This window comes from Lepidochelys kempii, chromosome 14, assembly GCF_965140265.1.
Source record: "Lepidochelys kempii isolate rLepKem1 chromosome 14, rLepKem1.hap2, whole genome shotgun sequence".
In the NCBI taxonomy this organism is placed as follows: domain Eukaryota; kingdom Metazoa; phylum Chordata; order Testudines; family Cheloniidae; genus Lepidochelys; species Lepidochelys kempii.
The window spans coordinates 30,537,773-30,607,744 of NC_133269.1; the positions used below are offsets into that span (position 1 = coordinate 30,537,773).

Sequence of the window (69,972 nt, forward strand, 5' to 3'; positions counted from 1 at the left end):
CCAGACAAGCAGAGAACAGCTCTCTGCATGGGGTAGAGGTGGAGGGTGATCTGCTCCCATGCTCCTCATTCTGGTAGGGGGAAAATAAGTCAGAAAAAGTACAGCCAATTGTGACATTTGCAGTGGGAGAAATCATACTACTCAACCTTCTCCCCTTGAAGAATATTAAAAGCAGAAGAGGCCCCATATTGCATTACCCAAGCCCCTGAGCCCTCCTGTTGACATATCACTGCCTACACCTGGGATTAGGTTGATAACTATGTCACTCAAGGGTGTGGAAAATCCACGTGGACCTAACTCCCACTGCAGACAACACTATGTCTTTGGGAGACCTAGTATCTGCCTCTCAGGGAGGTGGAGTACCTACATTGATGGTAGAAGCTCTCTTCACTAAGCAGAACAGTGCTGCAACTGTGGCATTTTAAGTGTAAACACACCCTAGAATCATAGAATATCAGGGTTGGAAGGGACCCCAGAAGGTCAGGACCCCAGAAGGTCCTAACTCCTGCTCATTTCAGTTCTCAGAGGGGAACAGTCCCATGACCCTTAATTTCGCTCCCTCTCTGCATTATTGATTTCAGTCAGTGTTTGGGGCCAGCTCTCTAACTCTGAACTGTTATGGCATGCAGGTACAGCCTGGTATGTGGATCTGCCCTGCAGGAAGCACAGGAAGAAAAGGTACCTCAGGGGTTCCCTCTCTGAATTCTCATCACTGCCATTCTCTAGGCACATAGCTTGGTCTAGAATCCTCACTCAGCATAATCCACTGCTGCTTGCTTCCAGCAGGGAACTGATGCTGGAGTAAAAGATTCTAGTTCCCGACTAGACACAAGCAAATGAGCACTTTCCCGCACCTTTCTTCACCCCTCTAGTCAATGGCTCTCCTTTTCACAAGCCAATGCCTACCCTTAGCACCAGGCTTAGGAAAACATCAACCTTTCATCCCAGGAACAGAACCGTCTCCCCCGCCACCTCCAGAAGACAGGCTTTGACCTGCATCCCCCTTCTACAGCTGACTCCTGCTGTGGGGAGAAATGCCAACAGGGAGAAGGAGAGGGGTGGGGAAAATGACGTGTGTGTGTGCGCGCGTACACACACACACAGGGGAGACTAGTCATAAGGGGGCCACATAGAAGGGAACGTTAGAGCACAGAGAAAAAGAGGTTACCTAAATGACCTACCTACTGACTTTTTAAGTCCTGAAATGCAATACAGTATATCAGAGCAATGGTCCCTTGTGGTCTTGGAATTTATGAGTCTATTTAACTTTGTTAATTAGAGGCACATTCTGTACTCAGACAATACCGAAAGATGTTCTTGGCCAGTGAACTTTTCACTCCTGGCTCAGGGACTCTAAGGGCCAGATTTTCAAAAGTATTGAGCAGCTCCCATTGAGAGCAATGGAGAATCCTTCCCTCTCTGCTGGGAAAGACAGGAGCTCCTGAGTACAGAGCTCTTTTGAAAATCTGCTCCACATTTTGATTGGTGAGAACTCTTGCAAGTCTAGCGCAAATAGACAGAGCCCTGTATGGACACAAAATTTGTATCAGCAACAGATCCACACTCCACAAACATGGTCTGTGGATATCCCCAAATTTGCAGGGCTCTACAAGTAGAAATTGTAATTCAGCCATCTGCACAGAATGAGTCTGACACCCTTGAATTAATCATCAAGAAGTAGTAACATTAAGGCTTGATACTCAGCCACCATCCCAGTGCATCTGCATAGTCATCAGAGGTTACCTAATAGAACATCACCTAATACATCATGAAACACTTCACTAGAACTTAACTCCAAGGCAGAATAACTCTGGTATTTAAATAGTGACAACTGTTTAGGACAGAAAGGAAGGCTGAAGCACATGCCCAAATGAAATTCTAGTGGGAATTTTAGGGAGGCAGAAAGGGATGGGCCCCAAGTGGGGATTTGTGAGGGAAGAGACACACATCTGGGCTACGGGCGAGCTTAGAATGGGCCAGCAAAAAAAGGCACATAGGTTGTGTCTGGAGTGATCAACAAAGGGAATAATTTGAGCAAGGGGTTGTGCCAGCTCAGTCTCTTTTTAAGAGAGAATAGTAGATTAAGAATTAAAAAATAATTAAGGCGCTCAGGATTCCTCAACAGCTACAGACGGATTACACACACACACACACACACACACAAAGAGGGTAACTGACTGGGAAGTGTGAGGTAGGTTAAAATGTCTGAAGAAGTCCAATTCTACACCTCCTAGTAGGTAAGGATGACCCAGAGAGAGAAAGGAGCAATGCTTCAGCTGCTGCTGGGGAGGAGAAGACAGGCTGCTCCCCTCTGGAAGTGTCTGGCCTCCTGGGGTGAGGAGCCACATTAGTCCCAAGTGACCTCTTCAGCTCACAGGTCACCTGAATTCTGCTAACAGTGCCATGAATTCCCTGAACTGATTACATTTGGGGTGGGGAACAGAAGAAAGATTAAAGCCCAGAGACAGTAAGAACCACAAGAACAAAGAAATGGAAATGATTTTTGGTTTAAACATTTTGTTAATCGCTATTTGTTCTACGGTGCATACAGAGTCCCCATGTACGACAGCTGGTCTAGCACAGCCTTGTCTATTCCAGAAGAGAAAGGAAGGCAATGGTAGTAACTGAGTGGGCTGTTTAAAGTAGAAATGAGACTCTCATGTCCTAACACCAGAGTGGGAGCTGGCCTCATTTGCCTTTGACCTGAACTAGTTAAAAGAGATGTGAATGTGCTGCTGCTGGAGAGAGGCCCTTGATACACACAGCGTGAAAGCTGTGCTGCAGTCCTCTCCTGGAAGAGCCACGGCTAGCACCCCGCTCGGTCCCCATGGCGTCTCTGCTGAGACATTCCATAGTGAACCCCGTCTGGGTTAGTCCCGCTGGTGTTCCCGGGGTGTAGACACTCATCCTACCTGGAAATGGCAAGAAACCTACAACCCGTTCTACACAGGCCAATAGTAAAAATTTAACAAGACAAACATATCCCTTATCCTACCAGCTACTCGCCCTCCCAATACAAACCCCAGCCACTGGCCAGCTCTCCTTGCCCATCCCTAGTCCCAACCCACTAAAACAACCAATTCTCCCAAGAACCAACCCCTTCCCCTAATGATCCCTGCTAAAAAGCCATACCAGCTCCCTCCCACCCCACTAACCCCCAGAAAGCAGATCCCACAAGCACACAGCTCCAATCTCCTCTAGCTACTGCCTCCTGCTGCTCTGATGGACTCTCCTTCCCTCCCCCAACCCCTAACATGCTTGAGTGGGGTACGGCCATAAAGGCAGGAAGGACACAGGGTTCTCTCCTGTGTGGGTTCTCTGATGCCTCTTGTGGTGGGAACTGCGGCTGAAGCTTTTCCCACAGTAAATGCACTCATAAGGCTTCTCTCCTGTGTGGATCCGGTGATGCTGGGTCAGGGTAGATTTGTCAGTGAAGCTTTTCCCGCAGTCAGAGCATGTGTAGGGCTTCTCTCCTGTGTGGATCCTCTGGTGTCTGATCAGGTTTGAACTGACATTGAAGCATTTCCCACAGTGACTGCACTCATAGGGTTTCTCTCCTGTGTGGATCCTCATATGTTTGACCAGGTCCGAGTTCTGGCTGAAGCTTTGCCAGCACTCGGCACACGTGATGGGGATCTCGATAGTCGAGGTTTTCTTCTTTGATGTTTTAGTTTTTTTAACCTTCCCAATGGCAGCGCTGTCCCGCTGGATGCATTTGTCCTGCCTTTTCCCTGGAGGGCTCCTCAGGCGCCTCTTGTGGTGGGAGCTGCGGCTGAAGCTCTTCCCACAGTCGATACATTTATAGGGCTTCTCACCCATGTGGACGCACTGGTGCTGGGTCTGGGTCGACTTGTCTGTGAAGCTTTTCCCACAGTCAGAGCAGCTGTGGGGTCTGTCCCCTGTATGGGTTCTCTGGTGACGGATAAGGTTTGAATTGATGCTGAAGCTTTTCCCGCAGTCAATACATTTATAAGGTTTCTCCCCTGTGTGGATTCTCCGATGATTCATAAGGTCTGAGCTCTGGGTGAAGCTTTTCCCACATTCGATGCAGATGTTGGGCCTCTCCCCTGCATATGTTCTCTGGCGGACGATGGTGTCTTTGCGTTTCCTCACGCCTCTCCCACGGTGGGTGGACTTACCCTCTCTCTCCTCTGAAGGGTTTTGCTGCTGTGCTTCTGACCTGCCCTGACTCTTAAGGGATTTTCCCTGGTCCAAATTCTGAGACACGTTTCCTTTGGATCGTTTTGGAGACATCTCAGGCAGTTCCTCTCCAGCAAGGCTTTGAAGATTCGCCTATTTTGTTATCACTCACAGTCCTGACACCTGCTGGGATAAAGAGAGAATCCAGACACGAGTCATGCTCCAAGCATAGGCAGAAGGAAACAGGAATAATCAGTTGACAAATTATTTTAGAACTGAGAAGGCTCTTTAACCTCACAGGCAAAGGTGTAACAAATCCAATGGCTGAATGATGCAGGCAGCTGAGCTCAAAATGGAATTAAGGCATAATTTTTAATAACTTCCCAAGGGAGGTGGTAGACTTTCCATCATTTAAAAAGTTTTTAAAAAGATTGGATGCCTCTTTCTAAAAAAAGAAAATAAAAATGTGCTCTCTAGCTCAGCCACACGTTATTGGGCTCAATGCAGTAATCACTGGGTGATCTTCCCTGACCTGTGCTATACAGCAGAGGTTCTCACCCAGGGATACAGGGTGCCTTGGAAGGGCCGTGAGCAGGTTTCAGGGGGTCCTCTAAAATAAACCAGAGAGCAAGGCCTGCCTGAAATTCACTGGGTCCCAAGGCAGAAAGCTGAAGTCCGAGCCCTGCCATGCAGGACTAAAGCCAAAGTCCGAGTAACTTAGCTTGGCGGGATCCCCTGTGGTGTGGGGCCCTGGTTGCTACCCCCTAATGTCAGGTCTGGCTTTTAATTTACTGGATATGCAGTAAAACAGTTGCTGTGGCACAGGTGGGCCGTGGAGTTTTTAATAGCAATTTGGGGGGAAGAGGGGGCTCAGAATGAAAGATGCTGAGAACCCCTATTCTAAAGGAGGTCAGACTATGCCTTCCGGAGTAGCCACCTGAGCTCATAGTTGCCCTGGGTACCCCTTAATCCCTCAGATTTTCTGTTATGACTCTCACTGATGGCATGTATTAATTTAGGGACCAGTCCTACAACTATTCACTCATGTGAGTAACTATTCACAGAAGCACACCAAGGCCTCATTCCCCATAGCCTTATACTTGTTATTTACACCTGTGCAGATTAAGTGCAAAGTGGGGGAAAATACAACCATTTCAGCTTAGCAGAGCAGAGGGTGAATGACACAAAATGCAAGGCAAGAGCACCCAGCCCTTAACTGGCAGCTCCTTAGGGCAGGGGGACATTTTTATTTGTTTCTACAAAGAACCCAGCCCGCTCATCTGTGGGCAAGACTAATAACAATCAAAAGAGCCATTTTAGGGGTTTCCCCTGACATTATCCCCAAGTGCAGGGACTAAGCAGAGGCAACAACTGGCTTTTCCTCTCTGCTCTTCTAGTTAAAAAAAACAAGAAAGTCAATTCTTAGATGACTTTTGTCTAAGGTAACCTAGGCTATGAATAAGAGTTTTTAAAAGGCAGGTTTACTAGCTGATGTATCAGTGACCACAGCACTTGGAGCTGGGTTGGGCAGGTTCGGGATCCGGGAACTCCCCTCCCCAGTTCTCTCTCCTACTGCCCCTTTCTGGGCTTTCCTTCCCCCGCTGCCCTCCCCTCTGGCAGGGTCCAGCCCGGAGGCATTTCCTCCCCCATCGCTGGCCTGGCTCCTAATAGTGCGAACGGGAGCGAGCTGCCATGCGACGAGTGAGAAGCGCTGGGGGTGAGGAGGGGCCATCTGGGCAGAGCCAGCGCGGCTCGCTTTCTGCCGGGCCCTCGCACTTTCTCCAAGTTCCCTCTTGCAATTACCTGGAGTCTGCGGCTCAGAAGCTGATGTCGACAGAGCCCGAGGCTGCCCCAGGGGCTGGTTCCAGCCCCGGAGAAAGTCCCGCCAGCTGGGCACAGAAGGGCGGTAGGGAATGACTCTCCCTACACAGCAGCAGCGGCGGCTCAGTCCGGCTCACAATGGAGGCAACAGCCCCAGCTTCTGACCCAGGAAGTTCAATCCCTTATATCCTGGTCAGACGAAAGCCAGAGAGACTCGGAGAATCCCCCTCCCCCTTCCTTAGCAGTAACCAGAGGCCAAACTAGCCTTCTGATGACAACAGCTGCTGAGGGCGGCCCGCTTTGCTGCTGCTGAGCACCGTGTTAATGCACGTTTGAACTGCAAATGGCTTTTCAGGTTTAAGACCCATCTGAGAAGGGATGCATGGGGCAGGTCTTGTCTTGGCTGCCCGCATATACTGGGATGTAACTGGAAGCTGGGGCTGGAAGAGTTGTGATGGTCACATCGAGCAGGGGGGAAAACTCCCAGGATGGGTGTAAAATTGATGGTGATGTGAAAATGTCCCCCCGGCAGACAGACATGCACACTGTGTAGCCTGAGCTCACTGCAGTCACCAAGGGCTCCTTGCATCCCTCCATTTCCCCCACGAGCTCCCTGCAGGTCCCCCTTCCATCCCCCTCTATTGGCAGGGTGACCAGATAGCAAGTGTGAAATATTGGGGGTGGGGGTGGGGTTGTAATTGGTGCCTATATAAGAAAAAGCCCTGAATAACAGGACCGTCCCTATAAAACCAGGGCATCCAGTCACCCTATTGGTAAGCCAGAGGGCTCAGCAGTACCCCAGTTCCAGTTTGCACCCCAGGGATCATAGAATCATAGAATATCAGGGTTGTAAGGGACCCCAGAAGGTCATCTAGTCCAACCCCCTGCTCGAAGCAGGACCAATTCCCAGTTAAATCATCCCAGCCAGGGCTTTGTCAAGCCTGACCTTAAAAACCTCTAAGGAAGGAGATTCTACCACCTCCCTAGGTAACGCATTCCAGTGTTTCACCACCCTCTCAGTGAAAAAGTTTTTCCTAATATCCAATCTAAACCTCCCCCACTGCAACTTGAGACCATTACTCCTCGTTCTGTCATCTGCTACCATTGAGAACAGTCTAGAGCCATCCTCTTTGGAACCCCCTTTCAGGTGGTTGAAAGCAGCTATCAAATCCCCCCTCATTCTTCTCTTCTGCAGGCTAAACAATCCCAGCTCCCTCAGCCTCTCCTCATAAGTCATGTGTTCCAGACCCCTAATCATTTTTGTTGCCCTTCGCTGGACTCTCTCCAATTTATCCACATCCTTCTTGTAGTGTGGGGCCCAAAACTGGACACAGTACTCCAGATGAGGCCTCACCAATGTCGAATAGAGGGGAACGATCACGTCCCTCGATCTGCTCGCTATGCCCCTACTTATACATCCCAAAATGCCATTGGCCTTCTTGGCAACAAGGGCACACTGCTGACTCATATCCAGCTTCTCGTCCACTGTCACCCCTAGGTCCTTTTCCGCAGAACTGCTGCCTAGCCATTCGGTCCCTAGTCTGTAGCTGTGCATTGGGTTCTTCCATCCTAAGTGCAGGACCCTGCACTTATCCTTATTGAACCTCATCAGATTTCTTTTGGCCCAATCCTCCAATTTGTCTAGGTCCTTCTGTATCCTATCCCTGCCCTCCAGCGTATCTACCACTCCTCCCAGTTTAGTATTATCCGCAAATTTGCTGAGAGTGCAATCCACACCATCCTCCAGATCATTTATGAAGATATTGAACAAAACCGGCCCCAGGACCGACCCCTGGGGCACTCCACTTGACACCGGCTGCCAACTAGACATGGATCCCGCTGTTGTAGAGTTGCTGGCAGACCAGGTCAATCCAGGGCCACAGGCCAATTCACTTGTGTATTAGTACAGATTGGGATAGCTCAGTGGTTTGAGCATTAGCCTGCTAAACCCAGGGTTGGGAGTTCAATCGTTGAAGGGGCCATTTGGGATCTGGGGCAAAAATTGGGGATTGGCCCTGCTTTGAGCAGGGGGTTGGACTAGATGACCTCCTGAGATCCCTTCCAACCCTGGTATTCTATGAAAGTATGGTTGGTGTTTACAATTCACAAATAACATCCCAATAGTTTTCATATTATTTTCACCTCTTTGTTCCTGTTATAATGAAATAGCAAACATTTACATTGTGCATACCCCTGTAAGTAAACAACAAAGAAATCTTGTGGGATGCTAATAAAGGACTTCAACAGAAAAGCAAGTGGTCATTATGGTGATAATTGGTGGCCAATGACTCAAACTGCATTCCTCACTCACCATCATCAAAGGAAAACTCTGTGTGTGTAGAGACTCCATCAGCTTGTTTTCTGTGAGAAGAAGCTATATGTATGGATTCCAGGAATGATCCTGCATCTCTGGACTGTATGGACTCTTACAGGGAAGGGCACCAGATGCAAAGCCAAGATTCCCAGATATTATCTGGTTGTTCATTACATTACTGCTACCATTTGGACTTACAAACTGTGACTTTCCTGTACCTATATTTTACTACTTTAACCTCTCAATAATTCTCATTTCCTTTTCTTAGCTAATAAACCTACTACTAGGTTACTATAGAACTGGGTGCCAATGTTGTCTTTGGGGTGAGATCTGGAGGACCCATTGATCTGGGGTAAGTGGCTAGTCCCTTGGGACTGGAAGCAATCTGAGGTGGTGTAATTTTTGGTTTATGTGACTATTATCACTAAGTCCAGTCTGTCTAGGTGGCAAGATAGGCTGGAGAGTCTAAGGGGACTGTCTGTGACTCCATGGTAAGACTGGTACAATGATCCAGGAGTTCACATTTGTTACTGGCTTGGTGAAATCTAATTATAGAACACAGCTCCAGTTAGGGATGTCTGCCCGGTTTTCTAACAGTCTGCCCTGAGATTAGCACTCACAGTTGTGAGCCACTCCAGACAGTGTGACAATTGTTTTCTTGTGCTCCCTCATCTATCTGTTCCCCTCTGTTGTCTCTTGGCAAGAACTTTTTGTTCTATGTCTGTATAGTGCCTAGCACCATGGGGTGCTGGTCCATGACTAGGGCTCCTACTTGTTATGGCAATACAAATAATAAATAATAACTATAGATTATTACAGGGATGGTTGGAGCTGCTGGCTCTGTTCACTGGATGCCGGGGCTCCATGTGCTTCCCATTCCCCACTTTCAGTTTTCCTGATTGGGCACCAAAATCAACAGGGTTCTGCCCACTGCTGCCTAAAAAAACACCCTGAAATGTGGAACTGATTGGATGTGGTGCTGAGAAGTTAGGACCTTACATCCAAATGGAGAAATGACATCCAATTGAATGTAGGACCTGGCTTCACACAACCAATGAAGATCCCTCCCTAGCTCCCCACAGGAGGGATCAAGTATCCTTGTCTCTTTCCTGAAAAGTAGGAATGAACCAGAGACCTTGCAGGGCTCTGGGCAGCCCTTGGGGCCAGGTACCCATCATCTCTGGGGCTCTTTTATTAGGGGAACCCCTGGGACAATCTCAGATACCCACAGAATCTCCCGTTCCCCGGACTCATGGAATCTCCTCATCTCCATGCTCACCTGCTACCTTCAAGGAGTGGGGAGGGGCAGCCATACTGTGCAGACACCTCCTTAAAGAGCCTCCCCTAGGCAGGACATCTGAGCAGTAACATCTGCAGAGGACAGGTAACCTTCCTGTGCCACTCTAGGGTCTCCATCTGCTTTTATGGCTCCTAGCGCTGTCATATCTGAGCACTTCATGAACATTAATGGATTTATGCACACAACCCCCAGCCAGGCTTATTTCCCCCATTTGGGGAAACTGAGGCACAGAGGGGTTGGTTTTGGGTGGGGGAAGAGCTCCGTACCTTAGCAGCTCCCCTTGAGAGATGTGCAGAGTGCTTTAGGGACTCTGTCATCATTTGTCCAGCACCAGTGCAGTTCCCTGAAAATTAGGCCTAAGGCAGGTTGTCACACTCAGGACAAAGTCGCTTCATCCGGGGTGAAGTGTCTTGGGTGAGTTGCTGCTGATGCCCCCAATGACTTCCCCATGTGAGAGTCTGGCGATCACCCTGGTGATATGGGTACCATATTCAAGTCAAATAAATCTGTGCTAAGGACTCGCCTGTAAATGGAGAGACTCCCCACCACCTCTGCAAGCTGCAGGCTAGGAATAGAGAGCACAGGGAACGTCACCCGAACTTCACTGTCTGAGAGTCCTCAAACATTTATGAACACAAACCAAACCTTAATTTAATGACAGCTAATGACACATCCCACCACACAAAAAATGTAACCACATGGGAATGAGAAGGAAAGCCTCCTGCAGTGCTGTCAATAACTTACACCCCCGTGCAAAACCACTCTCACGTCAGCAGATCGGCGCACAGTCTTGGACTGGACTGAAAAAAGTGTGTGGTGGCGGGGCAGGTCTATCATAATGTGGAAGCAGCGGCTTTGGTAAGACAGTGCTGAAAGTGCACCCCTCAGCAATTCGTCTTGGTTTAACTTTCGTTGTGTTTTTGGGCCAGGTCTGACTCCTTGCAACTCCTCCATTTTAAGCCCTGTAGGCACATGTGACTGGCACATAGCCCACACACGTAACATTATTCTATTTTAACATCTTAGAGGCTACCATTAAGGTTTCACATGAGATCACAAGTTGGATGAAGCTGGGGTGCATATGGTTTCTCAGTATGTCTTGGAGACGGAAGTGAATGCCTTGTGGAGTGTCTCTTCGTGCCTAGCACCTGCACACAGGCCATCCCTACACCTAGGTGATTCTCTGAGTGCTGCCTCCCAGCCTCCCATTGCAGTGTCCCAGGCAAATCCAGCTGCAGTTTAGAGCTGGGGTACTTGTAGAATATGAGCTGTACAGTGCCCATATCTGGGGATTTCAACAACCCACTTAGTGCCCAAGGCAGAGAGCAAAGAGAAAGCAGCAAGCCTGGAGCATGCAGTATCAATAGGGAAGCATAAACTTCAGTCTCTTCTGAATAATGCCAATACTCAGCTCTTAAATACCTCTCTCAACATGCCTTAGAAAGGAGGTGAGCGTCCACTTTATAGATGGGGACATGACTTGCCATAAGTCACCCAGCAGCCCTATAGCAGAGCCAAGACTAGAACTCTTGCTTCCTGAGTCCTAGTCCAGCATACTACACAATAGGCCCCATTGTTCTGAGAAGATGACGGCAGTCAACTGGCGTTGCTTGTATACAGCAGCTGAGTAATAATAACCCCACTGAGAGCTATATAAACACTTTCCATCCACTGCTCTAACAGCTCTTTACACAGGTGGCTAGGGGGTCACAGATGGGGAAAATGAAGCCCAGGACTCATAAGCAAGTCAGTCAGTACCAAGCCAGGCCTTTCCTCAAGGCTTTTGACACTTCATTCAGGGACTTCATAACTACTGTAAAGTTCTCGGGCATGCTTTGCTCTCCATCTCTGACAAATTACATCACTGCAGAACAGAGACTTCATTATTATTATTATTATAAAGGTTTTTACAGCTGTTAAAGCCAGAAGGACCCTTGTTACCATCTAATCTGAACTTCTGCATAACACAAGCAATAGAACTTCACCCAGTGATTCCTGCATCCAGCACAGTTGCTTTTTGGTTGATTTGAGTCTTCCCCTGCATGAAAGCAAGAGTCCATTTAACAGAGAACCAACAACTTTAACAAAATTCAGGAAATTAAATAAACAACAACAAAGAACATTTTGAAACGCTCTACAGAAGATAAGAACCATGCCCTAAAAGACCTAACAAGCTGAAAAGATAATGGGCAGAGATAGGATGAAGCTTGAGATCTGCTGAAAAGCTAGTGTGATCTACCAATGGCATTTAGCACCTGTTGTATGAGTCCGACTATTTAAAACATCTTATTAGCCCTGATCCTTGGCTTCCATGTTCAGTGCAACTCAGGAGGGAGGTGAAAAGGTGTATTTAAGCAATCTTTTATTTTCCCCCCATCCTAGGAGCACTTGACCCCAGACACAGGTTAGATCAGCCTGACTTGTATGGGTTGCCAGTGCCCCCAAAGGGCCAGTACAGCAGCCAGAGGCTGGCAGGGTATTGTGTAGCCATGTCTCTGCACCACCCACAGAGAGGGTAGGTGGTATAGGAGCTGCTTCTCTGCCTCCGCACAAGCCAATGCTATGTTAAGCTGGCTTTAGGGCATCTTTGTGCTGGCAGAGTTGGCACCAATTTGCCCCAAACCAGGGGAAAACCCGCTCCAGTTGCGTGCTCTGGAGTTGATGGGCCCCTTGGGAAAAGTCTTTTAATGAGAGGCTCGAGGGATGACTCAGAGATAAATGGAAACTGTGAGCCTCAGGGTGTCAGGGTCTCCAGACCTCAAACACTGGGCAATGCGCCATGCACAACATGCACTGAGAGGCCAATGCTGTGGGCTCCTCAGTTACCTGGCTGCAGTCCCTCTGGGTTCCCAATAAACACACAGACACACACATACAGTAACCAAAGCTTCTTTACTAGGGCAGGCAGAAAATGGAAAGAGTGCAGACAGCCCCGATACAGAGCTCCTACAGAAATCACCTGGCCACATCCTCAGCTAGTGTAAATCGACATTGCTCTATTGGTGTCAGGGCTACACTGATTTACACCAGCTGAGTTTCTGGCCAGATTGTGTAATTACAGTGTTTCTTCTTGCCCAGGTGGACAGGCAAATAAACATGTTAGGGGCCCATACTCTAGCCTAGGCATGTTCCAGGCTTCAAGCTGGGCTCATTAACAGGGTTAGAACTTCAGTTTTGAGGCCTCCCACATGCAAGGAAAAACAGTTATAGACACTAGGCCCCATCTACACAACAGTTATCACTCAGGTCCTGGTTACAGCACAGATTCCGCTCACCTGACTTTAACATGGTCATAAGGTCTCTAGTTATGTCCTTGTACACAGCCTGAAGCCTGAGCTTTTAACCCATTTAGGGAAGACTGGATTAGGTTCCATCTTCATTACAACCTATGTCTGTATTGTCGCTGGGTCGCTTGAGTTAGGGATGTTACTGTGGGGCGAAGACCAAATGTGATTCCAAGCTGCGTTTAGACATGGGGCCCTGTGAGTTAGTTACAGACAGGAAACACAGAGGAATCCTTCACTGGGCCATCCAATCAGATCCTGAGCAATACTTGCCCCTTGGGTCTCCACTGATACATGAGAAGTGTCCCTCCAAATCCACCCCAGCACAGGAGATCAGCCTGATGTCTGGCTTTGCTTCTGTGCCAGCTGGGCACCTCTCCTCCTGTAGCTCTGCAGGCCCCCACCCAGCTGGTACCTCCTGGAGACCTGCTGGGACACAACACACCCATACCCAGATCTCCCTGGCTCTGGGGGTGTTTCATTGACTGGACAGCTCGGATTCACAGCTTTCTCTTTTACCTCTGTACATTCTCTCAGGGACTCTCCTGGGTCCTCTTCAATCCAGTGACTGGACAGAGGGAAAAGAGAGAGAAGAAGATGAGGAGACCACCACGGAAAGAGAAAATAAGGTCCAGTCTTTTCTAATCATTAATAATGTGCATTACCAAGACAGCCCATCTGAGATTGGAGCCCCATCACGCCCGATGCCATACTGACACCTGGTGAGATCCAGTCCCTGCCTGATTCAGCCCAAACAGCATAGTCTTTCTCCAGGCAGCTCTGTTCAGTGACAGACTGGGACAAGGTCACTGAATGAATAACAAGAGACCAAAGACGCAGGCTTTCTGAGGGCCCTTTCCAATACCTCAAAGGATCCACAGCCTCCTGTTCTGGTTCCCAGACCTATCTTCAGGCCTCACATAAGCCCCCAAAGGGAAACTGGCAGCTGGTGTTGATCACAGGTGGATCCTCTGATGTCTAATCAGAGCAGAACTCACAGTGAAGCTTTTCCCGCAGTCGGTGCATTTGTAGGGTTTCTCTCCGGTGTGGGTCCTCAGATGATTGATGAGGGATGAGCTCTGCTTGAAGCTCTTCCTGCAGTCAGGGCATTTGTAGGGCTTCTCTCCAGTGTGGATCCTCTGGTGCTTGATAAGGGATGAGCTCTCGAAGAAGCTTTTCCCACACTCGGTGCATTTGTAGGGCATCTCTCCAGTGTGGCTCCTCTGGTGCCTGATAAGGGCCGAGCTCTCAAAGAAGGTTTTCCCACACTCGGTGCATTTGTAGGGTTTCTCTCCTGTGTGGGTTCTCTGGTGTCTAATGAAGGAGGAACAGTAGCTGAAACTTTTCCCACACTCGGTGCAATTGTAGGGGCCCTCTCCCATGTGGGCCCTTTGATGAGTGTTAAGGTTCGAGCTCCGATTGAAGCTTTTCCCGCAGTCGAGGCATTTATAGGGTCTCTCTCCTGTGTGAATTCTCTGGTGAACAATAAGGTCTGAGCTCCAACTGAAGCTTTTTCCACATTTTGTACACTTGTAGGGCTTCTCTCCCACGTGCAGCCGCTGATGTTTCATCAGGTGTGAGCTTTGGCTGAAGCTTTTCCCACACTCAGTGCATTTATAGGGCTTATCTCCTGTGTGGATCCTCTGATGCGCATTACGGTTTGAGCTTCGTGTGAAACTTTTCCCACAGTCGAGGCATTTGTAGGGTTTCTCTCCCGTGTGCAATCTCTGATGGATTAGCAGCTCTGACCTCCAAGAAAAGGTTTTCTCACACTCAGTGCATGTTTTCTGGGTTTCTGACTTATCTGTTCTCCGGTTGATGCTGATGTTGTTGAATTCCTTAAAACCTTCTCCTGGGTGAGTGGATATCCCTAGTCTCTCATCTGGGTGGTTTTCCTGCTGCCTCTCCAGTCCACACTGACTCTCACAGGTTTCTCCAAGTCCAGGGCTCTGGAAAATGTTCTCTTCAGCTCTTCCCAGCAACATCATGTCCAATTCCACCATCTCAGGACTTTCCTGCTCCAGATTCTCCTCCTCATGCTCACTCCCCATCCCATCATCTGCTGGGTCAGAGAGAGAATCCAGACAGGAGTCACTCCCTGTGCCCAGGGGAAAGGGAACCATTGAAAGGGGAATGGGAAAGGGGAGATGGGTACAATAGAAGGGCTAAGTGCTGAGGGTGAGATCCACCAAGGTACTTAGGTGCCTAAACCCCAGACTTAGGCCCCCAAATCTTGGGTTTAGCCACCTAGGTCCCTGTTTTGGCTCCACTCCAGTCGCCTAACCTCACTTGACACTGAAGTTTTTTAAAATGAAAGTTCCCTGGGTGCCTATGTTCCTGCCTCTGGCCATGTGCATGGCTGCCTCATTCTAGGCATCTGGACGCCCATCTCCCACCAAAGCCCCAGAGTGATCAATGAACCAGGGGAAGACAGGTGTTCAGCCGCCTACATGTATGCAGTGCCCAATCCAGCAGGTGGCCCCCAAGATCAGGTCCCATTCAAAATCCAGCCAGCAGAGGAGGTGGCAGTAATACCTACTTTATAGCTTTTAGCTCAATGGTTAGAGCACTCAGCTGGGATGTGGGAGACTCCAGTTCAATTCCCCACACCCAAAGGGGAGAAAGACCCCCTGTTCAAATCCTCCCACCTTTCAGGAGGGTGCTCCAGCTACTCAGCTCTGGGATATTCTGATTGGCAGTGGCAGGAGGTGCTCTTTCCATCTCTCCCATTGGAGCTGCTGCACTCTGGATAAATGATGAAAGAGTTACTGGAGCAAGGGCACTGGACCCAGAGTCTCCCAGGTGGATGCACTGACCACAGACACAGACCTGTTTGTGTGTGCTCTCGTCCTCTCGTTCCCTCCCCAACGATTAAGTGTTTATCCACAGTGGAATAGTCATTGGGCCAGAGAGAAAGAATGACTCTATAGTCCAGAGGTTAGGGCACTGAGATGGGAGACCCGGGCTCCAGCCCCCTTGCTCCAGCCACTCTTCAGCCAGCTTCACCACGAGAGGCGAAGGAAGTCCCACCTCCAACTATCCCATAGCTCAGTGGTAAACACACCCTCCTGAGATGTGGGAGACCCCTGTGCAAATCCTTTCACCCTCTCTGGCAGAGGGGGAACTGAACCTCCATCTTCCACATCCCAGGGAAGTTCTCTAATCATTGGGCTACAGGTGGAGGTTTTGTGTAGAGTGAGATAAGCACCTACCTCATTCCCCCAAGAAATAGCTTAGGCCCCTGAGCCACCTGATTCCAGGAGAGGGGTTCCCACTGGTGTATCACTAAGCAGAGCTAGGCACCTCCCAGTAGCCTGGACTCTTATCTCTGAGAGAGGGGCAGGGCTTAGCACATGCCCCTCTGGTCAGCATCTCGCATTGGCTAGCTCAGCTGAGGTGTTAGAGTTTGTGGATCCCATTCTTAGGCACTTATCTCAACCATTCATTGCACAGGGAAACTCAGCGCCTAACTCAGGCTTTGTGAATCGCAATACTGTTCCTGCAATTTACTAGCTGCCTAAAAGTTAGGCCCTGTGATGCCCAGCATTGCAATGCCTAAGTCCTTTCACGGATCCCAACCTGAATCACCCCAAGCCCTTTCCCAGAGGAGAGAAAGAAGATGACCAATCCTGCCTCCACAATCCATCTGAACACTCAGGAAAGAGAGCTATTGCCAGATGTCAGTCAGGCTGGGTGGGAGGCCGTGAGTGATGTCTGCTATGAGGGCATAGGACACCTGCTGGGGACAATCCTGACCCGAGGTAGAACTGGGGAGCTCACGGGGTCTTTGTAGGAATCTTGTTAGCACAATTTGCAAATGGTTTCTTACTTGGTTTAATACTGACCCCTCACCTGTGGGGGCTACTCTCAGGATCTCCCATTCCTTAGCGGCGTGGGGATCTGGGACACCCAGCTCTTCCACTGTTTCCATCCGAGAGATCACGTTGGGTTTAGGAATCGGAAAGTCTACTCAGAGAAAGGAAAGAGGAGAAATCAGAGTTTGTCACACACTCATTAAATAGATGCTACTAAAAAGCTCCATAATTTCAATCAAGTTCCTTCCCTTGCTGGTGGTGAACTTGGGTAAACCTGTAACAGAGGGGGAAATGCTCTTGGAGACCCTTTGGGACAGTCAGAGGTCTGGTGAGCAGCATTCATTCAGAACACTGAATGAGGCAGGATCCTGCGCAAAAAACTCTGTGATCATGCATAAGAGGGCTGAACCTAATCCTGGCATTTCCTAACTTTTGAGTGCTTGATTTTGCAATCTTAATAATACAACATTCTTTTGACATATTTTTGTATGATATAGGCTTTTTTTGTAATAAAAAAAAATCAGAGCAATTCCATCTTTTGCAACCATAGTGGTAATTTTCTGCAGCTGATACCTTTTTGTCAAATCTGGCTGCATTTTCATGGAGACAGTGAAAAGCATCTCTCCAACCTTACGGCCATCCCCTCTAAGCATAGGAGATTTGAGTCTGAACAGTTAGTTTGTTAAAGTTGTCTTACAACTGAAGATGGAAAGTTATAACAGAAAATGTTAGGCAACTTTAATAGGGCTTGTCTTCCCTCAGGCAAAAAGTGTGGTCTTAACTCGAGTTAGGCACAAGATAAAACAAGATAAAACGAGTGAAGACAAGGCAGGCTGTAGTTTTCACAGGACTTAGTAGCTCAAGGCTGCCGTTAAGCTCCCCCATAGACTTTAACTCAGGGTAAGAACACACCTTTTTCCTAGTGAAGGTGCACCCGCAGGGGTCACTATCACTCCATCCAGAAGGATGATGAGCCCATATGGAGGCAGTGTGGGCCAATCGATTGGACATTAGCCTATGACTATCTACACAACGAGCTCGGGGTGTGATTCCCCTGCTTGTGGATGCATCCTTGTGCTAGCTCTTGTTGAGCTAGTGCCAGTATAAATAGCAGTGTAGCCACAGTAGCCTAGGTAGTGGCAGCGGAGGCATGGATATAGACCCACCGGTTTGTAAGTGGCAGGGCTCAGCCATGTTTCTGCTGCTGCTATGGTGGCTACATTGCTACTTAGACTCACCCTGGCTCAAAGAGAACTAGCAGGAGTACGTGTACACAGACAGGAGAACCATACCCCTAGCTTGTCATGCAGACATAGGCTATGATGCAGAAGACCTGAGTTCTATTCAGAGCCCTGCGAATGATGTGGCCTGTTTCTAGGGCAAGTCACTTGCCCTCTAGGTGCTTCTGTTTCCCCCTCACGCTTTGAGCGTCTTTACAGTCAGACTGTGAGCTCTTCAGAGCAGTGTCTGCCTCTCCCTATGTGCTTGCTGGGCCCTGTTCTTGGTGCTGACTCAAGCACTTCAGAGATCTCCCCATTCTTCTGAGAAGAAAGGAATCCTTACCCAGCAATATCAGGGACTCATAGTTCTCCTGCATGTCGTCTCTCTGACCTGGGTCCAGAAGTTCCCACTGCCCCTGGGTGAAATACAGAGCCACCTCCTTGAAGGTCACCAGCCCCTGAAACAGCAAGTATCTCCTGCATTAGAGCTATCCCACCTACTCAGACATAGGAACAGCAAGCTGGCAGCTCTGCTCGCTTTGATTAGGGATCAGGCTGTTTTCCCTGTTCTAGCAGAGCTCTTTGTCCAGCGTTGGACGACTGACTCTGTGATGCTTTCCCGTTGTCGCATGAGTGAAACCCCCAGTGTCTCCCTGGTGAATGCACACACCTCTTGAAGGAACCTGAACCAGGCAATGTCAACCTGCCGTGCCAGCGACAATTCCACAGTTCTGCTTCCTTATTTCTTTCCCTGTGTGGCCTCCTCCAGACTCTCAGTCCTCACCCCTTCTGCCTCCTTGCTCCCAGGAGCAGAGGGGACCCTCTTTCGGGCTCAGCAGGGCTAAGAGGTACAGCCAGAAAAGCCCTGGTGATGTTCGCACACTATCCACTCTCCCAGGGCCAGGAATGGTTCCCACGGGCCCTGCGCATCAGGCAATTTATTTTCCCTGGATTTTTGATCTGTCTCCTCTTCATTTTCCACCCCAGCTCCCTGCAGGGACTGGAATAGATCTGTCATTGAATGAAGCTGGGCAGGGCTGGGAACAGGGAATCTCCCTCCCCACTTATTACTCCTGCTGTCCCTTCCAGTCTCTCCCCCTGCGCTCGGGCTGGGAGACTCGGTCCCTGGCCCAGCCCCTCTCCCGGCGCTGGCTCGGTTCCTGCGGGCACTCAGGGGAGCAGAGCCTGGGGGGGGGGGGCAGCAGCTCCGGGACTCGCAGATCCCCGCCCCCGGGAGCAGAGCTGGGGCGAGGAGGGGCCGTTGGTGCAGAGTCACTTTCCTGCCCGGCCCCAGCCCCGGCCCCGGCACTTTCCCCGGGTTTCTCCCTCACCTGCAGTCTCTGTCTCAGGAGAAAGTCCCCCCGGCAGTGCACAGAGGGGCGCTAGCGAAGGGCTTTCCCCGCATACACCCCGCTAGGGAGCCGCAGCGGCTCAGCCCGGGCTCCCGGATGCACCAGCGACTGCCTCTGACCCAGGAAGTTCATTCTCCAAAATGCTAAGCCCAAATGAGGCTGAGAGAAGGAAAGACAAAAAGCGGCTTCTCCTCCCTTCCCAGTGATCAGAGCCCTCTAGTGTGGGGGTGTCCGCCTCCCTGAGCAGCCTCAGGATATGGGCGGGCGACTCACACAAACTCCAGATCAGTGTCAGAGGGGCGGCTGGCTGAGGTATGTGTATGGAGTGAGGGTATGTCTACACTACGAAATTAGGTCGAATTGATAGAAGTCGTTTTTTTAGAAATCGTTTTTATATATTGGAGTGTGTGTGTCCCCACAGAAAATGCTCTAAGTGCATTAACTCGGCGGAGCGCTTCCACAGTACCGAGGCAAGCATGGACTTCCGGAGTGTTGTATTGTGGGTAGCTATCCCGCAGTTCCCGCAGTCTCTGCTGCCCATTGGAATACTGGGTTGAGATCTCAATGCCTGATGGAGCTAAAACATTGTCGCGGGTGGTTCTGGGTACATATCGTCAGGCCCCCGTTCCCTCCCTCCCTCCGTGAAAGTAGCAGCAGACAATCGTTTCGTGCCTTTTTTCTTGAGTTATCTGTGCAGACGCCATACCACGGCAAGCATGGAGCCCACTCAGGTAACCGTCACCGTATGTCTCCTGGGTGCTGGCAGACATGGTACTGCATTGCTACACAACAGCAGCAACCCATTGCCTTGTGGCAGTAAATGGTACAATAGGACTGATAGCTATCATCATGTCTGAGGTGCTCCTGGCCAGACATGGGTGCAGGAACTACATTAGAAGTGACTTGACCAGGTCATTCTCTTTAGTTCTGCAGTCAGTCCTATTGAACTGTCTTATGGTGAGCAGGTAGATGATATGGATTGCTAGCAGTTCTATTGTACCATCTACTGCCAGGCAGACAAGAGATAAGGATGGCTAGCAGTCCTCTTGTACCATCTTCTGCTGAGTAGCCATGAGATGTGGATGGCTTGCAGTCCTTCTGCACCATCTGCTGCTAACCAAAGATGTAAAAGACAGATGGAGTGGATCAAAACAAGAAATAGACCAGATTTGTTTTGTACTCATTTGCTTCCCCCCCACCCCCAGTCTAGGGGACTCATTCCTCTAGGTCACACTGCAGTCACTCACAGAGAAGGTGCAGTGAGGTAAATCTAGCCATGTATCAATAAGAGGCCAGACCAACCTGCTTCTTCCAATAACAACAATTACTTAGGTGCACCGTTTCTCATTGGAACCCTTCCTGAAATACTCCTTGATGTAAAGCCACCCCCTTTGTTGATTTTAATTCCCTGTAAGCCATGTCGTCAGTTGCCCCTCCCTCCGTCAGAGCAATGGCAGACAATCGTTCTGCGCCTTTTTTCTGTGCGGACACCATACCAAGGAAAGCATGGAGGCTGCTCAGCTCACTTTGGCAATTAGGAGCACATTAAACACCACACACATTATCCAGCAGTATATGCAGCACCAGAACCTGGCAGAGCGATACCGGGGCAAGGAGGCGACGTCAGCGCGGTCACGAGAGCGATCAGGACATGGACACAGATTTCTCTGAAAGCATGGGCCCTGCCAATGCATGCATCATGGTGCTAATGGGACAGGTTCATGGAGTGGAACCCCAATTCTAGGCTCAGGAAACAAGCACAGACTGGTGGGACCGCATAGTGTTGCAGGTCTGGGACGATTCCCAGTGGCTGCGAAACTTTTGCATGCGTAAGGGCACTTTCATGGAACTTTGTGACTTGCTTTCCCCTGTCCTGAAGTGCATGAATACCAAGATCAGAGCAGCCCTCACAGTTGAAAAGCTAGTGGTGATAGCCCTGTGGAAGCTTGCAACTCCAGACAGCTACCGGTCACTCGGGAATCAATTTGAAGTGGGCAAATCTACTGTGGGGGCTGCTGTGATGCAAGTAGCCCACGCAATCAAAGATCTGCTGATATCAAGGGTAGTGACCCTGGGAAATGTGCAGGTCATAGTGGATGGCTTTGCTGCAATGGGATTCCCTAACTGTGGTGGGGCCATAGACGGAACCCATATCCCTATCTCGGCACCGGAGCACCAAGCCGCCGAGTACATAAACCGCAAGGGGTACTTTTCAATAGTGCTGCAAGCTCTGGTGGATCACAAGGCACGTTTCACCAACCTCAATGTGGGATGGCCGGGAAAGGTACATGACACTCGCATCTTCAGGAACTCTGGTCTGTTTCAAAAGCTGCAGGAAGGGACTTTATTCCCAGACCAGAAAATAACTGTTGGGGATGTTGAAATGCCTATATGTATCCTTGGGGACCCAGCCTACCCCTTAATGCCATGGCTCATGAAGCCGTACACAGGCAGCCTGGACAGTAGTCAGGAGCTGTTCAACTACAGGCTGAGCAAGTGCAGAATGGTGGTAGAATGTGCATTTGGACATTTACAGGTGCGCTGGCGCAGTTTACTGACTCGCTTAGACCTCAGCGAAACCAATATTCCCACTGTTATTACTGCTTGCTGTGAGCTCCACAATATCTGTGAGAGTAAGGGGGAGACGTTTATGGCGGGGTGGGAGGTTGAGGCAAATCGCCTGGCTGCTGGTTATGCGCAGCCAGACACCAGGGCAGTTAGAAGAGCACAGGAGGGCACGGTATGCATCAGAGAAGCTTTGAAAACCAGTTTCATGACTGGCCAGGCTATGGTGTGAAAGTTCTGTTTGTTTCTCCTTGATGAAACCCCCCGCCCCTTGGTTCACTCTACTTCCCTGCAAGCTAACCACCCTCCCCTCCTCCCTTTAATCACCGCTTGCAGAGGCAATAAAGTCATTGTTGCTTCACATTCATGCATTCTTTATTCATTCATCACACAAATAGGGGGATGACTACCAAGGTAGCCCAGGAGGGGTGGTGGAGGAGGGAAGGAAAATGCCACACAGCACTTTAAAAGTTTGCAACTTTAAAATTTATTGAATGCCAGCCTTCTGTTTTTTGGACAATCCTCTGTGGTGGAGTGGCTGGTTGGCTGGAGGCCCCCCCACCACGTTCTTGGGCATCTGGGGGAGGAGGCTATGGAACTTGGGGAGGAGGGTGGTTGGTTACACAGGGGCTGTAGTGGCAGTCTGTAGGCTCCAGTTGCCTTTTCTGCAGCTCAACCATACACTGGAGCATATTGGTTTGATCCTCCAGCAGCCTCAGCATTGAATCCTGCCTCCTCTCATCATGCTGCCGCCACATTTGAGCTTCAGCCCTGTCTTCAGCCCGCCACTTACTCTCTTCAGCCCGCCACCTCTCCTCCCGGTCATTTTGTGCTTTCCTGCACTCTGACATTATTTGCCTCCATGCATTCGTCTGTGCTCTGTCAGTGTGGGAGGACAGCATGAGCTCAGAGAACATTTAATCACGAGTTTCTTTTTTTTCTTTCTAATCTTCACTAGCCTCTGGGAAGGAGAAGATCCTGTGATCATTGAAACACATGCAGCTGGTGGAGAAAAAAAAAGGGACAGCAGTATTTAAAAAGACACATTTTATAAAACAGTGGCTACAGTCTTTCAGGGTAAACCTTGCTGTTAACATTACATACATAGCACATGTGCTTTCGTTACAAGGTCGCATTTTGCCTCCCCCCACCACATGGCTACCCCCTCAACCCTCCCCCCTCCCTGTGGCTAACAGCGGGGAACATTTCTGTTCAGCCACAGGCAAACAGCCCAGCAGGAACGGGCTCCTCTGAGTGTCCTCTGAAGAAAAGCACTCTACTTCAACCAGGAGACCATGAATGATATCTCACTCTCCTGAGGATAACACAGAAAGATAAAGAACGGATGTTGTTTGAACGCCAGCAAACATACACTTCAATGCTTTGTTGTACAATGATTCCTGAGTATGTGCTACTGGCCTGGAGTGGTAAAGTGTCCTACCATGGAGGACGCAATAAGGCTGCCCTCCTCAGAAACCTTTTGCAAAGGCTTTGGGAGTATATTCAGGAGAGCCGCGAATGCCAGGGCAAATTAATCCTTTCACATGCTTACTTTTAAACCATGTATAGTATTTTAAAATACCTTCTCCCTTCTCTGCCTGCCGCGTCCAGGAGGCAGCCTTGGGTGGGTTCGGGGGGTACTGGATCCAGGTCCAGGGTGAGAAACAGTTCCTGGCTGTCGGGAAAACCGGTTTCTCCGCATGCTTGCTGTGAGCTATCTACAACCTCATCATCATCATCTTCATCCTCAAAACCTGCTTCTGTGTTGCCTCCATCTCCATTGAAGGAGTCAAACAACACGGCTGGGGTAGTGGTGGCTGAACCCCCTAAAATGGCATTCAGCTCATCGTAGAAGCGGCATGTTTGGGGCTCTGACACGGAGTGGCCGTTCGCCTCTCTGGTTTTCTGATAGGCTTGCCTCAGCTCCTTAAGTTTCACGCGGCACTGCTTTGGGTCTCTGTTATGGCCTCTGTCCTTCATGCCCTGGGAGATTTTGACAAAGGTTTTGGCATTTCGAAAACTGGAACGGAGTTCTGATAGCACGGATTCCTCTCCCCAACAGCGATCAGATCCCGTACCTCCTGTTCGGTCCATGCTGGAGCTCTTTTGCGATTCTGGGACTCCATCATGGTCACCTCTGCTGATGAGCTCTGCATGGTCACCTGCAGCTTGCCACGCTGGCCAAACAGGAAATGAGATTCAAAAGTTCGCGGTTCTTTTCCTGTCTACCTGGCCAGTGCATCTGAGTTGAGTGTGCTGTCCAGAGCGGTCACAATGGAGCACTCTGGGATAGCTCCCGGAGGCCAATACCGTCAAATTGTGTCCACAGTACCCCAAATTCGACCCGGCAAGGCCGATTTAAGTGCTAATCCACTTGTCAGGGGTGGAGTAAGGAAATCTATTTTAAGAGCCGTTTAAGTTGAAAAAAGAGCTTCATCGTGTGGACGGGTGCAGGTTTACATCGATTTAACGCTGCTAAATTCGACCTAAAGTCCTAGTGTAGACCAGGGCTAAGAGCTACACCTAAGTCCATGTGTTCACTCTGAGAGGGGAACGATTCCGTTCTCAGCAACTCTCCTGGGAGATGAATGTGACTTGTAGTGATGAAAATACTTGCCTATTCTGGGAACTTCATGTTAAAATGTCTCGAATCCCTCTTTGTGCTCTGATCAGAGATTATCAGCCGTTTGTTCGCAGAGAGAAATGCCTTGGAGAGGAGTAGTGGGTAGGCCACTAGACTGGGGATCCCGACAAGTAGGTTGTGTTGGATATGCAATCAGGGGATGTGGGAGAGGGCTGACTTTGTATGGGCAGTGGCTAGCATAGTGGGCCGGAAGAGCTGGGTTCTATACACAGTTTTGCAACTGGTCTGTTGGGTGACATTGGGCAACCTAGTTCAGTACCTATGTAAAAGGTGGGTAATGAAGGTTGTCTCCTTTGTTAAGTCTCTGAGATATACTGATGAGAAGAGCTTGGTATTATAACTGGTTATAATGAACTGGGAGGTACAAAAGCTGGGTTAATTTCCTGTCACTTGCTGTGTGACGTTAGATCAATCATTTGATGTCTCTGTACCTCATCTGTAAAATGGGGTAGTGATATTTCTGAGACATGTTATGAGCCTGACATTAATACACGATGGCGAGGTACTCAGATACTGTAGGATGGAGCTCACAAGCCAAGGTCCAAACTAGATTATAAAGCCTGAAGAGACCACTGCGATCATCTAGTCTCTGACCTCCTATGTAATACAGACGAAGGGACTTTCCTGAATTAGTTCCTGCTAAACATGTATTTTAAGAAAACAACCAAACCTGATTTATAAATTGTCAGTGATCAAGAATCCACCACAATTGTTAGTAAGTTGTTTCAATGGCTAATTGAACTGTTAAAAATTTGCATCTTATTTCTAGTCTGAATTTGTCTAGATTCAACTTCCAGCCATTGGATCTTCTTATACCTTTGTCTGCTAGATTGAAGAAACATTTATTGTTAAATTTCTGCACCCCGTATAGGTACTTATAAATTATGATCAAGTCACAATTCTCTTTGTTAACATTCTCGCTGTTAAGCTAAATAGGTTGAGCTCTTTGAGTCTATCACTGTAAGGCATGTTCCAGTCCCTTAATCATTCTTGTGGCTCTTTTCTGAACCTTCTCCATTTATCAACATCCTTCTTGAATTGTGAGCACCGGAACTGGACACAGTATGCCAGGAGCACCAAATATAGAGGTAAAATAAAATATTAAAACGTATTGTTTACCTGTGCCCAATCTACCAAGAAATCCAGATAACTCTGTATCAGTGCCCTGTCCTCTTCATTACTTATCACTCCCCCAATGTTTGTGTCATCTTCAAACTTTATCAGTAATGATTTTAGGTTCTCTTCCAGATCATGGATAAAAATGTTGAACAGCACTAGACCAAGAACTGATCCCCGTGGAACTTCATTAGAAACTCACGTTCCTCATTTACAATTACATTTTGAGGGACCTGTCATTTAGCCAGATTTTAATCTATTTAATGTATGCTATGTTGATTTTATATCTTTTGAGTTTCTTAATCAAAATGTCATGTGGTATCAAGTCAAATACCTGACAGAAGTCTAAGTATACTATATCAGCAGTATTGTCTTTATCAACCAAACTTGTAATCTCATCAAAAAGATATTCTTCTTCTTTCATTTGGCGATAGTGGAACAATGAAAGCAACAGTGAGGGCTACAGTTGGATTTTAAGGTCTATTATTCAGTCCAGAGCATGGCTGTGACACCTCCAGGATGAGCATAGATTGGACAGTCATCCGTTATTTGTCTGACAGTTTGCACCATATCACAGTTGCAGTTTGGTGATTCCCTCACTTTCTATCTATGGACTAAGTCTGCACATCTTCCATGTTGGGTGTGGATACGGTTTAGAACTGTCCCGATGCACCGTGGGAAGGAGAAGCCCAGCACTTGCACGGTTGGGTTGTTGATTAGATTTTTGTTTGGTACGTTGGCAGCCACCCAGGCTTCAGACCATCTGCTGCAAACATCCTTATCTTCTGCAAGGAGGGCTGTGGTATGACAGCAGAAGGGTTTTCTTGATTTTAGTTGGTAGCGCGGGGGGTGTTGTCAGTTGGGGGGAGCGTTAGTGTGGTATTTGCCATGATCTTTGTGTACTCCTTTGGAACACTGGGGGATCTTTATGTACTCTCTTGGAAACTGGGGGAGGAGATGACAACCTGCTTGCCATCTCCTTGGCTACATGCATAAGCACAACGAACATCATCAAATTGGAGACCAAATGTTCTGAAAAAGCCACTGGTCAGCAAAGGAACGGACAAAAAAAAAAAAAAAGACATTTAGTTAGTTTGACCAGGTCTATTTTCCACAAATCCATGTTGATTGCCATTATTTTTATTACCCTCCTTTAATTCTTTATTAATCAAGTCCCATGTGACAGATATGACAATTTCTTTCAATATCTTTGTGAGATCTTACTGTATTAAGTTCATGTATCATTGTGGGTCAGGGATTGTATGTAACTCCATGGGAGAAGGAGACCACAACCCTCCAGGAACTAAGAACAGTGGTGGAAGAGATTAGGCAAATTCAATCAGGTTGTAACACCTCCAGAGAGGTGCCTCTCCACTACATGTAGAGACTCATTTATACTGTTTCAAACTGGATTCTCCAGAGATCAACAGAGAAAGAAAGGACTTTTGGAAAAATACCCAGAGTTTAAATGGACTCAGGGTCTTCTTTCAGCTCTTCAGACCTTCTGTCCAAGGGATGGGGGAGCTTTCTCCCTGAGAAAAGATGTGCTTGCTTAGGAAGAGCTATGTGGGAATTTACAGCTATGGGCAATTATGCTGTTTGTAGCCTCTAGAGAGAGAGCAGAGCATGGATGCTGGTCTGTTTAGGCAGTCTGGCTTGCTGGGGATAGCACATTGTAGCCAGGGAACTGTGCAGCTGGGAAAAACCCCAGTCAGGAGGGAGAAGGATGTGGGTCTGCCCAAGAGAAGCAACAGCTGGGAGCCCGAAGTCTAAAAGTGGGTGCCCTTGCTAGTTCACAGAATGTAAATGCAGTTGTCCTGAACTGTGACATCTCATATCAGCTGTTCCATTATCTTGGCCAGGATTGATGTTAGGCTGACAGACCTACAATTCATCCTGTTTATCCTTTTTTAAATATTGGCAGAGTATAAGCTTTCTCCCAGTCCTCTAGAATTACCCAGAGTACCAAGACTTATTAAAACTAGGGTTTAGAGAGAAACTGTTTCTTTTCCCTCCATGGATGATGTAAGCAACTAACCAACGCAGTGGACATAGTGAAAATTGCACTTGAATGCATCTTTTAAAATTTGCCTTCAGCGGAAATTTAAGCTTAAAATGTTCTTTGTGCGGAGATGTGTGCTAATGAAGTTCACATCCTCATTCACCCAAACAACAAATTCAGAAAAATCTTTGTGCACAGTATTTCTTCATTCTCCACTTTGTTCCAGCCAGGGTTGATGGAGCTTGTCAGCTCTTCTGCATACCCACCCAGAGAGGGAGGATGGGCAGGATTAGAGGCACTTAGCAAGGACACAAAAGACCTTTGTTCAAAGGCAGCGGGTATAAGATGCCAGGGGAGGCTAAGCCTCCCCAAATAGCCTGCCCGCCGCCTTTGGAGCACAACGTTGCTGAAAGGGTGGGTGCCCCGGTTGTGGCCCTGCCCCTGCTCCACCCCAAGGCCCTGGTCCCGCTAGTCCTCTTCCCCTGAGGCTCTGCCTCTTTCTGTCCCCGGTCTGCCCACATGGGAGCCTTGCAGGAAGGGGTGAAGAAGTGCATGTGAGCAGTGAGTGCCTGGCTGGCTGGTGGGCAGGTGGGGAGAGGGCAAAGAGGTGTTAGTGGTGAGCAGGAAGGCCTTGGGGAGGGGGCTGAGCGGGGCCAGGGATGGAGCATGGGTGGGGCTTCCAGGGGAGGATGCTGAGCAGGAGAAATGGAGGAGTCTCCTTTTCTTTTTACGGATACAGACCTAAAAGTGGCAATTCTTCATGTTCTCTATGTATATAAATCTCCCCACTGTATTTTCCACTGAATGCATCCGATGAAGTGAGCTTATGCTCAAATAAATTTGTTAGTCTCTAAGGAGTACTTGTGGCACCTAATAAATTTGTTAGTCTCTAAGGTGCAACAACTACTCCTTTTCTTTTTTGGTTTTTGAATGTTATAATTCTTGACGTCTGATTTGTGTCCATTTATTCCACACAAAGATGGACTACAAGCCGTCAGGAACAGTATCCCCGATAATGTCACAGCAAATCTGGTGGCTGAACTTTGTGACTTTGTCCTCACCCATAACTATTTCACATTTGGGGACAATGTATACCTTCAAATCAGTGGCACTGCTGTGGGTATCCGCATGGCCCCACAGTATGCCAACATTTTTATGGCTGACTTAGAACAACGCTTCCTCAGCTCTCGTCCCCTAATGCCCCTACTCTACTTGTGCTACATTGATGACATCTTCATCATCTGGACCCATGGAAAAGAAACCTTTGAGGAATTCCACCATGATTTCAACAATTTCCATCCCACCATCAAGCTCAGCCTGGACCAGTCCACCCAAGAGATCCACTTCCTGGACACTATGCTGCTAATAAGTGATGGTCACAATAAATACCACCCTATACCGGAAACCTACTGACCGCTATTCCTACCTACATGCCTCCAGCTTTCATCCAGACCACACCACACGATCCATTGTCTACAGCCAAGCTCTACAATACAACCGTATTTGCTCCAACCCCTCAGACAGAGACAAACACCTACAAGATCTCTATCAAGCATTCTTACAACTACAATACCCACCTGCTGAAGTGAAGAAACAGATTGACAGAGCCAGAAGAGTACCCAGAAGTTACCTACTACAGGACAGGCCTAACAAAGAAAATAACAGAACGCCACTAGCCATCACCTTCAGCCCCCAACTAAAACCTCCCCAACGCATCATCAAGGATCTACAACCTATCCTGAAGGACGACCCATCACTCTCACAGATCTTGGGAGACAGGCCAGTCCTTGCTTCCAGACAGCCCCAAAACCTGAAGCAAATACTCACCGGCAATCACACACTACACAACAGAACCACTAACCCAGGAACCTATCCTTGCAACAAAGCCCGTTGCCAACTGTGTCCACATATCTATTTGGGGGACACCATCATAGGGCCTAATCACATCAGCCACACTATCAGAGGCTCGTTCACCTGCACATCTACCAATGTGATATATGCCATCATGTGCCAGCAATGCCCCTCTTCTGACCTAAATATCTGTGAATCTATGAATCTATGTACATTGGCCAAACTGGCCAGTCTCTACGTAAAAGAATAAATGGACACAAATCAGATGTCAAGAATTATAACATTCAAAAACCAGTCGGAGAACGCTTCAATCTCTTTGGTCACTTGATTACAGAACTAAAGGTGGCAATTCTTCAACAAAAAAACTTCAAAAACAGACTCCAACAAGAAACTGCTGAATTGGAATTAATTTGCAAGCTGGATACAATTAACTTAGGCTTGAATAAAGACTGGGAGTGGATGTGTCATTACACAAAGTAAAACTATTTCCCCATGTTTAACACCCCCCCCCCTCCCGCCCAAACTGTTCCTCAGACATTCTTGTCAACTGCTGGAAATGGCCCACCTTGATTATCACTACAAAAGGTCACCCCCCACCCCACCCGCTCTCCTGCTGGTAATAGCTCACCTTAGCTGATCACTCTCCTTACAGTGTGTATGGTAACACCCATTGTTTCATGTTCTCTGTGTATATATATCTCCCCACTGTATTTTCCACTGAATGCATTCGATGACGTGAGCTGTAGCTCATGAAAGCTTATGCTCAAATAAATTTGTTAGTCTCTAAGGTGCCACATGTACTCCTTTTCTTTTTGCGGATACAGACTAACACGGCTGCTACTCTGATATAAATATACTCACATTTATAGACATGTGACTTGCCCAGGTGGCTACAGACTTCATCTTGTTGCTGTGACTTTGCACAGAAGAACAAAGGAGTTTCTGCCCACAAGAGAGAGAATATAAAAGCCCTGGAAGCCTCTCCATTTTGTCTTCAGCTGCCTTAAGAGATGGCTTCTCCACCCCAAAGAAATGCCTGAAAGAAACTGGAACAAAGGACAGTAACTACAGGGGTGTGCGTGATTACTGGACCCAGACTAGGAAGGAGTCCAGTCTGTGAAAGAAGCTTATTGGAACATTTCTGGGAGTGAGATTTCATCTGTAATTAGTTTCTTAATGTATTAGGCTTAGACTTGTGTGTTTTTGTTTTATTTTGCTTAGTAACTTACTTTGTTCTATCTGTTATTACTTGAAACCACTTAAATTCTACTTATTATACTTAATAAAATCACTTGTTTATTAGTAAACTCAGAGTAAGTGATTAATACCTGGGGGAGCAAACAGCTGTGCATATCTCTCGACCAATGTTATAGAAGGCAGACAATTTATGAATTTACCCTGTATAAGCTTTATACAGGATAAAACAGATTTATTTGGGGTTTGGATGGATCCCATTGGGAACTGGGTGCCTGGATGCTGGAGAAAGGTGACCTACTGAGCAGTTTTTGGTTAAAGTCTGCAGCTTTGGGGGTGTGGTTCAGACCCTGGGTCTGTGTTGCAGCCAGCTGGTATGTCTGGCTCAACAAGACAGGGATCTGAAGTCCCAAGCTGGCAGAGAAAACGGGCTCAGAGGTAGTCTCAGCACATCCGGTGACAGTCCCAAAGGGGTCTCTGTGACCAAACCCATCACACAACCCTTAAACATTCAATGATATCTGGAAGGTCTCCCATTCCAGAGAGGGTACAGTAACATTAAGGATAGTTACGTATGGTGATTTATTGTTTAATACTGTAAGAAGGCCCTACAGTGCTCCATGTTTTCATTGAAACAGGAAAATATATTTTAACTAGTTAAAATTGGTGGGGCTCCAGCTGTGAGCCCTGTGCTGGGCTGATAGCTTGGGGGAAGGGCAGCTGTCTGCCCCACTCTGGGCTCAGTTCCACAGCGGTGAAACTTTTCAGAGTAACAGCTGTGTTAGTCTGTATTCGCAAAAAGAAAAGGAGTACTTGTGGCACCTTAGAGACTAACCAATTTATTTGAGCATGAGCTCAATAAAGCTCATGCTCAAATAAATTGGTTAGTCTCTAAGGTGCCACAAGTACTCCTTTTCTTTTAGCAGTGAAACTGACATTCACGGCTCCAGCTGTGAGCCCCCACTGATGACAGAATGACAGCCAACAGCCAATGTAAGTAACGCAGTGTTACACGGACACTGCATCACCCTAAGTACACCAACATAAGTGCTATACCTCTTGTGGAGATGGAGTTGTCATGTTGGTGGAGCAGGCCACTGACTTTGGCAGAAGCCACATTCTAGTGGAGACACAGACATAATTAGGTTGACCTGACTCTGTAAACCAAGCCTTAACCATCCAGAGCAGGTGGCTACCCAGCCTCCTTTGAAAACCTGCACTAAAGTGCTTCCACGACCTCCTGAAGCCTCTGTTACATTGTCCTATTGTTCTCATCCTTGAGTGAGAACCAGACAATGTCCCCACCTCTGCTGGCTTCAGCTAACTCCCGAGCATCCTGCAGCTGGAGGTTCCCGCTCTCTGTCACTGCCTCCATACTGCGCCAGTTTCCTCCCTGTGATTTCTTGCCTCTTCCCTAACTTCCTCCTCTGACCGTCTGCCTAACGAGAGTCCGTCTCACATAGTAGCCAGGACAACTCCACCCTCCCAGCACTGCCAGACCAGGAAGGCAAGCTCTACACAATGGGACCAACTCCCCTCCCACTCACCCTGGTATAAATCAGGTGTGAACCCACTGGGAGTCAATGGGGCTGGTTCCTGTCACTGACCAGGGTATAAATTGGGTGTAACCTCACTGGAGTCACCAGGGCTGGTTCCCATCTCACTCACTGTGATGTAAATCAGGTATAACCCCACTGGAGTCACCAGGGCAATTTCCCTCTCACTCATGCCAGCATAAATCGGGAGTAACCTGGCGGGAGTCAGTGGAGCTGTTCCAGTGAGTGAGAGAAGAAACAGCCATGATGCTTTTACCCAATTATGGGAAGTCTGCCAGGTCGCAGTGGCTAATGGTGGAGAATGTTGGATGTATTGGGGCAGTTCTAGGTTTTCACACGTGTTGAAGCTGTATCACTGCATGAAGCAGAGATCGCTCTGTGTTTACTGAGGCAAACAGCCAGTGGACCAAATGCTCTAGGTGATGAACAGTGTTGAAATGAAGAGAAAAGCTAATAAGATGATATCAGATATGCTCTTCTGGTCAGTGTGAATGTTCATGATGCTAGTTCAGGACTTCATATTAAACTCACACAGATGCTGCAGTATTCCTCTGGGAAATATGCTCAAACCACTGTTCAACCAGAAGGCAGCAGTTGCAACACCAGTGCCACATTGAGGGGCAAAAATAGTGCACTTTTGAACGAGTATTTTACAAGCCTCAAACATGTTGCCACCACTGCCCAGACTTTTTTATTTTGAAAATACAGTCAGCTTTCCAGGAAGTTGTGTGCTGCGCCGCCATGCCCGCGATTCTACAGCCACTCAATTACAAGCAGAGAGAAAGAAGCTGCATTTTGCTATCATCTGCTATTTTTCTCTCTCCCAACTGTGTGTGCATTTGTTTTGTCATAAGAGGAAACAGTATCAGTTTGTGTCAACAGCTACTCAGAGGCTACAACTGACTTTGGGCCATAATACTAGTACTAAAAGTTTGTTCTATAGAAGAGTCCACTCAGTCTAAGGGATTGGGAATGAGGGAAACTGCCCATATGAGGTTTTACTTCACCTTTTACATGTCAAATGCTTTAAGGTCAAGATTTTCAAAACTGCCTAAAGGTTCTGGAGGCCCAACTCCTATTAAATTAAATGGGACTGGGGCATCCAAATACTCTGTGTGGCTTTGAAAATCTCATCCAGCTCTTCCTTTTTACAGATCAGAGTTTAAGGCCATAAGGGGCCATTCTGATCATCAAGTCTGACTTCTGGCATAACACAAACTGCAGAGTCTAACCCAACAATTCCTGCATCCAACCAATACCTTCTGATTGAGCCAGATATCTTTTAGGAAGAGACACCTGATCTCGATATAAAGACTCCAGCTGATCCACCACAGGCCTCATTACATTGTTCATCCAATGGCTAATAGTTCGTGTGTGCTTTAATAAAAGGATTAAATGCATTTTGTGATGGTCGTTACAATGGGTGTCTCCAGTCAATTTAAGCAAACCACAATTAACCATTTAATGCTGTAACAGTAATACCAGGGTTCTATTAACCCCTTCAAGCCAATGCCAATATGACACAAACCCCACTCCTAGCGATGCAGAATCTTTAGAGTTACAAGCACAGTCTATGGGGTTTGTAAACTCTTCTAGTTGAACCTGTAGGATTCAAGTAACTTGGGGAAGTATGTCTTTACATACTATTTTTCTTAAAATAATAATAAAAAACCCCAAGAAATTCCCATTTAAAACTTTGTTACAGTAGTTACTCTTGTGAATATGGTCCACTAATTGAAAACATAATGGTCAGAACTTTTGTTTGTTCTAGTCAAGAAAGTTAGTTAAGGCATAGAAAACAGCTCTGGCCCTGCAACGCAGCATCATCAACCCAAAGTGTTCAAAAATTACAAGTCAGGCCCCTTGCCCCCTCAAAAACTTAGGAGATTTGAAACAATACATTTGTGGTTCTTTTTTTTTCTTTGACTTCTGGTTTCTGAGCCCTTGAGAGTAATATTTTTGGGGTTTTCTCCACAACCATAAGGATTAGAAACTCACTTTTTTCTTTTTTCCCCCTCCCCCCAACTTTAAGTGAAAGTAGAGATTCTTGTGCAACAAACACAGGACTCTGTGAGTTGGGGCTTTATAAGAGAAACACCAAATATCAATAGAGCTGGTGACTCCGGGCAATGAGATCTCATGGGGGTTTCTTTTCTGCCTCCTCTGCAGTCAATAAACTGAGGGGGGCAGCTATGGCCCTGGGGCTGTGCCAAGCACTGTGGCTAGTAGATGGGTGCATCCTTGCCCTGGTGGGTCCTCCGGTGACGGGTGAGCGTGGAGCTCTCCCCGAAGCTCTTCCCACACTGGGCACACTGGAAGGGCCTGTCGCCCGTGTGGGTGCGGTGGTGCCGCAGCAGGTCCGAGCTCTCGCCGAAGCGCTTCCCACACTCTGTGCACTTGTAGGGCCGCTCACCTGTGTGTAGGGTGCGGTGTTTCACCAGGTATGAGCTGAGGCTGAAGCTCTTGCCGCAGTCAGCACAGCGGTAGGGCTTCTCAGCCGTGTGGGTACGCTGGTGCCGCACGAAGGTGGAGCTGTCGATGAAGCCCTTCCCACAGGCTGGGCACTTGTAGGGGCGCTCGCCACGGTGGATGCGGTTGTGGGTGATGAGGTAGGAGCTGACGCTGAAGCTCTTGCCACAGTCAGGGCAGGTGTAGGGCTTCTCGCCGGTGTGGGTGCGCTGGTGGATGATGAAGGTGGAGTTCTGGCTGAAGCTCCTTCCGCAGTCCAGGCACTTGTAGGGCGTCTCCCCAGTGTGCAGCCGATGGTGGGTCAGCAGCGTGGAGCTCTGGCTGAAGCTCCTCCCGCAGTCGGGGCAGGTGTAGGGCTTCTCACCTGTGTGGGTGCGCTGGTGGCTGATCAGTGTGGAGCTCTGGCTGAAGCGGCGCCCGCACTCAGAGCACTGGTAGGGCTTCTCACCTGTGTGGATGCGCTGATGGATGACGAGGTGCGAGCGCCGGGAGAAGTGTTTCCCGCATTCAGCACAGCTGTTCTGCTTCCCACCCACCTTCAGGGCCTGCTGGGCATCTCCAAGCTCCTGGTAGCTCCCCTCCCAGGGATTGGGCACAGCCAGTCTCTCCACTTGCTGCTCTTCTGACCTGTCCTTACTCTCACAGGCCTCTCCCTCATCAGGGCTCTGGGAAACATTCCCTTCACATCCTCCTGCTACCAACCTGTGATGTTCCACTGGCTTGGGACTTTCCTGCTGAAGGTTCTCCTCCTCGTTCTCACTCACCATCCCGTTGCCTGCTGGGACAGAGAGAGAGAATCCAGACTGGAGTCAGTCCCTGTGCCAGAGGGAAGGAACCTCAGAAAGACGAACAGGGGAGTAGGGAAAACAAATCAAAATAACTGATGGGGAGACTGAAAAACCAGGAACTAAATCCCCCACGCCCTTCCCTCAAGGTGAGGAAAGAGGGAGTCAATTGGCTTCACATCCCACCCGAACACTCAGAGGGGAGGGAGCTGGGTGGATGGGAATGCTGATTTTCAGTAAGTCTTGGAGCACTGGGGAAGTTCCAGAAGACGGGAAGAAAGATAATGGTAGTAGTGTTGATGTAATATACTTAGACTTCTGTAAGGTGTTTGACTTGATACCACTCAACATTTTGGATTAAAAAACTAGAATGGTATAAAATTAACATGGCACACACACTAAATTGATTAAAAAAATCTAGCTAACTGATAGGTCTCAAAATGTAATTGTAAACAGGGAATCCTCATCAAGCAGCTGTGTTTCCAGTGTGGTCCCACAGGGATCAGTTCTTGGGCCTGCACTATTTAACATTTTTATGAATGACCTGTTCTGGTGCCCTCAATTCAAGAAGGATGTAGATAAATAGGAGAGGGGTAAGAGAACAGTCACAAGAATGGGGGATAAAGAATTAGAAAACCTGACTTATAATGACAAGCTAAATAGACTGAGCTCCTTGAGTCTAACAAAGGGAAGGTGAAGGGGTGACTTGATCGAAGTCTATAATTACCTACATGAGGAGCAAATGTTTAATAATGAGCTCTTCAGTCTAGCAGAGAAAGGTCTAACACGATCCAGTGTCTGGATGTTGAAGCTAGACAAATTAAGACAGGAAATAAGGCACACATTTTTACTGGTGACAGTAATTAACCATTGGAACAACTTACCAAGGGCTGTGGTGGATTCTCTAGCACTGACAATGTTTAAATCAGGATTGGATGTTTTTCTAATAGACCTGCTCTAGGAACTATTTGGGGGCAGTTCTCTAGCCTGTGTTATACAAGAGGTCAGACTAGATGATCACAGTGGTCCCTTCTCGCCTTGGAATCTATGTAGCTAAGAGAAGCGATGTCTGCCATGAGGATCCAACCCCTGCTGGGGACAGCCCTGACCTGGATGAGATGAGATAGAACCTGGGGAGTTCACAGGGCTGTGGTGGAAATCTCTCACCTGTGCTAGCATCACTTGGGATCTCCTCTTCTGAGGAGACATGGAGATCCAGGATGTATGGCTCTTCCTCTTGCTCCATCCAAGGGATCCTCGGAGATTTAGGAAACTGAAACCCTGTTCATGGGAAGGGCAATGGGTGAAGGTTCATTACATATTTCTGAGGAGTCACTCCAAAAAAGTTCCTTGAAATGTAACCCATTCCTCTCTCATCACTGTGCAGATGGAGGAATGTTTCATCCCAAAACATGGACAAATGTTTACCAAGACCATAGCAAGAGTCACACCTGGGGTGTTGGTGCTATCAGACACAATTCCAGTAGGGAACAAAAGTGCAAAGACAAAGAAGAAATAACAACCTAATAAGTTAGCATCATAACCTGAGTCACGCTCTGGACAAAGCTATCCAGCTTGGGGCTGATGTGGTCCCATCACTGTTGCATCTGAGTGCCTCATACTCTGGCTAGGTCTTCTGGCCCTGAAGTCTGGAGTATGGGGCTGTGAACTGGAGCGCTGGAGACTAGCAGTTTTAATAAACTGGTCACTTCATGTACGTGACTAAATGGGAGCTGAAAATACTGTGGCGTGCCCACAGACACGCTTGGCCAGGAGAGAACCCAGATCTCCTAAGACCCACTCCACAGGCTATTTTTGTCTCCTCTCATGTGCTCAGATCTGATGAGCCAGTATCTCTTTAAAATAATTAGTCATGCCTCAAAGAGCACCGAGCACCAGTGATTTAGGCCCTGCACTAAGTACTAAGAGTGACTTGAAGTATTCGTCAACTTTATAATGAACTCTCTGACCACTTAAGTTGTTGAAAATAATCGCCCTTGGATACCTGGCATATTCTGAGTAATTTATTCTGTTTCCGTAAGTACCTGCTGAATATGCCATAAAAAGATCTAACTGGAAAGATGTCACCTGCACAGAAATGCATTTGAATCATCAAATTAGATTAATAAATTCATAGATTTTTAAGGCCAGAAGGAAACGTCATAACCATCTGGTGTGCCCTGCACAATGAAAATACTATCCACTGATTCCTGCATCAGGCTGGTATCTTCTGGCTAAGCTCTAGTTTTTCGATAGATCCCCCCACAGTCCTGAAGGAAAGACGCCATGTGATGGAGAAGCCACCACATCCCTAGTTTCAAGGGTTAATTTCCCTCACTATTAAATACATGCACCTCATTTCAGGTTCAGATTCCAGGCACTGGCTCTTGTTATATCCGTATTGGTTAAATTAAAAAGCCCACAAAGTACTGTACCTGCATGGAATGAAGGGGTCTGAATGTAGCTGGGACAGGGTCTGTCATTTACTGCAAGTTTGCTCAAAACTGTTGGTCCCTGGCCTGGCTCTAGGTGCTACCCCAATACAAAATAAATGACGTGTATTCTCCCTGGGCTTTCTTTTAAACACTGACCTAGGGTAACTGGGGACAGGACTACAAAGAGATTTTCTATAATGCCTGAAAACTGGAACACAAAATAGTGCCAGTCTAAGGTCAAAGAAGCCAAAAACTTAGGGGTAAGGGGTCAGGGCCTAGCAGATCTCATCCCTTCGAAATTACAGCTGATTTTCAGTCTCACTCCCTTTCAAAATTTCATCCCTTTCTTCTCCAGTCCACCCCGGTTACACCAGAGTTAACTAATGCTCAGAGTTTCTGGAGCTTTGTCTATGCTAACAGCTTCCAGAAAATAACAGCGAGAGAGTGAGTAAGTGTCTGTGTCATTTCCTAATGTAGGATTTAGCACTTATGTTCCCAAGTTGTCTGGACATTTGGCAAACCTGTCCCCAGCTTTAGTTTCTGTCTCCCCAACCACCCCTCCAGCAGGGAGACTGGGGGGGCCATATTTCCAAGAGCTGACCACCCACAATTGGAGCCAGATTCTCCAAACCGCTGGACTCCCACTGTGAACCCAACGCGCTGAGTTCTGAAAACTCTTCCCGGGAGACTCCGTCCCTGACCCAGTGCCGGGGCGGTCGCTCTCCCGGCGCTGGCTCGGCTCCTGCAGGCGCTCAGGGGAGCAGAGCCGGGGGAGAGGGAGCAGCAGCAGCTCCGGGACTCGCAGACCCCCGCCCCCCCGGGAGCAGAACTGGGGCGAGGAGGGGCCGTTGGTGCAGAGTCACTTTCCCCCCCGGCCCCAGCCCTTCCCCCGGGTCTCTCCCCTCACCTGCAGGCTCCGGCTCAGGGGCTGGTGGCGGCAGAGCCCGGGGCTAAGTCCCCCCGGCTAGGCCCAGAGAGACCTTAGGGAAGGACTCTCACCGCACACACCCCACTTAGGAGCAGCAGCTGTTTGTTACCGATTCTGCAACGTCTCTGACCCAGGAAGCTCAGCCCTCAATATCCGGAAAAAAAAGAGGCAGATCAGCAGGTCATGGAGAGACTGGCCGCCCGCCTGTGTCCGTGGCCAGGGCCCTCTGGTGGTCACGGCTGATGGACTCTCCTCCCCAACCCTCGGCCCGTGCTCCTCTTGGGACAGAAAGGGGGCTGGGGTATCGGCCCGGATCCTTCCCTCCTTCCTGAGCAGAGAGAAACCTCCAGACCGAGACCACAGAGAAACCTGCCCCTGCTGTCAGCCAGGGCTCTGGGCAGCCCCTTGGCCAGGTGCCCACTAGCCATGCTGGAGCTATTTACCCTATTGCCAGCTCCAGATGTTCAAAAATCATGAGTCAGGAACACCAAAAACCATGAGATTTGCTAACAATAACAGCTTTGGGCTTCTTTTTATTTGCCTTCTGTTTTCTGAGCCTTTAGGGTGTGCTGGGGTGACATTTTGAAGCTTCCTCCACAGCCAGGAGGGCTAGAAACTTACTTTTTCTTTAAGAATGAATGCTGAAATTATCACCTCACTCCAGGAACTGGGCTTTAAGGAAAACAATAATTATCACGAGACTCATGGCAAAACCATGAGAGTTGGCGATGCTGCATTTATTTTGGGGACCCTCTGAGACAATCCCAAGTCCCTCAGAATCTCAGTCCCACCCACAGTCTCCAGAAGTCTCATTATTTTTATTGATATTATTGGTGTGAGAGCACCTGGAGGCCCCGGTGTGCTCAGAGCCACACACAAAAAAAGATTGTGTCTGCCCCAAAGAACTTACCCAATCTAACTATAAGACTAGACACAACAGGATAATACAGACAGACAATGGAGGAGCACAAGGGAACAATAAGCCCATTCTGATCAGTGTGATAAACAGCAACTACTAGCCATTGTCAGCACCCCTGCTGAGGTGACTTTTAGCAGATGTTAGGGGAGCTGCTCCCCATACTGGGGTGACATGGCAGGAAGCAGGGAGGTGCCAGTGGGGTCGGACAATAGAATACGTGGGTGAGGAAGGCTGGTGTTACTGGCAGATCAGATGCTGGGCTTGACATTGCAATAGTGTGGGAGGGTGATACATCAGCCACGGAAGAGCCTTGCAATGAGTGGATTGTGTGTGATGCAGTGGAGAAGGGGAGCCAGGAGCTTGGAGAGAGGGGTGATGGGGTCACAGGAAAATGATCTTTGCAGCAGCAGCGTTCTGGACAGATGTAGGTGGGGTAAGAAGATGGGATCGGTCCCAGCAAGGGAGGAGGATGCTCAGTGATTAAGATGTGAGATGAAGGCCTGGATGAGAGGTTTAGCTGTGATGGAGGAATGGAGGAGAGCTGGGTTGACCATAGAGAAGTGATGCAGGAAGCAGATTGAGATATGCCAGGATGGGGCCACCAGCCATGTCGAAACAACACACACTCTGCTGGCCTGCATGACAGGGATGGTGGTTCCCTCCCACCAACAGTGTATAGCAGACTGACTTGCCCCTTTAAAGGTTTGCCTGGGCCCAGCCGACCCTGGTTACTAAGGAGGCACAGCTGAGCAGGAATCAACTTATTCCTCCATCAAGAGCAGCAGGAAGCTGCAGGGAGAGCACAGTCTCAGGGAGAACAGAGTGTAACAAAGAGGCAGTTGGGGGTGAATCTGCTCCAGCAGGGAGACCTGGGACTTCAGGTAGAAAAGGCCTGAGCATGACCTGATAGAAGGATAAATGGATGGGCTTGGGAGGAGCTTGAGAATGTTATCTTGCCAGTTTGTTATTTTAATAAAACCAGAATTTGACACTGGCTGTTAAAGGACAACAGCCTGTGTGAATCATTGAAGAAGCTCCTTGAAGGGGGAAACTGAGGCAGGGGGCTGCTTGCAGAGCTTCCCTGAGGCCATGAGTGGGTGTGTGGCAGTCAGCCCCTGCTGACTGGGAAAAGGGGCTCCATTCTGGGAGAGAGTTGGTGAATCCACCAACAGCTATTCCCTATTTGACAGTACTCTGCTGGAGGGTGCAGTATGATGAGCGGAACTGGAGGACAGTCAGGTTTCTGGGGGACCTAATCTGGATGACATTGAGGCTCGGCTTTGACAGCTAGTGGGCTGGCTGCTGCTGGACAAAGCTTACCTAAGGTGTGGAAAAGTTCTCTCCATCCTGCATACAGCAGAGACAGACCCTGCCCCTGTGGTGACCGTGGAGATAACCCTTCTGTCCATGTGAATACAGCCAGCAGACATATGCAGTGTAGTTGTAGCCGTGTGAGACCCAGGATATTAGAGGCAAGGAGGGTGAGGTAGTATCTGTTATTGGCCCAACTTCTGTTGGTGTGAGAGACAAGCCTCCAGGCTGCACAGAGCTCTTCGTCAGGTCCTGATGAAAAGCTCTGTGTATGCTCAAAAGCTTGTCTCTCTCCCCAACAGAAGTTGGGCCAATAACAGATTTAAGAATTTTATTAAGATGATATTAATGTAAGCAGAGTCAGGATGAATTCCACCCTGACATCTGGTGGTGAGGTGTGGCAAGTTGTGGAAAAGAACTTTAGGGGCTGATCTCATTTGCATGGGCACACCCACCCTGCCTAGAATGAGGCCATAACTGCCCAAATGGTCACTTTGGCTGTTGTGGGATCCCCAGTGTCTCTGTTATTGGGGCGGGAAGAATAAATTGTTATTACCCTGATATTACCATATTACCATTATGGGAACTGTGGTTGGAACTGTACTTGGCCTTTTGTTATGATGGAGGGACTCACCATCAACTAAGTAGCACTCGCTAGGCAAGGGACATGGGTTCCAAAACTCTGTGAATTGGGAGAGGCTTGAGACAGGTATTTGTACCTGGTGGTGTGGGCCTGAAACACCAATTGCACCTCTGTCTCTCTCCACTGTAGAATGTCAGAGCTAATTTGGGGTCTATTAAGAGTCTTGCTACAGATACTGTGTTGAATTCACTTTGGCCTTATGGTACACCAGCACTAAGGCTCCCACTACTATGAGCTGAAATCACTAAGTGCTGGAATCACTGTGTCAAATAGTGGGGAGCTGGAAGAACTGGAGTGCAGTGGTGCTGTTTGTGGATAGGCTGGCGGAGTGTTTGTGAGATGGTGAGCTGTGCAGAGCGGAGCCAGTCGTGAGACAGCGGAGTAGAGCAGAGCCCTGTGGGGCAGTCAGCTTCAGGATATGTAAGGCACCCCTTACCTCTTCCCACCCCCCCACAGGCACATTTTAGCCAGACTGGGGAGTAACACTCTGCAGATGAACTTTTGAACTCTGGGGCTGGACTTTTTGAATTTTGGGTGATTTGCGGATTGCTGGACTCAAGAGACGTTTGGGTTCTGGGACTCAAGAACCCAAGGGAAAGGATGTGGCCCAATTTGCTGGGGTGGGTCTTTGCTCATGGTTTGGTTAATGAACACTAGTTGTGGTGTTTCCCCAATTTAATGTTGATGTCGTTTACCTCATGTTATTAAAGATTTTCTGCTACACTGAGACTCTGTGCTTGCGAGAGGGGAAGTATTGCCTCTTTGAGGCGCCCAGGGGGTGTATAAGATTTTTCCCAGGTCACTGGATGGGGGCTCGAGCCAGTTTTGCATTTGCTTTGATGAGAGGGAACCCCTGTGTACTGTACCCGGCCCTTGCTGCTATCAACTAGGCCTGGCAGAAGGGTTACATTAAAATAAAAAGAAAATGGTACAGAGTTTAAGCATAAAAGTTTCTGGTTATCAGGGAATAACGTACAGATTATCAAGGGGTACGAAGTTTAGGATCAGATGGCATAAGGAGTACATAATCTGCAATATCCCCAATTGGGGGTATATTACCCCTCTCCCCTCCCCGTGTCTCTCTAAAGCCAGGACAAACATTTCCTCGAATGGTGACAGCAGGAATATAACATGGCTGATGCTTGGAGCTGGTAGAATTTTTTAAAACAAAAACACTTAGTCCTTCAAAGGCTTTTTAAAAATCCCCTGTTAGGTATTTCCAACAGTTTTAAAAAGTTTTTCTATGGCAGTTTTCGAAAAAGAAATTAGCCTTTTGGTTTTGAACAATGAATGAATGAACTCTCCTGTTCCTGTCTCAGGGTCGCCGCCTTGCTTCCAGCATGGCCTGATGCCCTCAGTGGCACACACCAGCTCTCCAATCGGGCTCCCCTGCAAAGCCAGATGTGCGTCAGGGATGCAGGGAGCCCCAAGAACTTGCCAGATCTCCGGGTAGTGATGGTAGTCATTTAGCAATCTTGGGGCAGGGCTGGGGTCAGTCTCCACTGCAGCGAGGGAGACACACAGCCAATGCTAGCAGCCAGCAGCCTGGTTCACAGCGGGCTGAAGGGTCTGTTGCAGAGTCCTAGCGCAGCATCATATTGCATGGCCCTGGGAAGATAACTGGTCTGGCCCCAGAGGGTGGAGGTCTACAATGGGGAGCTGGCCTGGTTCATGGAGATTCAGGCCAAGCCCAGGAGGGTGCCATTTCAGGCATTGCCTCCCCAACTGTGAATCTGGGGGCGGGGGGCTTAGTTGTTTGGCTTTTAAGTCTTTATGGGGAAGCCAGACACCTCCAAGCGTGTGTGAGCATCTCAGGGTTAAAGTTAAATCTGCAATGCACATGCTGGCTGCTTGCAGGGGCTCTCTCCTAACCCCTGGGGTGGGGAATCTGCAATTTTACCCTTCTCCACCACCACCATTGTCACTGTTCTGGTTCCCTCTGTACCCACAACCCTGCACAGCACTGTGGGCACTCCAGGAGATTCCCCCTCCCACCAGGGCACTGCCCGAGGAGGCATTGGGCTAAATTTGGTTCCATATTCTGAGGCCTCATCTACATGACAAAGTTAGGTCACCATAAGTTGCCCTGCATCCACCTTTGTGTACATGTGTCTACACTCAAATTTGTATCGGGCTGACATAAGTGCCCCAATATAGCAATGCAGTCAAACCCGCCCCCCTGCCAAATGGCATCAAGCCATGGTCGACCTGCTGAAGTTCACACAGTGCATGTGTAGACATTGTGTTAGAGAGGCTAAAACCTCCTGAGACCCACCAGCTGCATCTCCATGAGGTTAACAAACCAGACAGGCTCAGCCCCCTGAATCTGCTGACATTGCTGACTCAGGCAGTATTAGAGGGCTTATTCTTTCACCCACTCACTTCCCTGGTCCTTCTCGCATGAACAGAGAGCAACAATACCTGAGGTCCAAAGGTGCAAACAATTCAATGTTTATTGGGGTGAACTTCCAGCAAGCAATGATTCCAATTTCCTTCCTTAGTGTCTCCCTTCCCAGCTCTGACACCACAGAGTCTTGCCTGTGTCCCTGTTCTCATTCCCTGTTCCATTCCCTCCTTAGCAAAACATAATTCCAATTCCCCCACCCCCATTCCCTGTTCCCATTCCCCCCGCTTACTTCCTGATTGACTGCAGACTATATAGTAAAACTTGAGTTCTGCTTAGCTATACCTTAACCTGTCATGTTACTGAAATTTAACTAACCAATCCTAACATATTGTAACATGTTTCAGAGTAGCAGCTGTGTTAGTCTGTATCCGCAAAAAGAAAAGGAGTACTTGTGGCACCTTAGAGACTAACCAATTTATTTGAGCATAAGCCTTCATGAGCTACAGCTCATTTCATCGGATGCATTATCTAACCAATTATATCCCACCACCTTAATTAGTTTGCACCCAGCAAAATAAAATTTATTGAATGCCAGCCTTCTTTTTTTTGGGCAATCCTCTGTGGCGGAGTTGCTGGTTGGCCGGTGGCCCCCCCACCGTGTTCTTGGGCGTCTGGGTGTGGAGGCTATGGAACTTGGGGAGGAGGGTGGTTGGTTACACAGGGGCTGTAGTGGCAGTCTGTGCTCCAGCTGCCTTTGCTGCAGCTCAGCCATACACTGGAGCATACTGGTTTGGTCCTCCAGCAGCCTCAGCATTGAATCCTGCCTCCTCTCATCACGCTGCCGCCATATTTGAGCTTCAGCCCTGTCTTCAGCCCGCCACCTCTCCTCCCGGTCATTTTGTGCTTTCCTGCACTTTGACATTATTTGCCTCCACGCATTTGTCTGTGCTCTGTCAGTGTGGGAGGACTGCATGAGCTCAGAGAACATTTCATCACGAGTGCGTTTTTTTTCCTTTCTAATCTTCACTAGCCTCTGGGAAGGAGAAGATCCTGTGATCATTGAAACACATGCAGCTGGTGGAGAAAAAAAAAAGGGACAGCAGTATTTAAAAAGACACATTTTATAAAACAGTGGCTACAGTCTTTCAGGGTAAACCTTGCTGTTAACATTACATACATAGCACATGTGCTTTCGTTACAAGGTCGCATTTTGCCTCCCCCCACCACGTGGCTACCCCCTCAACCCTCCCCCCTCCCCAAGGCTAACAGCGGGGAACATTTCTGTTCAGCCACAGGCAAACAGCTCAGCAGGAACGGGCTCCTCTGAATGTCCCCTAAAGAAAAGCACCCTATTTCAACCAGGAGACCATGAATGATATCTCACTCTCCTGAGGATAACACAGAGAGATAAAGAACGGATGTTGTTTGAACGCCAGCAAACATACACTGCAATGCTTTGTTGTACAATGATTCCCGAGTACGTGTTACTGGCCTGGAGTGGTAAAGTGTCCTACCATGGAGGACGCAATAAGGCTGCCCTCCTCAGAAACCTTTTGCAAAGGCTTTGGGAGTACATCCAGGAGAGCCGCGAATGCCAGGGCAAATTAATTCTTTCACATGCTTGCTTTTAAACCATGTATAGTATTTTAAAAGGTACACTCACCGGAGGTCCCTTCTCCACCTGCCGGGTCCAGGAGGCAGCCTTGGGTGGGTTCAGGGGGTACTGGCTCCAGGTCCAGGGTGAGAAACAGTTCCTGGCTGTTGGGAAAACCGGTTTCTCCGCTTGCTTGCTGTGAGCTATCTACAACCTCATCATCATCATCTTCTTCGTCCCCAAAACCTGCTTCTGTGTTGCCTCCATCTCCATTGAAGGAGTCAAACAACACGGCTGGGGTAGTGGTGGCTGAACCCCCTAAAATGGCATGCAGCTCATTATAGAAGCGGCATGTTTGGGGCTCTGACCCAGAGTGGCCGTTCGCCCCTCTGGTTTTCTGGTAGGCTTGCCTCAGCTCCTTAAGTTTCACGTGGCACTGCTTCGGATCCCTGTTATGGCCTCTGTCCTTCATGCCCTGGGAGATTTTGACAAAGATTTTGGCATTTCGAAAACTGGAACGGAGTTCTGATAGCATGGATTCCTCTCCCCATACAGCGATCAGATCCCGTACCTCCCGTTCAGTCCATGCTGGAGCTCTTTTGCGATTCTGGGACTCCATCATGGTCACCTCTGCTGATGAGCTCTGTATGGTCACCTGCAGCTTCCCATGCTGCCCAAACAGGAAATGAGATTCAAAAGTTCGCAGTTCTTTTCCTGTCTACCGGGCCAGTGCATCTGAGTTGAGTGTGCTGTCCAGAGCGGTCACAATGGAGCACTCTGGGATAGCTCCCGGAGGCCAATACTGTCGAATTGTGTCCACAGTACCCCAAATTCGGCAAGGCCGATTTAAGCACTAATCCACTTGTCAGGGGTGGAGTACGGAAATCGATTTTAAGTCGAAATAAAGGGCTTCATCATGTGGATGGGTGCAGGTTTACATCGATTTAACGCTGCTAAATTTGACCTAAAGTCCTAGTGTAGACCAGGGCTAAGGGGACTGTCTGTGACTCCAAGGCGATACTGATAGTGATCCAGGAGTTCACATTTGTTACTGGCTTGGAGAAATCTAATCACAGAACAAACCACCAGTTAAGGGTGTCTGCCCTGTTTTTGACAGTCTGCCCTGAGGCAGGCACTTACTCACAGCCATGAGCTGCGCCAGACAGCCTGACATAGGGATTAAAGAGTGATTAATGGGGAAGACAGGTTTATTCCCTTCCAGTTCATTGACTGATCTCTCCTCTCACACTGACCCTGCAACTCTCTTTCCCAGTGCATGTGACTCTGGATCCAGGCATGGCTCATCCTGTCTGTGGATCGGAGACATCTGAGGCTCAGAGACACATGGGAGGACCGGCCCAACAATCCAGAACGAGTTGATCCTGTTGGTGGCTGTAGTTCTCGAGCAGGTGGCATTACTGGAAGGTGAGGGTGGGAGACGAGAGTGAGAGGGGACTGGGGGCTGGTAGGGAACCTGGGAGCAGGAAGGGAGTGAGGGGGTATATCACCTGAGCATGGGTACTGACTCCTTTGGCTGAAGGGAGATTTCTGCCACCCCCTGGCTCCTTCCCACCAACACAGTATGACTGGCCAGTCCCATCTCTTCACTTTTACTGCCACCTTCTCTGGGTGCCCTGTCTTTTCTTCATGGCTTGTGGTGAGAGTGGCAGGGGTGGGGGAGGTGAATGCGGGTACCTTGGCAATCTGCCTGGTTACAGAGAAGGGCTGAGGGGCTCTGCCAGTGGGAGCCAGGGGTTCTTTCATTTAGATGTGTGAGGGCAGTTCAGATGATCTCAGCTGCCAACAGACACACAGGGAGGGAGGCGAGCTCTGTAATACTGAGGATCCACAGTCCCGTTTCTCTGAACAGGGAATGAAATGCAGTGATAAGGATACAGGACTCACCATTGAGAAATGGACGGCCCCAGGAACCACTGTATACTTCATGTGTAGAGTCCTACCAAATTCACGGCACGAAAAAACATGTCACAGACCGTGAAATCTTATCTCCCCCATGAAATCTGGTCTTTTGTATACTTTTACTCTATACTACAGGGTAAAAGTATACAAAAATACAGCATTTCTCAACTTGGGTGTCCCGATCTAAAAGGGGGTTGCAAGGTTATTGTAGGGGGGAGTCACATTATTGCCACCCTTACTTCTGTGCTGCAGCTGGCATCGGTGTTGTCTTCAGAGCTGGGCACCTGGCCAGCAGCCGCTGCTCTCAAGCCACCCAGCTCTGAAGGCAACGCAGAAGGAAGGGTGGCAATACTGTGAACCCCCTACGATAGCTTTGCAACCCCCTTTTGTGTCAGGACCCCCAGTTTGAGAAACAGAGGCTTAAGGGCTTTACATGTTTATATTTTGCCATTTTAAAATACATATTATGTTTTATTACACCACCATGAAATTTAAGATTTAAATATCTGAAACTGTGAAATTCAAGATTTTTAAAATGCTATGACTGAAATTTATGAAAATGGACCATGAATTGGAGATGTGAGTGCATCATACAGCACTACCGACTGACAGAACCATCATCTGCAGTCACATTATCTGGGCTAATGGAACCTTGCTGCCAGGCGGTGACAACAGCAACAAGGGCTGGGTTCAATATCTCGGGGTCCCTCTTAACAATACAAAACAGAACTGGCTATAGCTTCCACCCAGGAATCTGGGAAAACTGACCACTACCTCTGGGTGCCTCTAAGAGGTAGTACTGCCCCACTCGCAAGCACTGAGTCTATGTATAACAAAAGAGAACTTTTATTAGAAGGGAAAAGGAACCAAGTGGTAAGTTGGGAAAACACCACAACCACTTTCCAAGCATGTGACCGCAGTGTCCTTTTCCTCAATTTCCCACATTGCAGTGGGAAAGTCCAATGAATGAATGTCCCTTTAACACATCTCACTCCCCTCCCCCACCGCTGCACCTCACTCACAGTTGCTGTTCTCGGTATGCGAAGACCCAGAATTCAGAGGTACATTCAAAAAGGGAGCTAGGGGGGAGCATTGAGCTATGTCTCTGCAGTTGCTATGCACCTCTGCAATTGGCTGCTTGCCTCTGCCTACTTGCTGCCGCTGTTGGATGTTCACCACCACTTCTGTGACACCATGTTCTGAGGTTCCACCGCTTAAGCCAGGTCTTTGGTGATTTCAGTGGGTAGGAGGGAACCTCACTGCCAGTACAGCTTCTGCATTGTCCTTCATTTCACTACTATCCCAGCACCAGGTCCAAGGCATAGCCCATAGACTGGCTATCAGGGATTCAGCTGTGGTAACTGCTGAGCAGAAATAATGACTCTCAATTGAGTCTAATCAGCTCTGTTTTTAAATCCTGGAGGAGGAAAGATCAAATGGTGCCTAGAACTCTTTAAACAGAGTCCACATCACATACAAACCCTGCCCCTCCCTTTCCCTTTATAGGGATTTGACATCTCTAGCCCCTGCTTAGCAAGTGAGGTTCAATATAGGGTGAGCCCTTCAATCAGGTCAGGCAAAGCACAGTTCTGCTGCCCTTTACTTGTCCAATCAGGATAACAACATTTCATTGCCCCTGCTTTCAAATACTAGAGTGATTTGTAACTCAAAACCATCCAGAACTGATCACTTTGGCAAAGCAGCTCTATCTCCTGCCCACCTAGACAGAGTAGGCATCAGTGCAAACACAGTCTGCTCCTGAAGTCCTCCCTGCCCCCCCCCCGCCCCCAGCTCAGCTCTAGAGGTTACGGGAGAGCTCATTCAGACCCCATTTACACTTTTTAACGCAGCCCAGCCTCTGGGTTGTGTTAAGCCATCTCTGTGCCTTGAGAGGATGTTTACACTAACCTGACCAGAATGACCCCCCGGCCTTCTTCCTTTGTGGTTACAGTTCGTTTCAGCGTGTCTACCTAACACAAAGTGTTCTTTCCAGCATGCTTCACTTTATTCCTCTCTGTTCTGAACTTCACCTGCCTCTGTGCTGCCCAATCACCCAGTAAACTCAAATCCTTGTGATCAATGAGAATTGTTCAATAGCACTGAAACCCCATTGCTTCCTTGCTTCAAAGTGAAATGAGCCGAGATCAGGCATTTTGTGTACTACAGGAAAAATTGTTTAGGATTCATTATCTCTGCATCTCATTGCTAGAGATGAACAATTAGCTCATACTGAAGAGATGAGCAATTAGCTCATAATGATGAATTTCTTCTAGGAATTGAGCATATTTGCCTGCAATGTAGATCTGCAATGTAGATCATGATTCCCTCAGATGTACTGGTTGTTGAAAGAGTATCTTTTCAAATTGCTTCACTCTCTGGTTTAATTGCAAATACTCCATTGCTGAACTGTCAAGTGTGTTCCTTAGTTGTACTAGGCCATGTAAGTCACATGGTATTGTTTATTCTTGGCTCGATTACTTTGAATTTAAAATCTGATTACTCACATGGGCAACTTGGAAATTCATTTCCACAGACACCTGTGATAGTAAAGCCCAATTGCTTGAGAGCAAATGATCACAAAGGGGCATGAACAGGGCCAAAGAAAACCCAGGCACAAATTCAAATAATCTGTGTGGAAATTGGTTGGCATTATTCTCTGAGCTCTGATCATTATTGACCAGAACCTCAGCTCTAATGGCGCCCTGCTTCCTTCCCCCACTGATCCCCACCTGCTGTCCATATCCTCCACAGGCCCCAGCTAGTCTGCTGGTTCTGCTGACACCAGCACTATGGCTGCTCTTCAAGAAAACACGTGAGTTTAAGGAATGAAACTTTTATGAACATGTGACAGGCACTGACCAGACCCAGCAGGAAACCAACAACCCAAGAACCGTGCCGGAGGGGAGAGGGTTTGTATGACCCCAGCCCTAAAGTACTGAGGTAGGCGCAGTGGAGATGGGAATGGGGAGACTTCATTCTAGGGAGCTGGCACCAGTAGTAGGTTTCTTCTCTCTCCCTTGCACCAGATCAGCAGGGGGCAGAGGGACTCAACAGCACTGAGGAGCGCCAAACCCACAAAGCCAAGGGGTCATCGGCCACCGCCGCTTGCTATGCCATGAAAGGGCAGGCAAAAGACTGGTGCCATGGGTGGGAATCAGCAGGCAGAGCTGCTGTTCCCATGGCGGCTGTGCCGGGGGTCTCACAGGGATTTCCCAGGCTGGGGGGTAGAGATGGGCAGAGCTGCTGTTCCCATGGCAGCTGTGCCGGGGGAGAGGTGTGTGTCTCTCACAGGGATTTCCCGGGGGTGGGGGGTGGGGAGGGGAGAGCTGCTATTCCTGTGGTGGTCATGGTGGGGGGAGGGGCACAGCAGCTGTTCCCATGGTGGTCATGGTAGGGGAGGGCCAGAGCTGTGTTCCTGTGGCAGCCATGCTGGGGTTTGGGGAGGGGCAGAGCTGCTGTTCCTGTGGAGTCAGTGCTGGGGGTCTCACAGGGATTTCCCAGGCTACGGGTGGGGGATGGGCAGAGCTGCTGTTCCTGTGGAGTCAGTGCTGGGGGTCTCACAGGGATTTCCCAGGCTACGGGTGGGGGATGGGCAGAGTTGCTGTTCCTGTGGAGTCAGTGCCAGGGGTCTCACAGGGATTTCCCAGGCTACGGGTGGGGGGTGGGCAGAGTTGCTGTTCCTGTGGAGTCAGTGCTGGGGGTCTCACAGGGATTTCCCAGGCTACGGGTGGGGGATGGGCAGAGTTGCTGTTCCCGTGGCCATGCTGGGCTCTCACAGGAATTTCTGAGGCTGGGGGTGGGGAGGGGCAGAGCTGCTGTTCCCACGGTGGCCATGCCAGGGGTCTCACAGGGATTTCCCATGCTGGAGTCTCCAGTGGGTGATAACGTTTGAGCTCTGAGTGAAGCTTTTCCCACAGTCAGGGCAGACATAGGGCCTCTCTCCCGTGTGGATCCTCTTGTGCTTGGTCAGGGCAGAGCTGGTGGTGAAGCTTTTCCCGCAGTCGGGGCAGATGTAGGGCCTCTCTCCCGTGTGCACTCTCTGGTGGGTGGTGAGGTGAGCGAACTGGCTGTATCCCCTGCCGCACTCGTCGCACCGATAGGGCTTCTCGGCCAGGTGGGTTCTCTGGTGCCTGGCCAGGTACGTGCTGGTGGAGAAGCTTTTCCCGCAGTCAGGGCAGTTAAAGCACTTCTCTGTCTGGTGCGTCCTCTGGTGCTTGATGAGGAGGGAGCTGTCAGTGAAGCCTTTCCCGCAGTCGGGGCAGACATAGGGCCTCTCTCCCGTGTGTGCTCTCTGGTGAATTGTGAGGGATGAGCAGTCCCGGAAGCTTTCCCCACAGGCCTCGCACCGATAGGGTCTCTCGCCCGTGTGCAGCCGCTGGTGCCTCGTGAGGTTTGAGCTGCTGCTGAATCGCCGCCCACACTCGGTGCAGGGATAGGGCCTCTCGCCTGTGTGCGTTCGCTGGTGTTTAATCAGGTCTGAGTTCACATTGAAGCTCTTTCCGCAGTCCCGGCACCGGTAGGGTCGCTCTCCCGTGTGCAGACGCTGGTGCGTGATGAGATGCGAGCTCTGGCTGAAGCAGCGCCCGCACTCCGGGCACTGGTAGGGTCTCTCCCCCAGGTGCAGTCTTTGATGGGTGATCAGATTTGACCTCAGGCTGAAGCTTTTCCCACAGTCCTCACACGTGTTGGGTTTCTCCCCGGGGCAGGGTCCCCTGTGGATCGTAGAGTCATTGTGTCTCCCAAAATATCCCCGAGTGTGACCGGGATTCTCCTGTCTCTCTTCTGGGTGGCTTTCCTGCTCCTTCTCTGACCTGCCCTGATTCCCGCAGGCTTTGCCCTGCTCGGGGGAAACATCCCCATCTGATCTCCCTGGTCCCACCTCATACAGTTCCACTTGCTCAGGACCTTCCTGCTCAGGGTTCTCCTCCTCGCTCTCACTCACCATCCCATCACCTGCTGGGACAGAGACAGAATACTGACAGGAGTCACTCCCTGTGCCAGGGGAAACAAAACAAAGTAACTGCTGGGGAGATCAGAACACCAGGAGCTGAATTCCCCTCTCACCCACTCCTGAGAGGAGGGGGCAAATTGAACCTCCACATCCCATCCAAACACTCTGGGGAAACTCAGGTGTTGCCAGGTGTGAGTCAAGGGGTTGGAAGCCGTGAGTGACATCTGCCATGAAGTTACAGCAGCTGGGGACAATCCTGACAACCCAGGAGTTCATGAGCTCTTCGAGGGAACCTGATTTTTCTTCACTTCCTGTTTTCCCCCCAAGCTGGTTTAACTGATTCCTCACCTGTTCAGGCCTCCCTTGCCCTGGAGATCAGACACCATAACTCTTCTCCTCATTCCAGATGGGAGACCACATTGCTTTTCTGAGATCAGGGTGAATTACTTCTTTGTGGGATATTTATCACAGAGAATGTTCCCAGGTTTTAACCTCAGCCCATTTCAAAGCAGTGAAATCCCTGGGCCAGCTCTCCAGGGCCTCAAAGTCCAGCCACTCTGCTAATGGGGAACTGGACTCCCACATCTCTGCTCAGAACACACATCCAGACACACATCATCAAAGGGGCTCCTCAAATACACAGACAGTACGTCTGGATCTCAAAAAGAGGAGGCCTAACCCGCTATGGAGTTGCCTGGATCTGCTTCTCACTGCCAGAGCTGAGCCCAGTGAAAGTGAGAGGAGCAGAGGGAATCTTGGGGCCCATGAGCACAAGTGAGGAGCTCATAGGGTGACCAGACACCCCGATAAAATCAGGACTGTCCCAATTTTTAGTTCTTTGTCCTGTGTCCTGACTGATGCACGGTCGGGATGCCATTTGTCCCGATATTGCGGCTTTGGCCACTCCGGCAGCTTTTTTTTTTTTTTTTTGCTTCCCCCCTGTGTCCCGATATTTTGTCCATTTTATCTGGTCACCCTAGGGGCTCAGCACAGTGATAATGGGAGGGTTTGTCAGAGGATGCAGCAGGACAGGGGAGTGAGATTTCAAGAAACTGCATTTTGGGGAATGAATGAACCTAGTGAGTCAGCTTCAGCAGCCACAATAAAAACCGTAACTGGTAACAATAATGAGAAGAAGCACTAAAATCCCCAGGCTCTGTGCATGCTGGAGAAAATTACCCTTTAACAGTATTAATTATGCGTATGGGGCCCTACTGTGCTAGGCACACACATCTATACAGAGCTTAGGCACCGTGTAAACACACACACACACGCACGCAGCTAGGCACCGTGTAAACACACACACACACGCACGCAGCTAGGCACCGTGTACACACCCCCAGACTCGCACACAGCTAGGCACCGTGTACATACACACACACACAGAGGTGGGCACCGTGTACATACACACACACACACACTCACAGCTAGGCACCGTATACACCTCCCCACACACACGCAGATAGGCACTGTATACACCCCCCCCCACACAGAGCTAGGCACCGTGTACACACACACACACACACACACACAGAGCTAGGCACCGTGTACACACACACACAGCTAGGCACCATGTACACACACACACACACACAGCTAGGCACCATGTACACACACACACACACACAGCTAGGCACCATGTACACACACACACACACACACAGAGTCCCTTGCCCTGAAGTGCTTATCATGGCAGAGGTCAGTTTTAAGGAGGAATCTGAAGGGGGACAATGGAGTGGCTTAGTGTAGTTTACAGTGAGCTCCTCTCATGCACTGAGGACAGTGGGGGTGAGTGGGGGCAGGAAACTTGAGGGCAGTACAGACTGATGGGTAGCATGGCTGGTATCGCTGGCAGAGCAGAGGTGGGGTTCTGCCTCTCAATGAGCTGGATGATGGGATTAATTGCACCCTCAGCAAGTTTGCAGATGACACTAAGATCGGGGGAGAGGTAGATATGCTGGAGGGTAGGGATAGGGTCCAGAGTGACCTACACAAATTGGAGGATTGGGCCAAAACAAATCTGATGAGGTTCAAGGACGACAAGTGCAGAGTCCTGCATTTAGGAAGGAAGAATCCCATGCACCGCTACAGGCTGGGGACCAACTGGCTAAGCAACAGTTCTGCAGAAAAGGACCTAGGGGTTACAGTGGATGAGAGGCTGGATATGAGTCAGCAGAGTGCCCTCGTTGCCAAGAAGGCCAATAGCATATTGGGCTGTATTAGTAGGAGCATTGCCAGCAGATTGAGGGAAGTGATTATTCCCCTCTATTTGGCACTGGTGAGGCCATTCCTGAAGTATTGCATCCAGTTTTGGTCCCCCCACTACAGAAGGGATCTGGACAAATTGGAGAGAGAGTCCAGTGGAGGGCAACAAAAATGATGAGGGGGCTGGAGCACATGACTTACAAGGAGAGGCTGAGGGGAGCTGGGGTTATTTAGTCTGCAGAAGAGAAGAATGAGGGGGGATTTGATAGCAGCCTTCAACTACCTGAAGGGGGGTTCCAGTGAGGATGGAGCTAGGCTGTTCTCAGTGGTGGCAGATGACAGAACAGGAAGCAATGGTCTCAAGTTGCAGTGGGGGAGGTCTAGGTTGGATATTAGGAAACACTATGTCACTAGGAGGGTGGTGAAGCACTGGAATGCGTTACCTAGGGAGGTGGTGGAATCTCCATCCTTAGAGGTTTTTAAGGCTTGACAAAGTCTTGGCTGGGATGATTTAGCTGGTGTTGGTCCTGCTTTGATCAGGGGGTTGGACTAGATGACCTCCTGAGGTCTCTTCGAACCTTAATAGTCTATGACTCTATGATTCTTGATAACACATCGGAGATGGTGGGTAGGAGAGGGCGAGGTTGTAAAAGGCCTTAAAAGTGACACAAGTCGTTTATATTTGATGCATTGAAGGGAGGACCCGGGAGGATGGGGGTGGGGAGTTACTATGGTGACAGCACAAGCCAGGAAGATGATTTTTGTAGCAGCTTTCTGAATGTCTGTAACAGGCCTAGGATGGTGTTTGTCATGGCCAGAAGGGAGGAGGCTGCAGGCCAGGAACCTCAGGGACATGGCAGCTGAATTGAGGAAGTGCAAGGGTTCCCAAACTGACTCACCCTGGGTCATTTCAATACAACCAGCCTAATTACAAACCAGTTCAGTCTCTAATGCAGACAAGGCTGCAGGCTCTGGGAGGGGAAGGGATGTGGACAATAGAGTTATTCATAGTCAGGTTGCGCTCAAAGACCCCAAGCAGGATCAGGGCCCCATTGTGCTAAGTACTCCACAAACACAGACAGAGACAGGATCCCTGCCCCGAGGAGCAACTCAGAGCCCAGTTGAAAGCCTGTCTGTTCTGGGGAATTTCAGACTTGCTTTCAGCAGGGGTGATCGACACAGCTCTGAAATCAGCTGCCACTGAGTCCTCTGCACCAGCAACACCAGTGGGGTGGCTGATCCAGGCCCAGCACGCTGATACAAGAGAGTTTTCAGCCACTCTGTTCTGTGTAAGGAATGCAGCACTAAGACTGCTGCACTGCCACCACTAGCTGAAGCGGCGAGAGATAGAAATTAAATTTGTTTAAAATAATAAAAAACAGAGTGGTGACAGTGAATGACAGTGTTAGAGTATACTTAGATATGGATATTTGTTTATAATTACAGAGGTTTAATAGTTAACAAAGATAGTTTTAGGTGGTTATGGCTAGCAATAACAAGGTGGTGGTCACAAGCAGTCACAGTCAGAGAAATCCAAAATGGATGTCTGGGAGAGATTTGGCCAATAGCAAGCAGGCAGGCTGAGCAGAAATAAAGGTCACTCCAAAACCTGAAAGTAAGTCAAGAGGTAAGTCTTCAAGCAGATCAGTCAAATAAGACACAAGTTTTCAATCAGGTCTGGCTTTGATTGACAGATAGGTTAGCACCCATGACCAATCAGAGAAGGCTAGAATCTGTATATAAGGCAAAAAACTGGCCGATTTTAGTCAGTGTGAGGTGAGCGGAAGGAGAAGAAGAAGAAAAGAGTTAAAATCACTTAAGAAGAGACAAGCAGTGGCAACACCAAAAACAGTAACAGCAGAAGGAGCTCTCAGAGGGAAAAGACAACAGCGGAGAAAGTAAGCAGGATAATCCTCTTATTATTAAACTGCATGAATGTGTATGCATGGGATAATAAAGCTGGATGTTTGTGTATGCTATGATTTAGATGTGTAAGAGTTTGTTTTCAGCATTCTATGTGTGTCTGGCCATCTCACACAGAATGTAACCACCTGAAGCTATTTTCAGTTGTATGGTATTGCAATTTTGAATACTTTGTGTATCTGTGCTAATAGACTTTATGCCTTGATAAGAAAATATACGGATTCTTTATTCTTTTAACAAATTTGTATTAAGGAACATTGTGCTAAATAAAGAATATTTTTGTCCTCAAAGAATACTGCCTGAGTGTCAATCCTTTGAGAGGAAGCCTGTCTGTTTCCTTCTAAGGATCAACAGAGCGAATCTGTTCTGGGGAGTCCTCTAAAGTTTGGAGAGAAACACCCTGGCAAATGCTCTAGGGCAGGCCATCCCCTTTTAATTACCAAAATAGATAAATTAATAGCGTTATTGGGGTAGGAAGGTCATTGTGGGGTGCCTCTAATTTTGGAGGTAACAGCCCCACATAGACACAAGACAATGAGTGAGTGTAACTAACGGCGGTAAGGAGGGATCTGGGTTTCCAGTCTAATACAATCAGATGTTTTAACTGTAATAAAGACAAATGAACAAACTGATGCTCAAGCTACATTTACTTGCACAGTATTTGGAAAAAGCAAACTTGCAGCAAGAAGGGACGGCAGATTAGTGGCCTCAGAGATCAGATAGTTAAATGGACAGTGTCAACTTAAAATCACAGTGCTGACTGAAAAGCTCTCGCCTGCTACTGCTGCAGGTGACATCTACCATCAGTGTCAATGAAGGGTTTAGAGCATTTTCTGTTTCACCCCCGTCTGCTTTGTGCTAGTGCCAGCACTTGGCATAGAAGTTTCGCTCTTTCCTGTAGTGTTAGCTTCTCCCTTGTAGTTTGTAGACAGCTGCCAAACAGTAATGGGGGAGGGAAAAGCCTTCTGTTTTAAAAATGGGGGAAAAAAGGTTGTACAACCACAAAAGTTGGCTGCAGGCCTCTAGGCAGAGCCAGCACCTGGGACTATATGTAATGCATTGTTTGGAAATGGACTTGATTCCAGGCTGACAGGCCCCAGGAAACTGCTCCAGAGATTTCAGAGTTTGTTTAGCCAATTCCTCACCTGCCCAGGAGCCTCTTGGACTCTCCCTTTCCTCAGCACCCTGGAGATTTGGGACCCACAGCTCTTCCCCTTGCTCCATCTGGAAACCACACTGGGTTTTGAGAATCAGAAATCCTGCCAAGGGGGAAAGAAACCAGACGAGATCAGGGTGAATTACAGAACCATGGAATATTTGTTACCAAGAACATTTTATGACTTCAAGCCAGCCCCTTCCTGCACTGAAGATGGGTGAGATCCAAATGGATCAGAACATGTTTGTGGAGGCTATTTGGGGAGCCAGATATCTAGGGAACGTGTTACACCCCCTGTAGGAGCGTTAGACATCTCAAAGCATCCAGTGTTCTGCAGGGACATACACAGCCGCCTGTTCCATGTCCCCCTCGAGCCACCAGCTCACATCAAGGCAACGTGGCTCAGGTGTGACTTTGACTGTCATATGCTCGGTCTAGGGCTGAGTTAACATTTGCTCAAGGGAGAGTTTACCCTAAGACATTTCATACACCAGGCCTGGAGTCCGCAATGGCTCATATACATGCTTAACTTTGAGCCCAGTGAGGATTTAGTATTCCCAGGAGAAGGGCCTATGTCAGAGTTGCCAATTCTCACACTGTTACTGTGACTCATGGGATAGCTCACATTTTTCTTAAAGCCCCACTCCACCTCCTGGACCCAAGTGATAAGACCAAAATCTTATTTGTTTTATTTTGGTAAAAAACAAGTTTCTAGCCATTGTGGCTGCAGAGAAAAGCTTAAAAGCACGAAGTGGCTGCACCCTAAAGGTACAGAACCCAGAGGGCAAAGAGAAAAGAAGCAGAATTTCAGTATTTCAAAAAACCTCATGATTTGTAAGCCAATCTCCTGATTTTGGGGGACTGAGTCATGATTTTTCAACTGCTGGGGCTGGCAATACTGTTTTCTGGCCTTTTTCATTGTTATTTACACTGATAGATGTGTCAGCCCTTTGTCTGCAAAGGGACAATTTATGATAAATTAGAAATAAAATTTAGAAAACATGAGTAAACCTCAGTGCTGGATTAATGTCAGGCCTGCTAGGACATTTTTTGGGAGCAATATCAAAATGTTTGCAGTGACGTGCAGCTCCCTGGCAGCTTCTTAGCCCATGGGGGGCTGCCTCTGCTTTGCCCTTCCTGAGGAAAAAGGAGTTTGGTTAAATAAAAAGGGTGGGGAGGAGAGAAATCAAAGAATGAATCACTCCCTCCCCTCTCTGCACACACCTCCCAGTGATTCAGAGGGACCTGGCTGGCTTGGAAGGAGCAGGGAGTCTGTAGTGGGCTTGGAGTCTACCCCCAGCTGCTCTGCTGGAAGAAAAGCTGTTACTATGTTAAGGACTTTCTCCTCCTTTAGGTCCTTTCCAGCCAGGACCCTGAAGCCCTGAATAGACCTCGTTAGGTTGGCAGGGTTGGTGCCTCTTACCTCCCTCGCCCGCATTGCTCCTGCTGGCCCTTCCAGTCTCTCCCCCTGTCTCCCTCCTGCCTCCTCTCCCCTCGGGCCGGGAGACTCGGGCCCTGGCCCGGCCCAGGCCGTTCGCCCTCCCGGCGCTGGCTCGGCTCCTGCAGGCTCGCGGGGCGGGGGGGCAGAGCCGGGGGGGGTCAGGGAGGGCAGCAGCTCCGGGACTCGCAGACCCCCGCCCCTCCCCCCGGGAGCAGAGCTGGGGCGAGGAGGGGCCGTTGGTCCAGAGTCACTTTCCTCCCCGGCCCCGGCCCCGGCCCTTCCCCCGGGTCTCTCCCCTCACCTGCAGGCTCCGGCTCAGGGGCTGGTGTCGGCAGAGCCCAGGGCTGCCCCAAGGGCTGGCTCCAGCCCCCAGAGAAAGCCACGATCCTGGAGCGCTGCAGCCCGGGCTACTGATTCAGGGCACAGGAAGGGGCTGGAGTAGCTGAGCGCGGTAGGTGCTGGGTGCTGGTAGGGAAGACAGGAAGGGGACAGCGAAGCACGGAGAGATCTGAGCCTGTGCAGCTGCGGCCCGCACTGAAATTTGTTACCAGCGGCTGTCGCCTCCATTGTGGGCCGGGAACCCAGGTTGAGCCGCTGCTGCTCCCCTGCGGGGTGTGTTCGGGGAGAGCCCTTCCCCAGCGCCCCTCTGGGCCCGGCCCAGTGTGGGGGAGGAAAATATCTGTTCTGATTTAACATCCTCACCGCAGTGTGAGAAATCTCTCAACACACATGGGGGTTTGTCATCCCCCAGTCCTCCAGCTACTGGGATGGTGGGGGGAGAGACACAACACAATGTTTGGGAAGAAGAAAACAAGCAAAACTGTGTCTTTATTTTTAGGAAGGAAACACTCCACAGTGTTCCTAGGCGTCCCCCACGTCCCCTGGAGAAGCACAAAAGAGCACAGGCCTTAAGTCTTCTTCCACTTTGATAGATCCAGAAGGGACCATTAGATCATCTTGTCTGTGTATCACACATGAGTACATTTTACCCAGTCATCCGAGCCCAGTCACCTGTGTTTGGCGAACACATCCTCCAGGAAGGCAGACAGGCTGGATTTGAAGAGGGCCAGTGATGGAGACTTCTCTTCAGGGCACCTTTAAAGACAGCCATGAAAAGCATTCCACCCAACTCTCCAGCTTTAGATTTTGTCATTTTATTGCTATTTCTTCCATATTGAAAAACAATCCCATCTCTCTTCAATATTGATTTGAAAAAAATTATCTCCAGTTCTGCCACATTTCTCTCTATCAAACACGGATATAAAATCTATTCAGCTTCCCCCCTCTCTCAAATTATGGAACATTTATCTATTGCCCCACCCCATGTTTTGCCCCTTTATCGAATATTGCTAAGAAATCCGTTCAGATTTTTGCCTTTGCTTATTGTCAGATATTCTATAAACCATCTCTAATTTTCCCACTTCCAAACTAATCAAATATTGATCTAAATCACTTCAGATTTTCACTCTTTTCAGTTTAATTATTGAATATTGCTATTAAATCTTCTCAGATTTCAGGCTTTCCATGTAATTATCAAATACTGATATAAAATCCTCTCAAATTTGTATTTTTTCCCCATACTTAATAGTGCCAACATCTCCTTTTTTTGGACGGAAACTTGTTCTGATCCATTGGGGGCCAGCGGGCCCTGAGCTCTTTTTGGGAGTTTGGCCCAGAAAACCCTGATTTCCTATCTGGGTTATCTTGAGTAGGCCGGTTACTCAGTGAAGGGGGAGGGGGGAGACAATAACAGAAAATGTGGAAAGGGCAGAAGTGCTCAATGACTTCTTTGTTTCGGTTTTCACCAAGAAGGTTGGTGGTGATTGGACGTCTAACATAGTGAATGTGAAAATGAGGTAGGATCAGAGTCTAAAATAGGGAAAGAACAAGTCAAAAATTACTTAGACAAGTTAGACATCTTCAAATCACCAGGGCCTGATGAAATGCATCCCAGAGTACTCAAGGAGCTGACTGAGGAGATATCTGAGCCATTAGCGATTATCTTTGAAAAGTCATGGAAGACGGGAGACACTCCAGCAGACTGGAAAAGGGCAAATATAGTGCCCATCTATAAAAAGGGAAATAAGGACAACCCGGGGAATTACAGACCAGTCATCTTAACTTCTGTACCTAGAAAGATAATGGAGCAAATAATTAAGAAATCAGTTTGCAAATACCTAGAAGGTAATGAAGTGATAAGTAACTGTCAGCATGGATTTGTCAAGAACAAATTGTGTCAAACCAACCTGATAGCTTTCTTTGACAGGGTAACAAGCCTTATGGATTGGGGGGAAGTGGTAGATGTGGTATATCTTGACTTTAGTAAGGCTTTTGATACTGTCTTGCATGACCTTCTCATAAACAAACTAGGGAAATACAACCTAGATGGAGCTGCTATAAGGTGGGTGCATAACTGGTTGGAAAATCGTTCCCAGAGAGTAGTTATCAGTGGTTCACACTCATGCTGAAAGGGCATAACAAGTGGGGGCCCGCAGGGATCAGTTCTGGGTCTGGTTCTGTTCAATGTCTTCATCAATGATTTAGATAATGGCATAGAGAGTACGCTTATAAAGTTTGCGGATGATACCAAGCTGGGAAGGGTTGAAGGGCTTTGGAGGATAGGATTAAAATTCAAAATGATCTGGACAAACTGGAGAAATGGTCTGAAGTAAACAGGATGAAATTCAATAAGGACAAATGCAAAATACTCCATTTAGGAAGGAACAATCAGTTGCATGCATACAAAATAGAAAATGACTTCCTAGGAAGGAGTACTATGGAAAGGGATCTGGTGGTCATAAATATGAGTCAACAATGTAATACTGCTGCAAAAAAAAGGGAACATAATTCTGGAATGTGTTAGCAGGAGTGTTGTAAGCAAGACACGAGAAGAAATTCTTCCGCTACACTCTGCACTGATTAGGCCTCAACTGGAATATTGTGTCCAGTTCTGGGCGCCACATTTCAGGAAAAATGTGGACAAATTGGAGAAAGTCCAGAGAAGAGCAACAAAAATGATTAAAGGTCTAGAAAACATGACCTATGAGGGAAGACTGAAAAAATTGGGTTTGTTTAGTCTGGAGAAGAGAAGACTGAGAGGGGATATCATAACAGTTTTCAAGTGCATAAAAAGTTGTTTCAAGGAGGAGGGAGAAAAATTGTTCTTCTTAACCTCTGAGGATAGGACAAGAAGCAATGGGCTTAAATTGCAGCAAGGGAGGTTTAGGTTCAACATTAGGAAAAACTTCCTGTTAAGGGTGGTTAAGTACTGGAATAAATTGCCTAGGGAGGTTGTGGGATCTCCATCATTGGGGATTTTTAACAGCAGGTTGGACAAACACCTGTCAGGGATGGTCTAGATAATACTTAGTTCTGCCTTGAGTGCAGGGGACTGGACTAGATGACCTCTTGAGGTCTCTTCCAGTTCTATGATTCTATTAATATACCATGTAAGTGGGAACACATTTTGTACGTGGAATTCATTGCCGTGTGGATTACAGTGCTGTGTGCTCTTGTGACTCAACCTGAGCGCTGGTTAGATACAAAATCATAACCCCACTGGGCAAATTACCGGGTTAACACAAAGACTACAGGATAGATTCAGACAGGGGCATGGGCACTGAGCTGCCTCTTTAGGTGCCTAAATCCAACATTTAGGTGCCACTGACATTTGCAAACCAACACTCAGTTGCCACCTAACCCTGTAGGTGCTGTGACAGGGTCAGGCCAGATGGCTATGGAGAGTAATCCTATTGGGATACAGGAAGTCAGCGGGCAAAGCCCGCCCACTGCTAAAGGATCCCACCCCAGCCTAAGAGGGGGATCCACAGGACCTGGACACCAAATAAATACGGGGGACAACTAATGAAATAACAGGGACAGGAGTGTGGTCAAAGGGTCAAACGAAAGGAACCGGACAGGGACACCGAGCAGAGAACCCTGGACCGCGCCCACTGCTCCTCAAAGGCGTCAAGTGAGTCAGTGGACGCCGCCCAGAGGAACTCTGCCCGGATACGTGAACGGACAGAGGATCCAAAATAGGCCCCACAGTCACAGGAGACTCCATCGGCCAACCTCCTCACTCTGGTTTTATAGATGGCCATTTTAGCTAGGGCCAGGAGGAGGTAGACCAGGAGATCCCATGACTTTGTGGGGCCATGGATAGGGAGTGCATAAATAAGAAGCTGAGAGGAAAAGTGCAACCAAAAGCCTAATAAAATATTGGTGAGGAGCTGGAATAGGGACTCCAAATATATGTGTGCCAGGGTTTCCCTCACGCAGCAAAAGGGGCAGGTGTCTGGGATGGGGTGAACCATGCCACGTACATGCCCGTGCTCACGGCTCCGTGAAGGAGCCGCCAACTGGTATCCCCGGCAGGCCTCGGGACCAAGGTGGAATATAGGCTGGCCCACCAGCACGCCTCACCCTCCAAAGGTGGCAGGAGGTCCTGCCATTTTGTATCGGGGCGGGACACAAGGGTGAGGGCGTGAAGGGTATGGAGCACGAGCGTGTATAGATGTTTCCTTGGCGCGGTCTGAAAGCAGACCAGCTGCAGCTCATGCAGCTGGCTCATGGTGAAGAGGTGGGGGGGTCGGTTGGTCCACAGGGCAGGGGCCCAATTAAAAGGTCCGGTGGGCCTGGGGTGGAGGGTGGGCGGGGCACGCCCTCGTGCAGGACCCAGTCAAGGTAAACCCAAGCAGTGGGCGGCAAAGCGGCCCTCACCTCCTGAAGTATGTGCTGTGGAGTACGAGGTCTGGAGAGCCCCATGCGCTGAGCGAGCATCAGGGGATCCAGCCAGTCTCCCCGGTCGTAGTCCAGGAGATCTCTGACTCTTGTGACTTCTGCCAGAACCAACTTCTGAGGAGGACTCTGCCACCTGCACACAGAGCTGGGGGTTGTGTAGCAGGGGCTCCACGAGGAGATCTGCCCCCTCGGTGGCCCCCACCGACTTGGTCGTTGAAAGCAGTTTCCAGGTGTGATGAAGTGGGACTGTTCTTAATGTTTCCTCTGAATATTGTGGGGGTGCCTCAGTTTCCCCTAGGCAGTTCTTAAGTATCTAGGTGGTGGGATAAGGGTGTATGATCATTGCAGAGCCCTAGAGGGCAGGTGTGTGCAGGGGTCTGGACACAGAGAATGGCCAACACCCTGTTTCCTGGCAACTGATGGCCTGGGCTCTTCCCCACTGCAAGGTGAGAGCTAAAGGGTTTGAGAACAAAGGAATCAGGTGACCTCCTGGCCCAGGAAAGGGACAAAGCCCAGAGGAGGAGGGGCTGGAGAGAGTTTCAGTTTGGGGCTGGCTGGGGACATGGAGTGAAGTGCAGATGGGGTTGTGTGGCTCACTGCCCCCCTGAAAATGGATCCGGCTGAGGGGTCCTGTTCTCTGTACCTACAAGCTCTGTGTTAGACCATGTTCCTGTTGTCTAATAAACCTTCTGTTTTACTGGCTGGCTCAGAGTCACGTCCGACTGCGAAGTTGGGGGACAGGACCCTCTGGCTTCTCCAGGACCCCGCCTGGGTGGAGTCGCTGTGGGAAGCGCACAGAGGGGCAGAGGATGCTGAATGCTCTGAGGTCAGACCCAGGAAGGTGGAAGTTGTGTGAGCTGTGTGTCCTGAAGACAGTCTGCTCACAGAAAGGAGACTCCCCCAGAGTCCTGACTGGTTTCGTAGGGAGCAGTTCCAGAGCATCGCCCAGGGACTCCTTGACACCAGGTCCGGAGGAGGTCCTGGTAGAAGACCAGCAGCCCATAGAGGTCTCGCGGAAGACCTCTCGGATGGACATAAAGGAGCTGCCGGTCGTATCGGAGCCCTCGGAAGCGGCGCAGGAAGGCGTGCACCAGTATGCTCCATGCTTGACTACCTGCACCATAAAGGAGCCTTTGGAGGGCCTGGAGGCAGAAGATATGGACCTGAGTGTACAGACACTTTAGGCCCTGCCCTCCCTCCTCCAGGGGTAGATGGAGAACCCCTGCAGGGACCCAGTGCAGTCCTGACCAAAAGAACTCCAGAATCAATGTCCGGAGGTTGGCCAGGAAACCCGGGGCCGGGACCAGGGTGTTGAGCCAGTACCAGAGCATGGACAGGACTAGTTGATTAAGCACCAGCGCTCTCCCTCGACAGGAGAGGCACCGGAGTAGTCCTGTCCATTTCTGGAGCCACTCTATCACCTTGCCCTCTAAATTGTACCAGTTCTCCAGCGGAGAGCGATGCGTGGCAGAAAGGTAAACACCGAGATAGAGCAGCGGACCCGCGCTCCACCGGATGGCCTGAAGCGCGGGTGGGAGGGAGCTCTCCTGCCAGCCGTCCCTGACCACCAGGCCAGAGCTCTTCAGCCAGTTGACCCGGGTGGAGGACGCTGCAGAATAGATGGCCTGGCAAGCCTCCACCCATGCCAAGTTGCCCAGGTCCTGGACCACGAGGAGCACATCGTCGGCGTACACCGACAGGACCAGCCGCAGCTCCGGCTCCCACAGCACCAACCCTGTCTACCTCCTTCGGAGGAGACAGAGGAAGGGCTCGATCGCCAGAGCGTACAGCTGGCCCGAGAGGGGGCACCCCTGCTGTACTCCTCGCCTGAAGCTGACAGGGTCCAGTTGAGCCTGACCAGACACTCTGTGGAGGCCTTCAGCAGCTGGAGAAAACCCACAAACTGGGGTCCAAAGCCAAATGCTTGCAGAGTGCTTAGGAGATACCCGTGGTCCACCCTGTCGAACGCCTTCTCCTGATCCAAGGACAGGAGGGTGAACAACAGACCATCCCTACACCCGAGTTCCAAAAGGTCCCGGACCAGATACAGGTTGTCAAAGATGCTGCGGCCCGGTACGGTGTCGGTCTGGTCTGAGTGGATCACGTCCGCCAGCACGGACCCTACCTGCAGCGAGATTGCTTTTGCTATGACTTTGAAGTCCGTGCTGAGGAGCGAGATGGGACGCCAATTTTGTAAATCGCGGAGGTCCCCCTTCTTCAGCAATAAGGCGAGCATGGCTCATCTGCATGAAAGAGGGAGGACCCCGCTCTGCAAAGACTCAGCCCAGACAGTGACTAGGTCTGGGCCGAGGACGTCCCAGAACATGCGGTAGAACTCCACGGTCAGCCCGTCCATGCCCGAAGATTTATTGGTGGGCATGCGACGGAGGGCTTCTGAGAACTCGGCCAGAATGAGAGGCAACTCTAGCCCGGTCTCGGTCACCCGCGCTGACCATAGAGAGCTCCTCCCAGAGCACTCTGCAAGCGTTAGGGTTGGTCGGATCCGGGGAGAAAAGGCTTGCATAGAAGGCTCTCACCCTCCTGCACATCTCCACCGGATCTGTGAGGGGGTGCCATCTTCTGCCAGAAGGCACCAGAAGGCAGGTGAAGTGTTTCTTGGCCCCCCTCCTTTACTCCAGGGCATAGAAGAAATGGGAGCCGCGATCCATCTCCTGAAGGAGACGGATGTGGGATCGAACAAAGGCGCCCCGGGCCCAATGATCTTCTAGGGCCCGGAGCTCCTCCTGCTTCTCCCGGCACACCTCACAGAGGGGTGGATCCTCGGGGCTGGCATCCAGATGCCTCTCCAGCTCTAAGATCTCCCATTCCAACTGCTCTATCGCTGCATCCCTCCATCAGCTGGCGCCCCCGGTGTAGTCACGGCAGAAGAGCCGGGCATGCACCTTCCCCAGGTCCCACCACCGCCGCGCCAAGGGAAAGGTACGCCGCTGCCCTCGCCAGGCCATCCAGAACTCCCGGAAGGATGCCACGAAGTCCACATCCTCCAACAAGCTGTTGTTGAAATGCCAATAGGCTGGTCCCGGCCTCTCCGCGCACAGGGAGGCCGTCACGGTGGCTAAATGATGATCAGAGAATTGGGCCGGCCAGATGGTGGAGGAGTGGGCTCGCGAAAGGTGGAAGCATGATAAATAAATGCGGTCCAACCGGGAGTGGAGTGACCAATGGGCCTCCACCCTCCCTCCAGCCTTCTCCCTCCAAGCCAGAGGGCTACAGGAGAGTAATTTTTTTGAAGCAGAAAAATTTTTTATTGCATAACACTTACAAAAAATCACCAAAAAGAAAAAAACAAAACTATGCAACAAAACAAAAGCAAATGCAAGGTATAAGACAACAGCCTTCAGGAGGGAGAAGTGTTCAGGCTAGCCTGGGCCCAGAGCGGGGGGGCTTCCTCGACACTCATGGTCTTCCACCCTCTCGAGTTACCTAGTGCCACGCCCAGTGTCACCGATAATTCCTCTCCTGAGAGTGCCCGACAAGATGGGCACGGCTGCAGGGTGGGCGGTTTGGGGGTGGGAGGGGACGTATACCCACGTGTGATAGGACCCCTTCTAGGTAACAGTGATGATGGTATCCACAGCGGCAATGGCTGGGGCTGGGGTCTCTCGCTCTTCCCCTCAATCAAAGGGTCAGACGGAGGGAACCAGACGGGGTCACCAAGCAGAGAACCTCGGACAACGCCCACCGCTCCTCGAAGGCATCAAGGGAGTTGGTGGATGCCGCCCAGAGGAACTCCGCCTGGATATGTGAATGTACTGAGGATTGGAAAACGGCCCTACAATTGCAGGACGCTTCATTAGCCAACCTTCCCTCTCTGGTTTTATAAATGGCTGTTTTAGCTAGGTCTAGGAGGAGGTTAACCAGGAGATCTCGCGATTTTGTGGGGCCACGGATGGGAAGTGTGTAGATAAAAAGGTGAGGGGAAAAGTGTAGCCAAAAGCATAATAAAATATTCGTGAGGAGCCGGAAAAGGGGCTGCAGCCTGGCACACTCTAAATATACGTGTGCCAGGGTTTCCCTCACGTTGCAAAAAGGGCAAGTATCTGGGATGGGGGTGAACCGCGTCAAAAACATGCCCATGCTCACAGCTCCGTGAAGGAGCCGTCAACTAATGACCCCGACGGGCCTCGGGACCAAGGTGGAATACAGGCTGGCCCACCGGGGTTGCTCACCCTCCAGAGGTGGCAGGAGGTCCCGCCACTTTGTATCGGGGCGGGACACCAGGGTGTGGGCGTGAAGGGTGTGAAGCGTGAGTGTGTATAGATATTTCCGTGGCGCGATTTGGAAGCTGACCGGCTGCAGTTCATGCAGCCGGCTCGCAGTGAAAGGGTGAGGGGTTTGTTGGGATCTATGGGGTAGGGGCCCAATTGAAAGGTCTGGCAGGCCTGGAGTAGAGGGTGGGCAGGGTGTGCCCTTGCGCAGGGCTTGGTTGAGATAAGCCCGAGCAGCAGGCGTCAGGGTGGCCCTCACCTCCTGAAGTACGCGCCGGGGGGTACGAGGTCTGGAGAGCTCCATGCACCGAGCGAGCGTCAGGGGATCCAGCCAGTTTCCCAGGTTGTAGTCCAGGAATTCTCCGACTCTCATGACTTCCGCCAGGACCAAACTCTGGCGCACTGAGCGGGACTCCACCACCTGCGCACGGAGCTGGGGGTTGTGTAGCAGGGGCTCCATGAGGAGATCTGCTTCCACGGTGGCTGCCACGGACCTGGTTGTTGAAAACAGTTTCCAGGTCAGGAGGAGGTCCTGGTAAAAGACCGGCAGCCCGGAGAGGTCTCACGGAAAACCTCTCGGACAGAGATAAAAGAGCTGCTGGTCGTATCGGAGCTCTTGGAAGCGGCGCAGGAAGGTGTGCGTCAATATGCTCCACGTCGAACTACCTGCACTATAAAGGAGCCTCTGCAGGGCCTGGAGGCGGAAGACATGGACCTGAGTGTGCAGACACTTCAGGCCCTGCCCTCCTTCCTTCAGGGGTAGATGAAGAACCCCAACAGGGGCCCAGTGCATTCCTGACCAAAAGAACTCTAGAATCAATGTCCGGAGGTTGGTCAGGAAACCCGGGGCCGGGACCAGGGTGTTGAGCCAGTACCAGAGCGTGGACAGGACTAGTTGGTTAAGCACCAGTGCTCTCCCTCGGAGGGAGAGACATCGGAGTAGTCTCGTCCATTTCTGGAGCCGCTCTATCACCCCGCCTTCTAAATTATGCCAGTTCTCCGGCGGAGAAGGGTGCATGGTAGAAAGGTAAACGCCTAGGTAGAGCAGTGGAGCCGGGCTCCACCGGATGGTCTGAAGCGCGGGTGGGAGGGAGCTCACCTGCTGCCAGTTCCCCACTGCCAAGCCAGAGCTCTTGACCCAGTTGACTCGGGCGGAGGTGGCTGCTGAATAGATGGCCTGGCAAGCCTCCACCCGCGCCAAGTTGTCCGGGTCCTGGACCTCGAGGAGTACATCATCAGCGTACACCAACAGGACCAGCCACAGCTCTGGCTCCCGCAGCACCAACCCTGTCAACCTCTTGCAGAGGAGACAGAGGAAGGGCTCAATCGCCAGAGCGTACAGCTGGCCTGAGAGGGGGCACCCCTGCCGCATTCCTCGCCCGACGCTCACCGGTTTGGTCAGGGTCCAGTTGAGCCTAACCAGACACTCCGCGGAAGTGTACAGCACCTGGAGAAAACTCACAAACTGAGGTCCGAATCCAAACGCCTGCAGAGTGCCCAGGAGGTACCCATGGTCCACTCTATCGAACGCCTTCTCCTGATCAAGAGACAGGAGGGCGAACAACAGACCATCTCTACGCCCAAGTTCCAAAAGGTCTCAGACTAGAAATAGGTTGTCAAAAATGCTGCGGCCTGGGTCACTGTAGGTCTGGTCTGGGTGGATCACATCCGCCAGCACGGACCCTAGTCGCAGCGAGATTGCTTTCGCTATGATTTTGTAGTCTGGGCTAAGGAGCGAGATGGGACACCAGTTTCGTAAATCGCGGAGGTCCCCCTTCTTCGGCAACAAGGCGAGCACC

At 49.5% G+C, this 69,972-nt stretch overlaps 3 protein-coding genes across 7 annotated transcripts; all 3 read right to left on the reverse strand.

Moving 5' to 3' along the window:
- Positions 1-2,491: 2,491 nt before the first annotated feature.
- LOC140898232 (uncharacterized) lies at positions 2,492-19,527 on the reverse strand. Of its 5 annotated transcripts, XM_073311781.1 has the most exons (5): positions 19,226-19,527; positions 18,238-18,352; positions 16,712-16,825; positions 13,854-14,921; positions 2,492-4,115 (listed from the first exon to the last, which is right to left on the reverse strand). In XM_073311781.1, exons 2-5 carry the CDS (start codon positions 18,269-18,271, stop codon positions 3,250-3,252), a joined length of 2,082 nt encoding a protein of 693 aa, XP_073167882.1. In that variant the 5' UTR covers positions 18,272-18,352; positions 19,226-19,527; the 3' UTR covers positions 2,492-3,249. The 5 variants fall into 5 exon arrangements, with proteins under 5 accessions (XP_073167882.1, XP_073167876.1, XP_073167879.1 ...); XM_073311775.1 differs by lacking the exon at positions 2,492-4,115 and having other exon boundaries at positions 12,449-14,918; positions 19,226-19,524; XM_073311778.1 differs by lacking the exons at positions 2,492-4,115; positions 18,238-18,352 and having other exon boundaries at positions 12,449-14,921; positions 19,226-19,526.
- A 12,220-nt stretch (positions 19,528-31,747) lies between these two features.
- LOC140898114 (uncharacterized) lies at positions 31,748-59,493 on the reverse strand. Its single transcript, XM_073311564.1, has 7 exons — positions 59,184-59,493; positions 57,750-57,863; positions 51,374-52,517; positions 39,053-39,119; positions 37,864-37,960; positions 36,596-36,709; positions 31,748-35,421 (listed from the first exon to the last, which is right to left on the reverse strand). Exons 2-7 carry the CDS (start codon positions 57,826-57,828, stop codon positions 34,397-34,399), a joined length of 2,526 nt encoding a protein of 841 aa, XP_073167665.1. The 5' UTR covers positions 57,829-57,863; positions 59,184-59,493; the 3' UTR covers positions 31,748-34,396.
- LOC140898233 (uncharacterized) lies at positions 44,471-47,712 on the reverse strand. The gene is made up of 4 exons (XM_073311782.1): positions 47,511-47,712; positions 46,859-47,023; positions 45,675-46,275; positions 44,471-45,085 (listed from the first exon to the last, which is right to left on the reverse strand). Exons 2-4 carry the CDS (start codon positions 46,901-46,903, stop codon positions 44,505-44,507), a joined length of 1,227 nt encoding a protein of 408 aa, XP_073167883.1. The 5' UTR covers positions 46,904-47,023; positions 47,511-47,712; the 3' UTR covers positions 44,471-44,504.
- Positions 59,494-69,972: the final 10,479 nt, after the last annotated feature.

Excerpts from the sequence above, each read along its gene's own strand:
- LOC140898233 (XM_073311782.1), bottom strand. The coding sequence starts at position 46,903 with ATGCCTGGATCCAGAGTCACATGCACTGGGAAAGAGAGTTGCAGG. Across the intron at positions 46,276-46,858 it reads CTGGGAAAGAGAGTTGCAGG|CATGGGAAGCTGCAGGTGAC; the intron begins GTCAGTGTGAGA and ends CTGTTTGGGCAG. Across the intron at positions 45,086-45,674 it reads AGGTGGAGAAGGGACCTCCG|CTGCATGTGTTTCAATGATC; the intron begins GTGAGTGTACCT and ends TTTCTCCACCAG.
- LOC140898232 (XM_073311781.1), bottom strand. The coding sequence starts at position 18,271 with ATGCAGGAGAACTATGAGTCCCTGATATTGCTGG. Across the intron at positions 14,922-16,711 it reads CCTGAGAGTAGCCCCCACAG|CAGATGATGGGATGGGGAGT; the intron begins GTGAGGGGTCAG and ends TCTCTGACCCAG. Across the intron at positions 4,116-13,853 it reads CGGGAAAAGCTTCACTGTGA|GCGTGAGGAAACGCAAAGAC; the intron begins GTTCTGCTCTGA and ends ACCGTGGGAGAG.
- LOC140898114 (XM_073311564.1), bottom strand. The coding sequence starts at position 57,828 with ATGGAGCAAGGGGAAGAGCTGTGGGTCCCAAATCTCCAGGGTGCTGAG. Across the intron at positions 39,120-51,373 it reads CTCCAGCATGGGAAATCCCT|GAAGGAGGGAAGGATCCGGG; the intron begins GTGAGACCCCTG and ends CTCTCTGCTCAG. Across the intron at positions 35,422-36,595 it reads CCCAAGTGATGCTAGCACAG|CAGGCAACGGGATGGTGAGT; the intron begins GTGAGAGATTTC and ends TCTCTGTCCCAG.